The sequence below is a fragment of the Nilaparvata lugens genome, chromosome Y, assembly GCF_014356525.2.
Source record: "Nilaparvata lugens isolate BPH chromosome Y, ASM1435652v1, whole genome shotgun sequence".
Classification (NCBI taxonomy): domain Eukaryota; kingdom Metazoa; phylum Arthropoda; class Insecta; order Hemiptera; family Delphacidae; genus Nilaparvata; species Nilaparvata lugens.
In genome coordinates this window covers 7,787,735-7,859,823 of record NC_052519.1, presented here as the reverse complement: position 1 = coordinate 7,859,823, position 72,089 = coordinate 7,787,735, and the positions used below count along the sequence as shown (strand labels likewise).

Genomic DNA, 72,089 nt, shown 5'->3' with positions numbered 1-72,089 from the left:
ACTTTGACCTTGACCTATTGCCACATATCCTTGGCTCTGACCTTGGCCGACATATGCTTGACCTTGAGTCAACCTGCCGCTCTCGGCCAGCCTGATAGCTTGAGCTGCCAGCTCGGCAGCTGTTAGCTCGCGTTTGTCCTGAGCTGAAGTGGCTACCGATTCAATGATGATCGGAGTCAGCTGTTCGATTTCATGCAGCTCTTGCAGCTGTGTCTCAACAGCTGTTGCGTCTCCCGGGCTGCTGTTGAGAGGAAGCTCATCACCGCTGCAGCTTGACAGGAGGCTCATCGTTGTTGCTACACACCATAGCTGCAACAACAATATTAGACATCACTATCGAACCTCGTGAAAAAATTGCAGTAGCTACTTATTAAAACAATGCAAACTGAATTCGTCTGACGCACCATTCTCTGATGGTGAACCTACAAAAATAATGAAAGAGTACACAAATTTGATTCATACAACGTTTTATCAATCTACAGTGAATCTATTTCAATAATGGGAGAGTATATAATTTGATTGATTCACCATTATCACTCTCCATAAGTACAGTAGTAGACTCTGTTGTTATAACATAATCAATCTCTAGTTATCTTATCACAATAACGCAGAAAACTATTAATCAAACAATCAACAATTTTATTCAATTCAACACAATTTATACATAAAAGAAATCAAAATACAAAAAAATCACAATCAAAAATAAATTTGTAATAAAATACAAAAACAGGCTTCATGGTTGTAACTCCTTTATTTAGAGCTATATTTCTAGAAAACTTTATGAAATAATCAAGAAATGAATGAATATTGTGCCACTTGTATTAATCCCTAGTATGAATATATAAAAACAATGATCGACGAGTATGGTTGTTACATAATTAACTCTCGATCCCTAAAACTAAACGGGTATTAATTCCAGCATCCTACTTTTCAAGTTTCAAAGTCTGTATTCAATATTCATTTCATAAGAAATCAATTAGTTATTCAAGATAAACATGGACTGTAGAAGCAAAAAATACACATAAATAAGAAAGGAAATAGACAGAGATTTTAATGTGAACTGATAGGTATAATTGTTATTGGGAAGAAAAATTTTTTTCGCCCCACTTGGACGTAATGAGCTGGTTTACGTGCGTCATATGGAGGCCGAAAGTGATTGTTTTCCGACCAGGCCGGTAAAATTTTTACAGCCCTAGGGCTGTAAAATAACCTTGAAGTCAGCTGATTCTGATTTGATGTGAACGTGTTTACAAAATAGTTTATGACACGGAATCAGTTTATGCTACTAGAATTGAATAAAGTTTTTGCAATAAGATACTATCATTTTATTTGGATGTATGAAATACAAATGAGATATTATAAACTATTCAAATTCAATTTTCAAAGTATAATAGAATCTAACCTCAAACCTCCTAGTAGGCCTACAGCGTTTATCATGGAACATGGTGGATAAACGGAATCATTTTATGCTTCTAGAATTCAATAAATTATTCTGTAATAATATACTATCATTTTATTTGGATGAATGAAATACAGATAAGATATAATATATTATAAACTATTCAAATAATTCGATTTTCAGAGTAGGATAGAACTTCTAACCTAAACTTCCGTTGACATTCAGATTGGCTAAATTTCAAATGTGCTAAAACAGCTGATCAAAAACTTTTCATTATTTGTGTTTATCATTCAATAATTGAAACATTTATAATAATATCATCTTATTGTGATTTGGAAGAATAAAAAGTATAAACTCAACCTCTTACATAATTGAACATGATCTTTTAGGTTATTTAGACAAATCAGAATAAAAAATAAAAATACTTGGACAATTTCTTGATATTCAGATTACCTCAGATTTGCTAGAACTATGACCTCCACTTTTGCTTTCGAAAGTGCTTATAATAGACAATTATTATCATATATATATTGTTTATTTTTCTGTGTGGCGAAAAATAACGTTCTCACCATGGGCAAAAATGTTTTTCCGGCTCTCAATCTTTTCTAGTCCTCGGCCTACGGCCTCGGACTTGAAAACCGATTTCGAGCCAGAAAAGTCTCATTTTCGGCCCTAGGTGCGAAATATAATATTGATTGTGGAATTTTGATTTGGGTAGTAATTGCCAAAATAACTAAAAAGATGCATTCAATTTCACACAATAGTCAGCCAGCTAAGTCCTATTTGTTCTCCCAAGTTTTGAAATAAAAGTCAAATTATATCTTTCCTAAATTTCTCTTATACTTGTTTTTAAGAATTTGTAGGAAATGTACCGTATATAGTTACTGTATTATAATTATTTTCTTAATGTCATTTTAACCTTTATTTTATCTGTCCATGATTATAAATAATCCACATGTTCAAAAATACTAGAACTTCTTTCATTTACACATTCATCCGTTTATAGCAGAAAATACACAGCCTAGAACATCACCTAAAACTGTTCCTTTTCCTGAAACTGTATATTATTGTCATTTTGAATGATCATTTTAATTTGTCTAGCTACAATGTCACAAGACTTATCAGGAACCCTATAATTCCTTTTCGGATCTTAACCCATTTTCCAAGTACCAAAACTCAATTCAAGATGGCTGCAGTGTACATTTAAAATCTCCAAAATTTATAATTTTCATCAAGAATTTTATTTGCCATAAAACTTTACAAAAAAGCAATAAGCATCGTCAAACAATGAAACCATTTATAATACAATAATTATCATACAACCTGTGTTGTAAGTTACATAAATGAAACAGTTTACGTTTAAATATCATAAAATTTACAAGTTCATTATACTTATAGTCTAGTTGAAATATGTCGTTGTACCGAACCAAGATTGTAATGATTTCTCATCAACCCATATCAGATACATCTTTTAACATATTGATACATCTTTTATACATACACATACATTGCAAAAACTCTTTCGTTGAGTAGAACGTTTTTGCTTTCAGCCAGTTACCTAAGACTCTACTGAATTTTTTCGATGGTAATTTTTCACACTACTTGGTAATTTATTATAGAGAAGAATCTGCTGATACCTATAACTTTTAATGGATTTGTGCAGTCTAACCCTAGGTCTAACAATGTCTTTTGTCTAGTATTGTAATGTGAGTTTCAGAGATTTCCTGATATAAATTAATATTTTTCTCAACAAAACTAAATTATAAAAAATGTACAGATATGGCAAAGTCATTATTTTGTTTTCCGGGAAAATATTACTACAAGTTTCATTATTACTCAGATCAAATATTATTCTCATTGCCTTTTTCTGCCAAATGAAGGCATTTTTAGCTGAAGCTGAGTTTCATCGAAAAAGGTTACTAAATAAGGCTACTAAAATAATGAAAAAACCTACCTATATACTAAGAGATCTAATTTGAAGCTTAACTTCTATATCATTAATATTGTAGCTATAGAATACAACATCCATCTGGAACAAAAATATGTTTGTTAATAAATTCCTATAAATAGTAACATCACACACTATTCAAATTGGAACTTTTGATACTAGAGTGTCGTTTAGTATCGCATACTACCATAGTACGGTATGTATTATTCCCGGAGAATTTTGAATTTGAATTGGTTGAAATTTTTCATTAATTAATCTCCAGAAAAATCAAACAAAACAAAATTGAATATATGCACATAGTTTCCAAAATTCTAAAATCTTAGAATAAATTTTGAAAATTTGGTGAATTCAGTCAAGAGTTTAACCAGTACAGAATGAACACTGTTTCCAGAGTAATGGTAGTACCTGGTAGCCCCCTTAATGATAAAAATCTTGAATGTAGGCTTAGATCATCAACCTTTTTAATATTGTAATTCTCAAGAACACCCATCACTTATGCAACTTGTGTGTAGAGGGCGATTGGCACAAGAGTTCAAGACTCCACCTCTAATACTTACCTTTACCTTCACGTTATCACCATTAATTAATTCTATTCACTGTATCACTGTTTCTTCTCAAATTCTCTCTAAAAATATATTAAAATACATTTGACAGAAACTATATAAGATTCTTCTTGATTTGTGTGTATTATCTAACATACTAACAAATGGTGCTGGCAGTTTGACTAGAATTTCTTTTTCAGTTGTGGGGATGTGAAGATTTGGCGCCTTCCTCGCGGATCTTCGATAATGACCATGTCCACTGGAAGGGTCTTCGAACTCTCTGTCTAACCCAATTTCTTCAGCTATCTTTCTCAATCTACATGTTTCTACGACATTATTGTAGCAGTAATTAGTAGTATTGATGATTAGAAATTATACTTTAATAATACTATTGTTGAAATCAAAGTTTATTGTTTAATTAACAACTAAAAATGCTAAATCAAAATCACTAACTGTACATTTAAGAGTAAACTGTTCATCTGAAGGCTATGTTAAGAAATCGATTTGAAAAGAATTGAAAATAAGAAGATTAAAAAACTTCACTGAATAAATTCAATATGAGAAAAGCATGTTTGTGCTTTTGTTGTTAAAAAAGTAACTGCTCTAAATTGCATAATGGATCTGAAAATGATTGGAAATTCAATAGGACGTTGATAAAATAATTACAAAATCAGATCATATTATCTAAAGAGTAGTAATCTCAGAGAAAATTATGGCGGTACTTTTCAGATAATTTAAAGTTTAGTATTGTTACTACAAGTCAATTTGTGAATCAAAACTTGAACCATATCTAACACTGGGCAAGCTACAGTAATATACTTATATAGATACAGTATTAATAATTTATTAATCTGATTTCTAAGTTTGGAATGCTATTTTTCATAATAGGAGTTAATAATAATAATATTCGTGTGACTTTTATTGGTGGGGAGTTCCTGACGGAAGTTCCACCTCGCCTGAATATAAAATTTTCAAGCCGTCAATGGGCCTTAATACTGTTATACTACATACATACATGATAGGAGTTACATGACATTTACAGACTGTCTGTGAACCTGGGTATTGGTATGTTTATTGTATCAAGTTTATTAGTCATACCTCTTATATAAATGAAAAGAATATCAATGAAGTTATTTAATATCTTATTATTTGTTGATTCTAATGTGATTTTGATTATATCATAATTCAAATTCAATTTGTTACTATGAGAATAACACACCAATGTAATCAATTAAGCTACATTTTTTCATATTATTATTCAATTAGTGTGCATTCTGGGCTGTATTATTCCCATTTTATCATGACTAGCAAAAATATTACAGTTATTGATGCAATTTTATACATTTTCATTAAAAATGTGAATGTCACATTACTGTATTCAGTTTATTACATAGCAAAATCTTAGCTTTTATCATGTTTGCATCAGAACATTTCAATAGTGAATTGTATGTTGAACTTAACTATTAGTTCAATAAGATATCTAACTTTATAAAAATATTATTACTATTAAAATGTCTGTCTTCTTCAAATTAAATTCGTTAAAGTAAGATATTGAAAAAAATGATTTCAGTTAAATTTGCAATTCATGCTCTAAAATATTTTTTTAAAAAACCTTGTTGGCAATAAGACAGATTAGAGTGAAAAACTAAAATGCTTACTCTCATATATGCAGTATATATTGCTCAATTATGAAAAAGTATTCTTGTTACATACTAAAGTAAATTAATATGGTCAGTTTCTGAACTTTTACAATTTTTGCATGAAATAACCTTTTTTCCTGCCCACAGTGTATCTCATTCATTACCTGTTATGCTTCTAGCTTAATTTAAAGGTACAATCAGAGGCATGCGTAAGTGTTCATTTTATTGAATGTGATGCATCTTCATATGCAATTTACAGGAGATTCGCCAATATCAAATTTTCTTCATTAATTTCTTCTAAGCTTTTCCTCTTGTAGCAGGCCTACAACTGACTCATCTTTGTAGTATAGCAAATATTTTCCAAGTGATGTAATAATTGATTAACTAGGAAACCGATCTTAAGAGCATGCTTAGTTCCAATATGATGAATCCTTAATTTATTCATAAAGATTACTATAAACACGGTTTCTTGCTTGCATGATGTTCCAGTCATTCGATGCAAAAAACGCTTATCACAATAAATGTTTTCCGCAAAATCATTGTTGAATAACCTCCCTAAACCTCTATTGTCTGAAATCGTGTCTGTCCCCAGTTTTTCACTTGCAAACCATCAATTTGTCGTGAATGTTTATTGTATTTGTAAAAAGTTGATTTGCATTGATTAGTCTTGAATCCAACGAGACATTAATTTATATAATAATTGAAATGCCGACACATGATCCCCACTACATTAATTTGCATTTTGTTGTCCAACATTCTCTTTAAGTAGAATGCAAAGAAATGCATTTATTAAGGATTTCATTATAAATCAATGCAAATTTTAGTCCTCATTCCAACTCTGCTATGATGCATGACTGCTTTTAATTCTGTCATTCTTTCGTAAATTTGTATAGAAATCAACTGCAATCTATAGATTATTTGTCTTTCAAGCTCACTGTTGATAGTATTGATAGCCCTTGTATCATTTCATTGATTCCATTAGGTCTACTGTACTACACAACATTTATATCAACATTTCATCTCTGACATAATTTGCAAATTTTAATTCTCTGTTTATAAAGGTTATGCTAAATTTTATAGATTTATATGTTCTACTTGTGTAATAAGTACAGCATTGATACTTGTGATTAATAATACTGTATTGGAAAACATCTCATCATCTCAAACATCTTGGTTGTTGGCAGGACTGTACTGCCCGGTTTGTATTCTCTGTATTACTACTCCGTATTTATTTAGAATTTCAACTATTTAACCGAAAAATTAATAGAATTGGTAGTTTTAGACGTGAGTAATAGTTGTTAGAAGTGAGTTGAAGCAGTAAGTTACCTGGATTTCCAAGTGTTTTTATCACAGTGTGTTTCGGGAGATTTGCCTATTTCTGTACAGGTTAGTTTTGCGAGTTTCACTGTATTGAGAAACTGTTAAAAACTCTAAGCTGAGAAAATAGTGTGTACAAGCACAGTACTGTATTGAAGTTGTTATTGCCATCGTAAAGACTCAGTAAGCGACTTGAGTAGGATAAAAAGGGGAAGTTGCAACTCAAATCAGCTGTTTCCCCCCCTCCCCCTCCCCCCCCGCCCCCTCATCAGCTGACCAGTGACGTCACTTGACCTCGCAGCTGTTCAGTGACGTCATCTGACCTTTTCCCGCCTAAATTTCCCTCCATTTTTCCTAACCTCAAATAGACTTCCCTCCATTTTCTTCCCGCCATTTTTCCTAACCTCAAATATACTTCCCTCCATTTTTGTTCCGCCATAAGCTGCGCGTGCGCGCACGCGCTCCAAGTATTGATTTTCACAGACAGACATAATATGAAAATAGGCTATTGTAATTAAATATTTTAAAATTTCCCGCCTAAATTTCCCTCCATCTTTCCTAACCTCAAATAAGGAGTTCCCTCCATTTCTGTTGTTGTTCCCGCCATAAGCGCAGGGGTGTGCACGCACCCCGCCTCATTTTCCCTCAATTTTCTTCTCTATCCTCAAACTACTACTATAGAAGATTTTAGGCTAACCACCAAATCTTTTTTCCCACCCCCCCTGGCGCAGGGGAGCGTGTGTGTGCGCGCGCGTGCTCCAAGTATTGATTTCACAGACATAATATGAAAATAGGCTATTGAAATTAAATATTTAAGAAGTAGTAACAGTTGTCATCTATTACAGCGCGCGTGCGCGCACAGCGCTCAGTGAGCATGTATTTGATTTCACACACACACCAATATTTGTTGTACATCTAATAGGCTATTGAAATATAATAGCTATTGATTTCCACCTTACCCCTCCCAGTAAGGTTTTGTACGGGGGCATAGACCCAGAACACACACACTGAGAGTATTGATTTGCTGTACTGCAGGTTGCATACTTGACCCCGTGACCCACAGAAGTGAGAGTTTTGATGTACTGCGGGGTTGCATAACTTACCCCGCCGCTGCGTCTTCCCTTACCTGTTGCACTTACCTTTGTAGCTATTGATTGGCAAACAAGAAGCCCCGGCAGGAATGGAAGCTGTATAATTGATACCACCCTCCCCCCTTACCCATTGGGGTAAAGGGGGCATCTAAAAAAAACTGTCACAAGTAGCAAACTTGCTATATTGATTTTCCTCTACAACAGATTGTCTTTAGTTTAGTTTGAGTAAGGAAAGAGAAGTAAGAAAGAAAGAATGCCAGTGTGATTCAGTTATGTTTTTTTCTTTTATTAACACATTATGGTAATGACAAAAACTTTTTCGATTACTCTTTTGATAAACAAACATGATTGAGTGTATTGTAAGAGTTCTATTAACCTATATGTGAAACACTAGAGTGTGTTAGTGACATACAAGTCACAAATTTGATTTGCCAAAAACACTTACATTTTTGTATTTTCAAAACATTATGATTTTCTTCTTCATCTGAATGTAACAATCAAATATAGTGTCAGTGCTATATAGTAACATACAACAATAAGTGCAAAGATTCATATATATAAAACATGAATAAACACACACACACACTATAGAGTCTTTATAATGTTGAAGTTGATGAGTACTTTAAAATAATTATGTACCTTTCAAAAGAAATGATGAGAAGTAAAATGTAAGAGTTCTATTAACCTATATGTGAAACACTGGAGTGTGTTAGTGACATACAAGTCACAAATTTGATTTGACAAAAAACATATACATTTTGTTGTTTTCAAAACATTATGATTTTCTTCTTCATCTGAATGTAACAATCAAATATAGTGTCAGTGCTATATAGTAACATACAACAATAAGTGCAAAGATTTATATATATAAAACATGAATAAACATACACACACACACACACACACACACACACACACACACACACACACACACACACACACACACACACACACACACTATAGAGTCTTTATAATGTTGAAGTTGATGAGTACTTTCACTTTTTAAAATAATTATGTACCTTTCAAAAGAAATGATGAGAAGTAAAATGACGCACTGTTTGACTTTACAATTGTTTCAACACATGTAAAATCTGCTTTTCTCACTGTCAATTCAACCTCAAACCATAACCTATTCATATTCATTTTAAATATGAATCTAACACAATAAGTTCCACAATTTTCTTGTTGAACACAAGCTGTTACAATCGCGGAATCTGCGTGTCTTATTCTCATACACTGATGATCAATATTGTAACTTACTTCGACAGCATCAACATTTAATCTAATAATTTTTGATATCATCTGCAACACAACAAATACAAAAAATTATTCACTACTAGAAGACACAACAGACAAATCTTCTTCTTCTTCTTCTTCTTCTTCTGTTAATAGTGGAATTTTATAGTGACCTAAAGCTAATGTACTAATTTTATCACTACAGATATACCGTTTCTCATCCTGGCAACTAAGCGCTTCCCTATTTTGTGAAATTGTCATTACTTTATGTTTTTTTGATCTAATTAAATTCTGGCTTCTGTACATCTCTGTACCTTCGAATAGACAATTAAAATAGTCTTGAAATGAAATGTATTGATTAGACTTTGGATGTTGTGCTGTTAATTCGCGTGACAAAATACATCGTTTTACGCCTTTTGCTTTTTTAATAAGACCCACTTTACGTTCATTTTCTAATCTATCTTCTGTTTCGTTATCAAAATGTTGCTGCTGTTGCTGTTGACCATTAATTTCATTATACAATCTGCACGCCCATAGTTTTGACCGTAAACCCAGAAACTGATAAGGAGCTTTAGAAGCAAATTCATCTTTCATCTTTCCAACTACCATTCGGTTGTGTGTGGAATAAGCTGGGTGATCTAAGGATAATTTGACGTGTCTAGCCAATGTTTCAAATCTTCATTTGTCCTTATGTCCAAATAAAAGTCGGCGGTTTTAATCAGATACATCAGACTATCCGTGTCTTGATACAGGAGTTTGGCACTGGGACCATATATCTTTCTAATTACATCATAATGGAACAAATACATTACTGTTTTACTCAAATCTAAAATCGAAAAACCAATGTAAATAGGGTTGTTTAGCAAAATATTTTCCTTGTGTAGAGTAATACCACATATGTTCTTACCAAAAATCAAACGATCTTTGAACGAGGGACGAGCTATATATTTCAATAGTGATTTCTCGTTATTAACCAACTTTAAATCCATTTGTTTCCATAAATTCATACACGATTTACCGAAAATCACATTGTTGAGTAATTTGTGGAAATCTTTTTGAAATTTATTCTTAGACTGTTGTCTTAGCTGTGTGTTCAAACTTATGTATGGTTCTAGAAATTTGCTTTGTTCAAAAGAAATGCCTCTACGAATGTTTGTCAATTTCAATCCATGTTCCATAGCTTGTTTCAACAGTAAATAGTGGCATACATAATTTGTGTGATTTGTAAGTGAGGTTATGAGTCGAGTTTGATTGGATAGGAAAACTTTTTGATTTCTTGCCAGAAAAGGAAATTCGTTGTGTCCATCGTGCAGGTTATTTGGGTATTCTATGTCTGCCTCTAACACATAGCCTACTGTTTGGTCCTCGCTCCAATTTTTCATGTTGGCAACAGCATTGTCTATTTCATGACGACTCATCCAAGCAAAATTTGCTCTCGGAAGTGCCACACACATAGAATAACCATATAAATTGTTAATGTCAAGAAAAGCTAGAAAACTGTTGGGTTCTTGGGTATTGTAAGGTGCACCAGTATAGTGATTATTTGCAACTGCATGTCTGTGAACACACGTAACCATTCCGCCCCTAATAGAGGAATGGAAAAATGTGTACATCGAGTAATCTGTTAAAAGTTCCAACTTAATTTTAGTGTATTTAAGCATAGCATCAAAAGAAAAACCAGGAAGTGTAAAATAGTGAGCAGGGTCGAGTTTGAAAGTCTCGAGACTAATGTTGCGAAAAGATTCCATTATGTCAGCTGGGAGTAGTACGTCTGTTTTCAAATATAAGTCACTGTATTGTCCAAGTGTGCGACAATTGAAGTGTTTCCAAACCGTTTGTGCATGCCTATAATCGTCTGCACTTATTGTACTATCACAAAGAGAACTGTAAAATTCTTCTATAGGTGGTAAACTTTCCTCGTCCATTTTAGCCCAAGAATCACAGTATTCGTATGGAAAAACTCCTTTACGTGATACAAGAGGTAAACTTTGATGTTCGAAATGTTTCGATGTGTGTTTGAGAATAGCAGCTATTTGATCAATAGAAGGTTCAGGACCAGCCGGTTGTAAAAGGTTAGAGGTTAACAAATCCAAACTATCGGGTAGAAATTTGAACGAATCAAGAAATCTGAGATGGAGTTGATTGGACAATTGTATAGTAAATGATATGTACTTTTCACTTGACTGAGGAATTACGGTTAATTTATTACTACAAATAGAACCGAGTGCAGAGACAATTAGGTGGGTGTCATAAGATGCTGAATTGTGTAGAAATACTGTGATGTATGTTTGGCGTTGTCTTTGTAAGTTACATGCATTGCAAAGAGCAGTCCTGTAGTAACCAGTGAGATGGCAATGATCATAAACTTTGTCGTTTTCAAAAGGCTTTTCGCATGCGTCGCAAAATTCTGCATCAGAATGCATTTGCTCTTGTTCTCTTGTCAATGGGTACATGCCAATATGATGTTCATCTATCGACTGTATTACCTGGGAAGCATATTCAGTTAAAGTGGTTAGAAAATGAATGCCTGCATTATCACCTCTATACAGTATAGGACGTGATGGTATTTTCTGTGTTAGTGGCGAACTGTCCGGTATTTGTATTTGGTCCCTTACGAAATATAAACAGTACGACATGACGTCATGATTGTGCTTTATTTTTGTTGCTGATGTTCCCTTTGACCTTCTCTGTGCAGTGCTATAAACTTCTCCATCATCGCCATCACCATCCTCATTATCATCAGACTCGGAGTTTGCTGGTGATGATGATGTTGGTTTAACGAGAAGACATTCAAAATCAGCATAACAGGTTAGGGGTAGTTTATACTTTCTCAATGGGTTTTTAAATTCTAAAAATGGCGGCGAACCGTCCTCTTTAATTTTTGGCATAGAAACCCTTGTTACTTTCTGCTGTGAACAAAATTCTTCGTGTTCTTTCATTCGTCTCTCTCCATCTCGACTACAGGTATAATACGTGAAACACCGACGGCAGATTAATATTTTCTCATGATGTTTTGTTAATTGTTTCCTAACAAGTTTTTCAAAATCGGTAATTAAACAATAGTGTGATTTGGTTTCTACTTTACATGTAGCTACATCAGTTGTTCCCTCATCCCCCTCTTCAATCCCGCCCTCCTCCTCGTCATCATCATCATCGGTGTCCGCCTTTTCAACGAGTAGTAACAAATCAAAGTGGTCCTGTCTAATTGATTCGCTAATTCGTCGCGGATAAATTAGATTTTTATCGTCAATACCGTATACATTGACAGAAACTGTCGGGTTATTCTTTTCGAATCTATCCAGTTGACCTAATGGGGTTGGGGAATCAATGTTGTTGAAATTATATATTGGATTGCTGTTGTTTAATAAACGAAAATAACGATTATCAACGCGAAATTTACAACTACCTTTAATGTGTCGCGCTAGTAATGCGTACATAAAACACTTAGAATCTGTTTGATTCTGTGGGTTTATGATACAATTTCTTTTAGATATACTGTTGGGAAGCTTAATATATGAAGAACCATTTGGTTCTTTCAATGGTCTGTATCTATTTATTCTCAGCATTAACCCGTCAATATTTCTTAAGGACCAGCCACTGGATTTACCCTGGTAATTTGTCTCTTCTATAAGTAAATTAAAAAATGAATCGTGTATCTGTTTTTCTAAATTGTCTAATGATGTAACTATAAAATTAATTGTTTTAAAAGCAACATCGGCTATCTCATCAACAACTTGACTGTCTCTATTTAGTTTCTGGTATGTAGATTCTACCACAATATTAAACTTCAATGTGCCGCTTGTCTGAAACTCGTGTGCTAATAAATTGTAAATATAATTTTTTAAACCATTAAACATTGGATTGTAATCTATAAATGGTTCGTGACCGGATCTACTGTGTGCATAATTGTTATAATAATACGTTTTAATATTGCCTCTAAATTCATTCTCTAATAATCTAAATGGACTATATCTATGCGCTGTTTGGTCCTTTCCTGCTCCACTAACAACAACAACAGGTGTTGTCTGCTGCTGTTCTTCTTCTCCTCCTTCTTCTCTGTCTGCAGTTTGCGCCAATCTTCTCCGTTTAATTGGCGCCATATTTGTAGTTACTACTACTACAAATTACCTACAGGAGAAACAACATAATACAGCAACAATATTTTCATACAAAGTAACAAAAGATTTAAAAAGATTATTACCTGTTTAGTTTTTCAAATACTAGTAAAATAAAGCAACAATTTGACAAAAAATGTTAAAGGTTTCAAATAATCAATCAAGTAGTACAATTACTTCTATTTCAATACTAGTAAATGCAACGAGTCATACTTGGATGCAACACTTTTTTGCTCTACAGGAAAAGTGCTAAAATGGACTTCCATCTTATGTGCATCCAGCCACAGAACTAAATTACACAAAACACTTTCCGTATCTTTTTGTAATTCGACACAGGACCATAGTTCAGTTGGTGTCATTATTATTTTAATTTATTACACAAGAAAAATGCTATGATAATATTTACTCTAGTATTTTTTCACGTTAGTGTGTTTGTTATCATATAGGTAAAAAAATCACCTTACTTTACTTTCGGCAATGCAATTTCAGCGACCCCACTCCTTCGCAAACATAACTATTCTAGATTGTTGCATAATGTTGTGCAATGTGAGCAGAGAAGGTTGTAATTCAATGTGAAGTCATCCAGGCTGAGAGCAGTGATGGGTGGAGCCAAGGTCACGTGATAGGGGTCGCTGAAATTGCATCGCCAAAAGCTTGTTCTTTCTTTAAACAATAGATATTTTCCTATGTCTGCGAGTAAATTTGTTAGCAGTCACCTAAAAAAAATTTGTACATTTGTTGTGGGTGTGCTTCTTGTAAAAAAGACCAGACCACCAATTATAATTCACAAATGACGGTGAATTTAGTGTGTATTTATGAGTGATAGCACAAGTGGTTAATTCGTCAAGTTAATTTTATACAATTGTGATACCGGATTTACCATCCATGGCTAGAATATGTTCGAAAGAACATGAAGGTATTTGCAACAAAACTGAATTGGAGATACCAACCACTGTTAGCAAACCTTCTAGCATTATTCAATGCTAACTGTAAGATGAATAGGTTATTTTCATATTTCTAACTAAATTACACAAACACTTCCCTTATCTTTTCGTAATTCGACACAGGACCATAGTTCATTTGGTGTCATGTTTTTTTTTAATTTATTACACAAGAAAAAATGCTATGATAATATCTGTGGGTAGATGACACAAGCTGATAAGTCATGATTTGTAAACTTTTCAGGAGAGCAATTTGAAAGTTTGGCATAGCTGCAAACATTATAGATAATATCTTTTCATACCCATTTTACACTAATATAATCAGCTGATCCTCGACTATTTAAATAGAAAATATCAAGGGATAAAAAAATTTATTAAATTAACTATATTTATTGTAAATAACTATATTACTATATAAATTAACTATATTAACTATAGCTATATTACTATATTTATTAAATTAACTATATTTACTATAAAAAACAATTTATTTAAATTAACTATTGAGAATTTTGCAAGTGATGTCAGAGATATCATGTTTTGCCATCTGCCAAATGTTTCAAATCACAATGTAACAGTATAGGGAATATCTTTGAAATCGATTTTATAGAAATTTGAATATATTTTTTTAAAATTAATTGATATTATTTACAAGTATTGATCAAGTTAACCAAACTTGAACTGTTTGCAAAGTTGTATGGGTTATGTAGTTCTCAATATGGGTTATTGATTTTCAGATTTTATAATAGCCTACCAGTACATACACTTAACAAATTTTGTCATCTTTTGATAAATTGGATTATAATACAAACCGGTAGAAGAGTGTTGAGATATATGTACTTATCAATATTTGTCAACTTGGGGTTTGGAAGAAAATGCACTATCAGGCTTAAGCAAGGCCTATATCTCAGCTATTCAAAAAGGTACAACATATTTAGTTATACCATCTTATAGATCTAATTTTCTGAACACAACCATATGCATAACTCAATATGGTCAAAAATGTGACTTATCAACTTGTGTCATCTACCCACTCTAGTATTAAAATACTCTAGTATTTTTCACATTAGTGTGTTTGTTATCATTTTTTGTGTCCACTACCTATTGTAGTGAAAATACATTAGGTTTCTCATAATAAAATCAAAAGTATACTCTTTGGAGTTTCTGTCAAATGAACGATATCTCTCTGGGGTTAATTTCTCTCAAAATGAATGGGTCGATATATCAACTCTTATTTGAAATTTAAACATATGCGATGTAATGTCAAAGAAATCCTGACAACGACATTTGTATGTTACTAAGTATTTTTATGGGACATAGACACTGATGCTCCAAAGAGGTTGTTTTTTTAGATTTTTTACTTTGAAATAATTTGATGAGAAAAGAAGATGTTACAAATAGTTGTGAAACATACGTTTGAAGAAGAAGTTTTTTGTTAACAAAGACTCTCTCAATCAAATAATAGCCCAGGAGGCTGCTGGCTGGCTGGCTGGTAAGTCACAGAGAGAGAGAGACAAGTGTTCTGTCTAAGCTTTCAGGCGGCAATAAACCCTTCTGCTCATCTTGAAACTGTTTTATTTGATCATCAAAACAGGAGAAAGTGCGGGTGGGGTGGAGGCGGTAACTGTAGTGGGATGGCGAGGGTCGAAGGGGATTAATTGACCAGTCATCTCAAGGGTCAAAAGGGGGGAAGGGGGGGGCGGATAATGATTAGTAGACAATCTTGTAAGTCATCACAACTATGTGAATTGTGTGATGCATAATCTCTCTGCTGAGGCAAGAACTCAACCACCACCACCCCCCCCCTTGCACACACACACACACAGAGGAGGGGGGAAGGAGGTGTGATGTGTCACCACCACCCCCCTTGCCGCCACCACGCGCCCCTCAGCTAAGACTTGTGTGAATTGTAATCAGTAAACACTTGTCTCTCTCTCTCGACAAAGTCGTCTTATTGATTTTTTGTTTTGCTGGTGAATGACTCTTTGTCCTTCCAGTCACTCTCTCTCTCTCGTCAGAATAAAGAGACTTATTGATTTTGCCTACGTTATAAATGACAGTATTTTGAACAACTTTGGTTTTGCTACCCTTGTCTATTATTCAACATTGACGGTGATACTATCCTTTTCTAGGTTCACAATGATGCCAATTTTGTTTTTCACAGTGCAGAAAAATAATTAATACAGAGAGAATCATCATTACCATCACTATTCTTCTTCTTCTTCTTTATCTTTTATCTACTGTCATTAAAATGTGGACCACACACTATAGTAGCAGTGTATTATAATCTCACTTTATATAAAATACACAAAACACACACCTCAGCTTGGGCAATATTCTAACAAAAAATACTGTGTGTGTGTGGGCGCGTGTGTGTGTATACACATTGTTGCAGAATAGGAAGGGTGGTGGGAAAAATGGATACACAAGGAACAGCATCTTCTTCTTTCTGTTTAGAAGCTTTCAACATGAAAGCAAAACAAGAGATTTTTACACTTCCTCCAACACTAGTAGTAAATTGGTGGCCACAGGAGATATTTCGAATTTATAGAGCGAAAACCATTCTCAGTCAACACGGTTTAAAGATTGTGCTAAAATTAGTGGACCCTGACTCAGAAGGTGATATTGAGTTTGAACTTCTATTACCGGATACGTTTTTGTGTGTTTTACATGCAGACAACATTGCAGACTTCAACAAACACCGTTATTGGATTAAATTTGAAAAGAGAGAAGGTTTACAAACTCTGGTAGAAATCTATTAAAACAAAGTGCAACACACACAAAACTACTACTACTACTACTACTACTACTCACCAACAACATGGGATATATAATCAAAGTCGAATAAGATACAATAGTTTCTTTATTAATATTATAATGTTACATTTCCCACTATTTACAATACCTTCAAATTAAATACAAAATACAACTCTTTCCTTATGTCTACTGGGATTATGCTTTAGAACATCTAGCTTGATTCTAATTTTATAATTCAAATCAATGTTAGAGCTCTCAAATTCCTTCTCTAACCAATAGTTAGACACATACAATTCTTCTAGGCTCTCAAACTGTAAAATATACCGTGTCTTGTTTCTATTGTACACTTCTTTAATTGCAATAATGACTAACACTGTACCTTCTGATAAGTCTTCTAATCGTTTGCACTGCCCTATTTTTATTTTCCCTTTAATTTCCAGCATAGTAATTTTGTTGATTTGCTCCACATCTGTCTGTGGTGTGAATGGGGTGTCTTCAAAGTTTTTCCATACATCTGACAAAAATTTTAGATTTTGTATTTTTGGTAATGTGTGACCATTATAGCTGCTTGTCATGCCATTGGTGGTGGTGGTGGTGGTAATTTCACAAATAGTTTCTCCCCTTGGTAGACAAATAATTTCTTTTTGGTCATCATTGTATGGGATTACAAAATAACCCACTTTTTTAAGGTCTTCTATTGCTTTGTATGCATTTAGAAAAACATTTTTGTGATACCCTTTTACAATGTACACATGTTTCGTGCCTTCCTTTTCACCTAAAACACCTACATATGGAAATTTCACCCCCTTACTATTTACAGAAAATGCAGTCACATTATAAACCCCACTAGGCTCAAAATTCCACCAATGTGAATAGAAATATGGTTCAAGTTGCTCTCTTAAATTCTCAATCTCCTTCTCAAATTCTATAAGTTGTTTGTGCTGCTTCTTTATGCTCTCTGTAGCCTCTAAAAACTCTACCTTTCTACGTTTGAGATTAATCTCATCCAATTCTAGCATACGCTTTCTGGTAGATAGTATTTTTAATGGAGACAAAGCTTGTATCTCCTTAACAGGAAAAGGAGCAAGCTTAGAGTTGACATTTGTTCTTTTTCTCAAAACTTGTGGTGTTACATTACTCGTTTCGACAAGACCTAGCTCCTCTAGATTAAACTCTTTGGATATTGTAGAGAAAGCTGTGGTTGACTTGGAGAAATAAGTCTCACCACTCTTAATATAACACGTTTGTATAAAACTAATATTGTCCTTGTTGTCTGTATCCTTTTCGTAAATTTCCACATAATTAATGGGTAGTAGATTAAAGCTAAATGCAGAGATTACATAGGATATTATTTTATTTCATTGTTGTGGATTGGTAGGCAGATTTAATTGTACTCCAGTCAATTTCTTGGTATTGCTATTTCCCCAGTAAACATATTGTAGGAGATTGTTAAAAACCAAACAACAGCTATTCTTTAAATTGTTTGTCAGTTTAGTCCACATTTTAGCAAAGGATACAGAAAATATAGGAGCATTTTGGAAATAATTCTTACTGTCATTCAAGAGTGACAAGCAATCTTGAATAGGGTCAAATTGATTAGAGCTGCTATAGTTATTGCTAATGCTGTAGTTATAAATTGTTGCTTCCAAACGAGTAATACCATGCATTTTAGCCAAGTCAGAGGTAAAGGTTTCCCGTAATCTTGTATCTGGACAGGCAATGAAGTCTACAATATGGTTACCTAGATGTTTATTTACACCAGGACTTGTCATTTGACAAATAAACTTATTAAAAATTTTTACTCTCACATTATTATTAACCCAAGTCAAGCAATCAATTCCAACAGTTCCATCATTATTCTCAATTACATTATAGTCTTCTTTATATTCTCCTTGGAAACAAAAACAATGATTTGTAGTTAGAAAATCACACATTCCACCCTTGTTAAATATTCCAGCAAAGTCCTGTGTTATGTCCAAGTCCAGAAGATAGAAATGTTCCTTCCTGAGCTGATCCAATATTGTTGGTAACTCATCCATTAATGTAGCAATAGGGACATCGGCAAGCTCTACTTTGTATGGAATCCCCACTGGATTGTAGTACTTCTGCTGCACTTCTCTATAGTTGTCCTCCCCAAGCAGTTGTAGAATCTTCTTTGACATATCGCTTCCACTGTCCAATAAGTATGGCAACTTTGCTTTAACTTTATGCTTAGCTGACACCATTTTGGAGAATTTTCCTCTCAAGTACAAATTGAATGATTCACACATCTCCTTCTCTAGAATAAAACGTCTTTCATCCAGTAGTTCTTGGCAGTCGTCCTCCTCCTCCTCCAAACCACAAACCTTTACCAGCATAATGTTGTTACAAAAGGGTTCTGTAATAGGCACAAGGTTTGAACCATCCTGCACCAACAGTTTTTCTCCAGCAGTGTAGTCAATTTTCCCAATGTCTGTAATAAGGTTATCATTGCACAGATTTTCTGTCAACAGCCACAAACCAAACCGCTTTATGGTAGGCTTCTTTATTTTATTACCACAGAGCTGAGAAACACTAAACACTTTGGAAGAAGCCATGTTCACTGCTTCTACTATTAAACTGAGCGAAAGACAATTATTCTGGAGTATTTATAGGGATACAGCACATGTGCAAAGATAACTAGAAAATTCAAGTTCAATTATAAATGTCAGACAGCCTACATTTGGCATTTTGAGAAGTTTTGTGTGACTCTCACTCACTCTCTCTCACTCACTGTCTCACTCCCTCACCCACTGTTCACTCACTGATCACTCACTATCTCACTACCAGCCCTACAGTGGAAACATTATTGTTAGGTGGACTCCAAGCCACCATGTAAGACACTAGTGCAGTTGTATCTAACTATATGTGTAATAAATTTTTTTCTCTCTCTCTTATATAAATGTGTAATTCTTGTATCTATGTGAGTTCTCAGAGTATAAAAGATGATGCTGACAACAAAAATGCACTCGGTCTTACAATGTTGTCTGACAGTGAACGTGAACGTTATCTGCTTAATGCAGTGAGTGAGCTAGAAGCTGAACTGAATTATCATGGTATAATGACATTGAGTGACTTTTTCAAGGAGAGTGGTCATTTAGAGTTTTGTGCAGATCGTGAATCTCGTAGTTGTGCATGCATACGACTCAGGCAGAAGCAACAGGCTGTTGTTGATGCAGTCAAGGATAGCAACGTTTTCTATGTATGCGATGATCTTTACAACCCATTGAGAAATACTCATGTAACCTTCACCGATGTGAAATGTTTATTGCTGAAAGTTTTCACGCAAACTATGAAGAGTATCAAGGATAATATCAACAAGAGGGCAATGCGTCATTGCCCACCAGGACTTGCAATGAAGTTCACTGTCATGTTTGATGACACTTGCATACTGCTAAAATCTTTCTTTAAGTTGGAAAAGGGTAGAATGGCTGCTATTGTTAATCTTGAGAAGGTACCCAACTGGAGAAATAAGGATGTGACGATTGTGTTAAGTGTTCTCAATCAAGACCAATACTACAAGTGTGATTTTATATGTGGACAACAATCTAAATGTCTACTGGGACTTGGTCAAAAGGAGATTAAATTTGCAGGATTTACAAACATTGAGAGTACAGGACATGTGAAACGAATCAGGCTGGAGGATGGAACATCTGGTGTTTCAGCTTTTGAGATTAGCGTCTACAAGGCTATATGCAGACCTATGCCACTGCCATCTACTGAGGGGGGATATGATGAAATTGATGGACCATGCATTGTTCGTGAAAGGAATAAGCCATCAGTTGAGCGTTATGTCACCAACAATGATTATAGCTGAGGAGAAAGACTTCTTCAGCTGTATATTCTGTTCAATACTGAAGATTAATTATATGTTTGACAATAAATACTATGTACTTTAAAAAAAGGATGTGTATGTGTTTTTGTCAAATCAAATTTGAGACTTGTATGTCACTATCACACTCTAGTGTTTCACATGTTTTAGAATTCTTTCACATATAAATATTGAAATTATTAATATAGGTTACTAACACTCTTGTTTTGTTATTCAAAAGAGAATCGAAAAAGTTTTTGTCATTACCATAATGTGTTAATAAAAAAACATAACACTGAATCACACTGTGTCTCTTTCTTTCTTCTCTTTCCTTACTCAAACTACACTAAAGACACAACTGAAAACTGTGTCAGTTGTAGAGGAAAATCAATATAGCAAGCTTGTCTTGTGTCAGTTTACAAGGCCTACCCCAATGGGGAGCCACCAGAGCAATTTAATCCATAGTGGCAATGTGATAGTTTTTTTTTTTTACATGCCCTACCCCAATGGAAGGGGGGAAGGGGTAGAAAAGCAAAGTAGTTGTGTAGGCCACCAGCAAAGTAACAAACTATTCATTCCCAACAACAATTATTAAGCCTTTATTCCTGCCAGCTTGTTTTGCCCATAAGGAGAAAATTAATACCTCTTCTTCTTCTTCACCTTCTACATAGCTTCATGGCAATTACAATTGATTGAACAGAGCTAAGCTTCCAATTATTATTGTTGATTGTATTGCATTAAGAAGTGGAATTCGATAATAAAAAAGAAACAATTATTACTCTACCTCACTTTTAAATATTGATACAATTATTGTACTTTGATTTCAAATTCGATTCTTCACTTAAAAAGACTTGCGATACTTACCTTTCTGACAATGGTCAATGCAGCCAACATTATATTGTTGAGGCTATGGAGATATCATCGTATTCTATTGTTTGATAACAAAAAAACAATAATAAATATTAAATTATGAAACAGTAATTCATAAAATATATTATAGACATGATACCGCGATTCACGATACATAATTATATAGATTATTACAGTCGTTATGAGATTATCTCTCTATGATTTTGTGAGATCGGACACGATCAGCTGTTATTCAAGGACTCTTTACAGCCCTAGGGACGTAAAGTTTTACCGGCCTGGTCGGAAAACAATCACTTTCGGCCTCCATATGACGCACGTAAACCAGCTCATTACATCCAAGTGTGGCGAAAAGAATATTTCCATTTCATTCCCTTCATATTCTTATTGAAAAATTATGAACGATGTATAAGGAGATCTTGAATCTAAATTAAGATTTGAAATGCCATGATAATAATCGAATTGTGAAATATCACTGTTTAATATGTGGGAGGTGAATGTTTCACTATCTTAGGCCCGGTTGCACAACAGCCGGTTAAATTTTAACCGTGATTAATTTCACGAGAACCAATCAGAAAAGCCGTTTTTCGTCCTGACAGGTCTGCGAAAGAGTCTGGCCGCTCTCTCTACGGAACCAACGTCATAGTATTCACAATTCCACACCGCTACGATTTACCGGACTGATTGTGTGTTATTGAACTGGTTAGAAAAACTAATATAGCCATGGAAAAAATTTGTAATTTATTCTCTAATTGTAAATTTATTGATATGAGTCATCTGGGTAGGAGATTCCACACACATCTCATAATCTGCAACTCAATAAATTAGGCAAGAAAATGATCTGTGATAGTATAATTGGTTGCATGCGTAGTAACTTCCTGTATAGAAAATCGACTCCAGCTATTCCTCTCTATAGTTCTTTTTAGTGTAATTGACATAAGTGAAACCGAGGTAACTGAAATTTACAATACTTCTCGCTCAAATCTAGTTTTGACAGTGACTCTCCTCTTGACAATCTACATCCAGATATTAGTATTCACAATTCCACACCGCTACGATTTACCGGACTGATCGTGTGTTATTGAACTGGTTAGAAAAACTAATATAGCCATGGAAAAAATTTGTAATTTATTCTCTAATTGTAAATTTATTGATATGAGTCATCTGGGTAGGAGATTCCACACACATCTCATAATCTGCAACTCAATAAATTAGGCAAGAAAATGATCTGTGATAGTATAATTGGTTGCATGCGTAGTAACTTCCTGTATAGAAAATCGACTCCAGCTATTCCTCTCTATAGTTCTTTTTAGTGTAATTGACATAAGTGAAACTGAGGTAACTGAAATTTACAATACTTCTCGCTCAAATCTAGTTTTGACAGTGACTCTCCTCTTGACAATCTACATCCAGATATTAACCCAATCATTCCCACATATGAAACCAAAGATATTTGTTATGGTAAGATATCTACTTTCCTCGTCAAATTCCAATGAATAAAAAAATAGAACAAATGTTGATAAGGTCTCCATATTACATCAAAATGTACAACACCTACCATCACGCTTGGAAATGTTAAATATCAATTTAGATGAGTTAGAGCCTGACATAGTAGCGATTTCAGAACACAAAATGTCAAATTCTAAAATAGAAATACTCAATGTTCCAAAATATCAGATAAGCTCAAGCTTTTCTAGACTAGAAAGTACTGGAGGCGGGTCATGAACCTAGTACATAATAAAATATTTTCCAAGTGTAAATATGTAAGTTACCAGCTATTTTGACAATAACAACAGAAAAAGAGTTTGAATGCTGTGTTACTGAATTCACTCTTGTTGGTTTAAATTTGTAATGGCTTGCTTATACAGAACTCCTCAGCATTGTTTTTGGTTCCATTCTTAGAGAAGTTAGAAATTCTACTTGAAATTTTATGTAAAAAATATAAGAAAGTTATTTTAGCAGGAGAAATAAATATCAATGTTTTAGAGAAAAATAATACTTATAATAATTTAAGTTAATCGAGATCCGGTGAAATGCAAACATCTAAACATCTAAACTGAAGTTGCTCGTTTAATAAAATAGGATTTATTCTACAGTTGGAAATAGTTGCATTCGTTCAAATGCTGATTAATGAATAATTATTATTAAACGAAAATCCTAATTAACTGCTGTAAATTTATTCTATTTTAATTCTGTTTGAAGAGAATCTCACATTAGATTATTTCTGGTTTTTATTTCAAAACAACCCACATATTTATTGCAATTTATAATTATTATCTACTTTTAAATCCACTTTTCACGAATTCCCACTTCTTTTATGAAATTTATGTCTTCAATTTAGATTTCTTGTTGGATACGACTACTGTAATATTTCATATTACAAACGCACAATTATATCATCGTAAAGCTGCGTTCACACCAAAGTTATTAAGAAAATCTTAATCCTTAAGGTGCGTACAGATTTACGCACCGCGAACATGAGCGATTCACTTTTAATGAGCTGATGCCAAGCTTTTTATATCTGTATCTTACCGTTTCTGTAAAAATACAGATATAGTCAGCTGATTGAAAGTGAATCGCTCATGTTCGCGGCGCGTATATCTGTCGCTGCCCCCAGTTCAACAGTGCTACAACTCAAAAATTATCAATTTTGAGATTTCTACATCATTCTACTCAGTTTTCCTTCCTCTTTCCAGAGCTACACTCAACTAAGTCTAAGAATACTGTATTATACTTCTACATGGGGGAAATCAACATTATGCACAATTCATAGTAATAATTTGAAACATTAAATTGCCAATTTCTCAAAACTTGGGTTTATGAGAAGTAGGGTTCAACAAGGCCAGCGATGTACGCGCCTTTATAGATTCTATTAGATTGAATATAACTTATCATACACATGATGAACATATGTATTTGTCAAGCTCCGTTCAATTAAATAGAATCTATAAGGATCAAGTTATTAACATTTTGTTAATAACTTTGATGTAAACCAAGCCTTATAATACACTTTTTCAAGTTTTTAACATAAAATAATAGATTAAAAACACAAATTAGTACAGTTTGCAAGTCTTTTTTTATAGTGTTGAATGTTGAACCTTGGTATAATATAAAAATGTTTGTCTCGCGGCTACATAGGCCAAAAAGTCATTGACTCTTTGTATGTTTCTAATTTTTTTGTTGGCCTGTGGTTGCATAATATGCATATGTATAATATAAATAATAATATACCTAGAATACAAAACAAACCAGTTTATCTAGTTGTGTAATCTTAATAAATTCAAAATATAACTGAATATTTTCCAAAATTGAATATTTATATTTTAGAAAGAGTTTTAGCAAAATATGTTCAAATGTTCAGTATTTTTTACACAGATCATAGGGTATTCTCTCCACTGCCAATTAGAGATCTTCCAAAGCTTTAAAAGTTTAGATAAAAGACCCCCAATAACTGAAATCCAAATATATTTTGTCCACTAGCAAAGCAATAATATAAATTAGACTCTAAGTGCCGGTTGCACAAAAGCCAGTTAAATTTTAATCCACGTGATTCATTCCCAGAGAAGCCTTCTGTGATTTATTTATTTAAATTCCGTTTATTCACAACCAGAACTTGATAGTGAGATGTAGGCTAGTAGATAAACAATGCATTAAATGTGAAAATAGTTGAGAAAGTAGTGATAGTAAATTAATGGGAAAGATCCAATAGAAACAAGCTTAGATCTCGATCCAATAGTACAGTTGATAACAGATACGCATAGCCTAGATTATAGGCTAAGTGTTATAGGCTGAATAATTATGACAAATATTTGCCTGTAAATTAAAGTAGGCTAATAAATTTTACAAAGTTATTACCTGTATTTCAACATTATCCATGATTTTGTATCTTTCTCCATCAAGCAGGAATACTTCCTCATTCGAAACTTCCAATTGTCAATCAACCATGATAGGCCTATCAATAATGTCTGTTACTGTTAAAACCTGGAATAAGAATAATTTATTAAACTTAAATGGTATTATCACAATGTCAGATTTTCTACAATCACAACTAGCTAAAGAAATATTAATTGATTAAAGGTATACCATTAGTATTAAAATTGAGTTTTGTGTATGTAGTAGGCCTACACACATAACAACAATAATTACCGTAGTTTGTAAATTCATAATTTCACAGCCTAGTGATAATTAGGTCTTATTATTGTAAATCCTTAATACATTCACATTCAAAATTAACAGCATTCAATGTATATAATTGAATGAAAACATACAGTAATTGCATTTGAACATTGATGAGAAACTATTTCTGCCAGACTCATGGCAATTTCAAGATTTGAATAAGAATTGGTGTTCACAATTCATGCATTTCTTATAGTTTGATACAATAAAACTATTGTTTCTTATTTATCATCAGAAGTTATAATGATATTTACATCTAAGATTAAAAATAATATTAAGATAGAAGATGCTTGAATGAAATTGGCTTACCCCTCTGTTTGTGTTTTGATGTACCAAATTTCTTATTAAATCCGCTCTTGACAGAAATATGGTTGATTCTCCTTCTTCCTCCGACACTACAAAACTTGTTAAAGATATTATAAATAGAAAGAAAGTATTTTTATATTATTTTCTACAACAACAACTCTCAACAACCTCGGAATCAAATTTACTTCAGAATCTTGCTTAGGATTACGAGAATGCCACAAATCACAAACTACCAATGCCTTCCTTCTAGTGTCTCTCTTGCTCACCAACTGAAAGCACTACAGTAATTGTATGTCAAGGAAAAATGACAGAGCTATGCTATTACCCCTTTCTCTTCCTCTCTTTTCTCTTGCTTATGCACTTCACAAAACCAAGGTGAAAATCAATAGCTATTATATTTCAATAGCCTATTAGATGTAGTGTGTCTGTGAGTGTAATCAAATACTTGCTCACTGAGCGCCGGGGACAGACGCGCATCCTTTTTACGGCTTCTTATTGTTAGCCAATCAATAGCTACAAAGGAAAGTGCAAGGTAACAGAGGCGGGGTAAAGTATACAAACCTTACTGGGGGGTAAGGTGGAAATCAATAGCTATTGGTGGTTATGTCGACTAAATCTTCTAGTAGTTTGAGGATAGAAAAAAGAAATGGGGGGAAATTGTGGCGGGAGTGCGCGCGCACGCGCAGCTTATGGCGGGAACAAAAATGGAGGGAAGTATATTTGAGGTTAGGAAAAATGGCGGGAAGAAAATGGAGGGAAGTCTATTTGAGGTTAGGAAAAATGGAGGGAAATTTAGGCGGGAAAAGGTCAGATGACGTCACTGAACAGCTGCGAGGTCAAGTGACGTCACTGGTCAGCTGATGAGGTGGCGGGGGGGGAGGGTCAGGGGGGGAAAACAGCTGATTTGAGTTGCAACTTCCCCTTTTTATCCTACTGACTTGTTGATTAGATAACATTGTGTTTCGGACTTTGTATTTTGCGACTCAGCGATCAGCTGCTTTTGGAACACCGGTAACTTTTGTTTACTTGCGTAACCTAGCAACGCTCTGCTTGCAGACCAATCAACGATCGAGACGGTAGGGTCTGCTGGCGGTTTTGTTTTGAATTGCTGTACTCTCCACTTGACGCTGTTTTTACGAAGGTTTCTGATAGTTTTTATTCTGCTTGTCTCACCAAATGTAATAATATGAACTCGGCAATAAAGCAATGCAAAACGGCAAAAGGTATTCCGGCTATATTATACAAAGGTATTAAATTTGGAAAGGACTCACACACTGTAAAAGGTGATATTACGTGGAAATGCTTGAAAAAGAACTGTACTTTTACGATAAAAACTAGTTCGGATACTTCTGTGATTCATAGTTTAACGGGTCAACATTCGCATGAAACAGTGTCATATACCGAAAATGATGCTGCTCCCAGCTTGGAACAGGAGAATGAACATTTAAAGGCGCGAATCAAAGTTTTGGAAGAACAATGGAATGCCGCAATTAATCGGTCTATGGATCTTGATATTCGCCTCATGGAATTATCATCTTGTGAGTCGCGAATGAATGATAAAACTGAAAATGTGGATAATTTCACACACGTAAATCCACTTATAGATCGATTGAGCCAGTTTCTTAGAACGGAACTCCTTTCTGATGCGGACATTGACTGTTTTTGTAGTTATTTAATTGATTCGTTTCCAGGAAATTATGTGGTCCTACCAGCAGTAACAGCAATGATTATCAATGACGCGGAAGCTGATTTATCATTCTTAAGAAATAATGTAAAAGAAAATAATTTCACTGCTTTCGTGATAAATGACGGTCGGCAGGAAGAAGCAAATGACGGCTGGTGTGGTTCTCATTGGAGTGCTGTTGTTTATGATTCTTTACACTGTAAATTTTATATTCTGGACTCAATGAACAAATGTAATGAGAGATTTTCCATGTCTCTGATAAGAAGAGTTAGCTCAATCCTAACCTACAAGAAGATAATTACCCTTCCATGTCCTCAACAGACTAATAACTACGATTGCGGTGTTTTTGCAATGAATTTTTTGGAAGAAGTATTTAAATATAGGAAAATGTGTAGTTCAACCTGTCTCGAGGATGGTCTCTCTCTTAATACAAACTTTGATGCTACGGTATATAGGTGGAAGATTCTGTGTAAAGTTTGTAATTTTCTAAAACCCAAGTCTTGTGATTTGTTAGTCTCTAATGATTCTCCATGCAGTAAGAACATATCATATCCTAGCTCTAAACCGATAACGATTTCCAAGACTAGTGATATTTCTCTGGGAACTAAACTTAAAAAGTCAGCTAGCATGAAACCATTAAAAAACGTAGTCAGAATCTTTGGCGACAGTCATGGTCGTGATTTAGTAGATAATTTGAATAGATCTGAACTTGAAAAGACAACTAGTGGTTTTATCATGCCAAGTGCCAAATTCAACCCCATAGTAAATAATATTAAGAGTGGTACTAGAGATCTATCCAATAATGATCATGTGGTCATTGTTGGAGGAGCGAATGATGTATACTGTAATCAAGCTGGTAGTTTTCTAAAAAGCATGCTTTCTCTACTTCAGGTGCTAAATTTTACAAATGTATTAATTTCTACAATACCAATAAGATATGATTTACCGGAGTGGTCATGTGTTAACGAAGAGATTAGAAAAACCAACAGTAGAATAAAACAGTATTGTGGAAGGATGCAAAATGTTAAGGTAATAGATCTTGCTGATCTTAAAAGAGAGCATTTTACTAGGCTTGGGCTACACCTGAACTGGAGAGGCAAGAAGAGGATGACTGATAAAATCAAAACAATATTAGATGAAAAGGGTAATAATACAGTTATCGAGCTTCAATATGACCTGAGTCATCGGGGAAACTAATTAGTGGTCCTGTTCATATAGGTAGAAACACAATGATCCTAGAATATACTAGAAAACAGGACCGTAGCTCTGATTTGAAGGTTTGCGCTCTAAATATTCAATCTCTGAGAAATAAGTTACTTGAACTTGAGACTATTTTGAGTCGTAAAGAGTTTGATGTCATTTGCTTGAGTGAGCACTGGTTACGTGAGGAAGAGATTAATTTTTATGTCCCTCAAAACTTCAAACTAGCTGGTTTTTACTGTCGACCGACTCCATATGGTGGTTCTTTAATATTTGTGAGAGAAGGAATTGATTTTAATATTATTGACATTACCTCTTACTGTTATGAGGGTTCTTGTGAGGCAACAGCTGTTAGGATTGGTAGATTAAATACTCTAGTAATTAGTATTTACCGCACTCCTGGCTCCCGTTTCAGAGATTTTATGGTTGATTTGGAACAATTACTGGAATATGTAACAAGTAAGGTAAATGGCTTTAAATTCTTGATACTAGCAGGTGATCTAAACGTAGACATTCTTAAAAATTTTGAGCCAGACACACAAGAATTTTTGAATTTATTGAGATCTTTCAACCTTTACTGTACGAATTACTCTCCAACTAGGTATGAGTCATGTCTTAATAATGTAATTACAAATATATCTGCGGATTATTTTAGAGTAACGCTTTTAGAACAAGGTTTAATATCTGACCATTCTGGTGTTTGTGTTTCGTTTGATCTAGAAAGAAAGTCATCTTCAAAAATCTCTAATCAATGTAATAAATTAAATAGAGAGATGACTATAAGACTTCTTACCAAGAAAAGATTGCTACATTTGAGAAAGTCTCTTATGAATATTTGTTGGGAGAAAATTTATAAAACTGACAATAATGTTGATATGGCAGTTGATAGTTTCTTAAATATCATAGTTGAATCCTCAAATCGCTCCTGCCCTAGAGTTTTGGTGAAAAATAAAAGTAAAAAACAATCCTCTTCAAAATGGCTCTCACCTGAACTGGAAAAATTACACATTCTATTATTGATTTCTTACAGTAGATTCAAGAATACACTTAGTGAATATGATAAAGAAGTCTAAAAAAATATAAGAAAGCACTACCGATTCAAGTTGAAACAAGCGAAAATAAAGGTAAATAGTGAATTTATTGCAAATGCTAATAATAGGTGTAAGGCTGCTTGGTCAATAATCAAGAGAGAATCTAATCTCATGCCTGCTTGTAAAAAACCAATACCAATCTCTCCAAATGTATTGAATGAGCTCTTTGTTAATGTACCAACCAGAAGGTTGGATGATAGACAGGACCAAATTGATACGTCATTTCAAAATTTTCTGATCAATGCTCCAAAGCCTTCACACAATTTTAAACTTAAGACAATTGATAAGTTAACCGTTAAATCCATTGTTAATAGAATGAGTAATTCTCGTAGTGAGGATGTGTTTGGAATGTCTAATTACTTGATCAAAGAAATAATTGACTCAACCTTGCTTCCTCTAACATATATTATAAATTTTATTATTGTCATGGGCTACTTTCCGGATTGTTTGAAAGTGTCCAGTGTTACACCTGTTTTGAAAAAAGGAGATCCAAAAAATCCTGAAAATTACAGACCAATTGCTCTTGTCCCTATCATCAGTCAAATAACAGAATTTTGTCTGCTAATGCAACTCTATGAATATTTCATTTTCAATGGCTTATTATATCCCCATCAATATGGCTTTAGACCAGGTCACTCTACAATAGACGCTGTTGAGAAAATTGTAGACTTTGTACATCAATGTTTTGAAAATAAATGTGCAGTAGGGGCAACCCTATTAGACCTTAGCAGAGCATTTGAGAGAGTTTCACATGTGATTCTCTTCAAAAAACTGGAACATTATGGTATAGTAGATAGAGAGTTGAAGCTATTGAAAGGTTATTTGGTTGGCAGAAAACAAATGGTAAAGTGTGCAGGTAAATGCTCTGATGTATTGAACATAAATACAGGTGTACCTCAAGGATCGGTCCTTGGGCCTTTCCTTTTTCTGGTTTTCGTAAATGATTCCAGTTTCAATATACCAGGTCTTTCTGTATTGTATGCTGATGACACCTCAATAATCCAATCAGATGCTGAAATCGAAAAACTTCAGGATAAACTTGACATTTCCTTGAATCAGGCAAAATCATGGTATTTATCTAATGACCTAGAATTAAATGTGCAGAAAACAGAGAAAATAACATTTATATTAGGGCATACTCTGAACCACAATAATCTTAAGCCTGTCAAATTACTAGGTGTAATATTGGATGGTAAACTCTGTTGGGAGGAACATGTGAATAGTCTCTGTAAAAAACTTTCAAGGGTAACATACCTCCTCAAGAGATTAAATAGTTCTGTTAATCTGCAAGTATTGTTGATGACCTATCACGGACTTTTCCATTCTCATCTTAGTTATGGGATAAGAATGTGGGGCAATTGCCCAACACATAAAAAAGTTTTCATATGGCAGAAAAGGGCAGTTAGAGCTATTTTGAACCTTTCCCCAAGAGAAACTTGCAAGCCTCACTTCATCAAACTGGGTATACTGACTCTGCCATCTCTATATATATATTCCAATTTGATAAGTGTGAAGAAGAATTCTAACAACTTTCACAAACATAATGAATATCATGCTTACAATACTAGGAATAGGGAAAAAATTATGAAATCAAATTTCAGATTGAGTAAGAGCATGAAAAGCTACCCCTATTTACAGTTGTTATTTTACAATAAACTACCAATTGAAGTTAAGAACCTGCCTCAAGAAAAATTTAAAGTTGCCATTTCACAAATGCTAAAAGAAAAGGCTTACTACTCTACTGAAGAGTTTTTAATTGATAGCATATAACGTTTTCTACTTAGAATAAAAATGTAACTTACATTGTAAGAATAGTATTGTGATTACTATGTTATGACTTTATATAGAAGTACTAGTTGTAGTGTTAGTCTTTGTGTTTCTCTTTTAATATATTACGAATTGCTATTTATCTATATGCTGTGTAAATGTAATGTTTCGAAATATTTTGCTATACCTACTGATGTTATTGAAAATGTTCATTCAAGTTTTATTAAGAATAAGATGTTGACGAAAAATGTATTTATGCTAGTGACTTACATCATGTAATCTTGAACTTTTGACGAGGCCTGAAATGTACTGTACAAATGTATTCATTGATCAATAAAACAAATTATTAATTATTATTAATTAATTATTATTAATTAATTAATTAATTAATTATTAATCTCTCCGTCTCAATGTTTCAATGCGTTGTACATGTTTGAAAATCTATGTTTCCACTATACAAAGAATTTAACGTTTACTGAACACATAATTTACTAAACTGATGATTAAATAATATGATTGTAAGGAAGATATACTTTTTTTAATAAAAGAACCTCTATTAATAATTCTCATCATCTTTTATTGAAAAATAATTTTGTACAGTTCGAATACTTGTTTAGTATAAAATAAGTTATCAATTATTGTTATCAATTGGATTGATTTCAATGTTTATAAAGTAATGTTTTATGATAAAATTTTATTTTTGTTGATTATTAATGTTTCTATAATTATCATGGATTTATAACAATAAATTAATATTTCAAACTAATTTTGAAATTTGTTTTTTCTGTTGCAGCGATAATACAGTGCGATTATGGCGTTTAAACAGTCGAATAGATCTAATGATCTAACAGGATGACCTTAGGCCTAGTGTGTTCCGAATGGGGTTATGACTAGGTCTAAGGTGGTTCGTTACTATTGTCGGTTTCATTCTCACATTCCTTACGCATTTCTTTCAAAGACTGTTTTATTTATTTTTTTATTTATTTATTGTATAAAATACTATAATCATAATACAATTATGACATTGGAGGAAAAACTAGGCTATGCCTGTACTATATTTTTCTCCAAAAATTTTGATAAATGTTAATGTTGTCCAAAAGATAAGGTTATATAGTCACACACTGCTTCGTCACTTGATTTTCGGTCCAGAAATGATTATTTAAGATTATTTAGATTTGTGTGAACATTTTGTATTGTTTTTATTTATTTTAGATAATGATCGAGCTAATTTATTATCAGATTTTTGTGAATTTGTAATTTTGTTGCGGTTATAAAGTACAGCGCTACGCATGCATAGGCCTAACATGTTTATATCACATTTTGCAGTTTGATTCTCACGACTTGTCATTAAGTTTATTTGAAAAAAGACTAAATAGTTTCAATCTTGTGACTAAAATCATAATATCAGCGTTATGTAATTTTTAATATTGTTATAATCTGTATGAATGTCAAATAATATCTAGCATACCGCTGTTTTACAACCGATGACTTGAAGAATTTTTTTTTTTTAATTTTCTAATGAATGAGCAGTATTCTTTCAATTATTTTAGTAATTCTTTAGAATCTTCTGTACTTTTTTATTGGAAAAGACCTTTATGTTGAATAAAAATGTTATTTTTATAGAAAGAATAATTTCATTTTTTTTCTATTTTCAAAGCGAACATTTTTTTCTATTTCGGACGACTGTTTCTTATTTATTAAGATAAATTATTTGTTTCTAACTCAATCAAAAGCAATGACTCGCATAGATCAACCTAATCATAATAATAGTCAATAAATAATATTATGTGATGTAACTCATGTAAATTTAATAGATGCTCATGAGTCCTTCAATTAGATTATAACTGCAATGTAGTCTATTTTCCGAATTTAGAAATATAAAGAATATTGAAAACATTTGTTGTTCAACTCATTCATTTTTACAATCTCATTCAACTGAACAAATTCTATCGGTTACTTGATGAACATGTAATAACACTCATTCTATAATCTGTAAATTCAAGGTGAATGTCCCCAGTTAATGACACAGTAAGGGCCATACCTCATTAAACGGTTTTTCAGGAATTTTTCACCCAATTAGCCAATCGTCAGAAGAGCTCCTGCACTGCCGACTCTAAAACCGCTGTCTGAAAACGCATAATATGGCTTGCCCTTGGTGGCTCAACTTTATACAGAGATTAAAATGATTTTTAATATTGTATTGAATAGATAAATACTTTTCAAGCATTGATTTAGAAACGTTCACTATCCTTTTCTATCGAGAAATGAGAGATACAAGGATTACTATCTTATAAATGCTTGAAAATATTTATTTATTCAAATACAAAGAACAAATTATTAAAATGATTGAAGAAGGACCAACAGGCACAGCCCAAAACTGTTCTTTCCCCAAATTTTGATTAATACACTAGTCCGAAAAGTGGGTTATGATTCATTCACTTGTGATTTTGAGTCCAATTTTCAGTGCAAACATTTGACAACAAGAAGTTTTGAATCTATATTGCGGATAAAAATGGCGGATAATGACCAAAAACCAGGTTTTTCAAGGTTTTCTCGAAAACGGCTCTAACGATTTTCTCCAAATTCAAGCCATGGGTAGCTATTCATAAGTCCTATCAAATGACATGAGTTTTTTCCTTGGAAAATTGCAGGAGCTCCGTAATTTTCTTGAGAAAAATGGCGGATAATTACTAAAAAACCATGTTTTTCACGATTTTTTCAAAATAACTTGACCGATTTTTTTCAAATTCATACTCTGTATAGTTATTTATCAGCTCTATTAACTGGCATGAGTCTCCTTTCTGGGAAACTAATGGGGGGTCCACCCCATCCTTGAGAAATGGACTTTGTAACCTCCTTCTCGTGCATGAGGTAGGTAGGTAGAGCAGTTCATAAAAAGAACACATAGTCGAGATATTTCATCTGTAGAACAGCTGTTTTGACGACTTTAAAAAAATGACGACTAAAAAAATCATTGAATTTCACAATTTACACAAAGGAAAAAGTACTCTGAAAACAATTATATATACACATATACAAAAGTCTGATCGTAGTTTCGAATATGAGCAAGGAAAGTTGTGTGAGTGTACCACACCTTTTACAATTTCGAGCGTAATCCCAGAAAAGATTTTAAAGGAAATGAAGCTGCCTCATCCTTAAATTTCCCTACAACTTTATTCCTCTCATTGGAGAAGCATTCGTGCTCAGCTGGGTAATTTGAAGTATCAAACAATTCTAGATTTTCTCTTATCAGTTGGTAGACGTCGGGTGTCTCCAACGATAAGAGGAAGCTATCTGTATCAGTCATACAAAGCTGGATGCGTTGCCATGGTATGATTTTTTGCAATTTACAATAGAAAAAATCATACATGTGTAGTTTACTCAAATCCAGGATGCAGAAACCTGGAAAGATTGGCTTATTCATTTTTAGTTCCAACTTTCGCGAGAAAACCGCAATCACATCCGAACTTATTATCTGCCAGCGTTTACATAGGGGATTTGAAATGTACTTATCTAGACGCTTGGTGTCTGTGATAATTTGAACATTACAATGATGACGAGTATTCTGTAGTGTCTTCCCATAAATTAAATTGCTCATCTGTTTAAAAAAAGAGACTTCAAATTTATTTTTCGCGGCTTGCCTATTACAGGTATTGAACTCAATGTAGTTCTTCAACCAAGGCGATTGGGAAAAGCTAATGACGCGATGTACTTTTGTTAATTTCAATCCGAGTTGAAGGTACAGTTTCAAATTCATGTAATGAACAATGTACCTCTCTCGATCAAAAAGTGTGTTCATGAGTTTTTTAGTCAGAGTTTGACCGTTCTCATTGGTTTGGTACTCGGAGAACAATTCGCTAGGAGGAATTTGATGAAGTGGAGCAAGAGGGAAATTGGAATGCATATCATGTAACTCCTGTGGGTACTTGAGATCACATTCAATTACATAACCAGTTTCTGATTCACTCTCCAAATTTGTAAAGTCAAGAGCATGGATTTCTTCCTCTGAGAGGAACTTGAAATTTCCATAAGGTAAGAATTGATTCATAGTGTGCGCATACAAAGAATTACAATCTATATAAAGCAGATAGCTACTTGGTTTTGTGGGATCGTATATGTCAGGGATGTGTTTGTTATTGGCTTCGCAATAACGCTTGCCAATAAACAAAACACAACCGCGCATTCCTGATTCAAACAATAGATGTATATCGGGATCGCTAATCAATTGAAGTTCAACCCGGGTGAACTTTAACATACAATTCCAAGTGTAATGAGCAAGCAAAAGAAAATGAGTCACATCGAGGCCATATGACCTAAAAAGCGTTGACCTCATTTCTTCAAAAACCTCAACTAATAGCATGACGTCTAGGCACAGATAGAAATCATGATACTCCCCGAGAGATTTCAACTTGAATGTTGAGAACACTCTTTGTGCATGCTCATATTCTTTGGGGGAGAGGGGTGTATTGTTAAGATTATTATAAAAACATTCTATCAGAGGGAGAGAAGTCTCAGCGAATTTTTCAGGGCAAGATATGTACGAATAGGGATATACTCCTTTTTTTAACAAGAGTTGCCTATGTTCGAGATCGGGGTCATTAAATACTGAAAACAGACGTTTGAACTTTGTTTCCATATCTGTACTATCTACCAAGTTGCGCACTAATACTTCTAAAGATTCATTCATAAATTTATATGAATCTAAAAACTTGATTTTTCCCACTGTCAAAGTCAAAAATCTTTCTGATGTATTGGCGATACAGGAAATTTCTTTTTTACATTTTCCGAGAGCTTTTAGAATAAAATGACTGTCAAATCCGCTAAAATTATGGAAGTAACAGCTAATCGTATCGTCAGTTCAAGTATTTAAATTACACGACACATGAGCAGCACACAAAAACTTTCCATTTTCATGTGCATGATGGCGTACCTTTGTGTCTGTTTCGGTAAAAACTTCATCGCAAAGCCCACACTTATCAGCGTTTTGAAATTCGCGTTGCTGACGATCACTTAAATGCTCCATCGGAATTTCACATTTTATATCTGCACTCAATAAATCGCCCAGTTCGATTATTTCCTTGAGAAATTTCTCCATGATCTTTTCATTGATATTACTTGATCTATAGAGTACTGGGCCGTACACAATATCTCCATTCACATCAATTACAACGAAACAATACCCGCACGGAATATGACACGCCATTTTCTTGGTGTAACTTCTGATGATAGGTACATCCTCAGATTCATTACCATCCATATTCACAACAAATGTTTCCAAATCCGCGTAGATTGTATACTTTTTCTTCAAAGTTGAACTGAGTTTTTTAAATTTGATTGTCTCACCTCGTTCTGGGTATGAAGTTCTCTGAGACTGGAACTTTGAACAAAGCTCTAGATGTCTCATCAAATTTGCTTTCCCATCACAATTTTTAGATTTGTTTGTTGTAAATCTGTGAAAACAGAAATTACAAACAGCTACTTGACGATTATTTCTCAAAAGGTGAGAAAGAAGATGCGACAATCCGTTTTTCCCATTCGCAGTGTTAATTAAACAAAAAAGTGTTTTTCCTGCATTGCCTTTGAACATTAAAAGATTGATTTGGTATTTATGCGTACGGAATATGCTTGTTTGATAGGGGAAAAACTTTTTGTTGTCATACGCGATAACATGAATTGCGATGTCTGTATTGAGAATTTCAAATTTCTTTATGTCACGATCGGTGGTTGGGAAATTAACTCCGCGAGTGTTCAGCCTGTGAGCAAATTTGCTCAAATATTTTACTGTTAAGTGTCTGTTATTCAGTTTCTGGTGAAAATAGGCTAGAACACTCCACAGAAAACACTTTTTATCAGAAAGATTTTTGACATCGATAACACATTTCCTATTGTTGATGAACTGGGGTGTTTGAATATAACTGCTTGTGTATATTGGATTATATCTAATCACATTTACATCAAGCGAGTCAATCTTCTTCAACACCCAACTACTCCCAAATCGAACAAAGTTATCGAATGAACTTAAAATTTTCCTAACTGCTAACATAAATTGTTCATTCAATTCGTCATAACTCTCTATGACATTCATGCCTATGGCCGAGTAGCTATGAAGATTCACAATGGATGAAACAGCTTCGGATTCCTCTGATTCTAAAACTACCATCTTATACAATAATACATTCAATACTAAAAACCATTTCACATTTCCTTCAAAACGTGCAGCGTGTTCTCTTATTATCTCGAAAACACGAGCTTTCAAGTTTTGAAGCACATTTTCAATGTCAGGTGCTACGTTTTCGAAGGAAATGCGATGGCGAATAGCTCGCGAACTCACACCTTCAACCCTGTGTTCTCTGCTATGCTCCATCTCTGCTACTAGCGGGTTACTGAAAACAAACAAAGAATATATCACTATGGCACAGAATTAGATATAAGAACAAGTAAACATTAATCTAAAAATCAGTAGTGATTTAACAAGCTGCAAGTACAGTGCAAAAAATGCTATCTCAGGATCAGATTTTCATGCACAAACGATTGAGGTTATTAACATTTGATAATCGTTGGGAATTAGAATCGAGTCTGTTGTCACCTCAAAATATGGCTAAACAGGGTTTTAAATTTGTGCAAGCACCTGACGTTGTTCAATGTGTGTTTTGTTCAGTATATTTAGAAAATTGGTTGGCAACAGACGATCCTAGTAAGGAACATGAGTGATGCAGTCCAAATTGTGGATGGCGCAAAGAAGATAATATTTCATGTGAAGAGGAGAATTTCGATAATAATATTCTACGACAATATGAAGAACGAGTTTCAACTTTCCATCGTCCAGAACCATTCAAGCTCTCGGTATTTATTAATAGAGCAGACTATTTTGCAATAAATGGATACTTTTTACATGAGAAATCATATCTGCAATGTGTATATTGCAAATATATTATTGAAAATCCTTATGAAAAAGTGATACATGTTCCGTTTTGTATATATAAAAAGATGAGCTATAATGGAAAAGAAACGACGAATGATGAAAAAGAAGATGCTGTGGGAAAACAAGCTGGATATTGTACAATATGCACTCTGTTGTAGAAGTAATTCCCAATCAGAATCAAGATATTAGTGATTCCTAAGCGCATTGTAGTAGTAGTATCAGGAAAGAAGTAAGTTCTGAAAAATCATGATTAGAAAAATAAAGAATTGTATCATACTTACATGCAATGAATGATGTGCTGTACTGTCTCTCTCTCTGCTTACACTCCAACTCTCAGACTAGTTCTTCATATGTCTTTCCTCCTCAAAGACTGGAGTGATTATGCAGTAGTGCACTCTCGAACTCTGTGAAATCAACGAACATAATGAAAATCACAATAATATTGAGAAGAAATTTAGCAAGTCAACATGTGATGTTAATTATGAAAATTAATGAGGAGATTACATTGCTCTCACATTCGAAATATTGTTATTCGAGATATTATATCTGGAAGTGAGAAATTTTATATTAGTGCATTGTGAGAATTTGATATTTTTTCTCTGAATGCACCTTGCTGTACGTGTAAGAATGAGTTTGTATGTCAAGGATGTGACAAGCGGGAAAATGCACTATCTCTCACTCATCCTAAAACAGAGAGAGAGAAACGAATGAGTATATAAGCAGCGGTTATTGGATTTGCCAGCTTCATTCGAGCACTAGTCACGTTCATTCAACAGAAACGTATGTGTGAGAACACCTCCATGACTCCGCTACTAGAGGAGGCAGCGGCACTGGATGATGATGATGACTTTATCGCACTCATCAATAAGCCATCACCAAAACCATGGATGCCTGGAGCTGGCGGAGGATGTTCCACATACTATCATCTCCGTGCGAGAAGAAACAAACCATCATGGCAGACGAATTATATTAAAAATAAAAATCGCTTCCACAAAGAAAATCTCTGAGGTATACCTGCCTCAGAGATTTTCTTCCATAATTTCGCCATGTAAAGTTATTAAATTTAATTCTAAGTGTAAAAATTTAGGAATAGTAGTGAAGCATATAACCGCTACATGGAGTGACATTAAGATTGTTAAAATGTAACAATCTTATTCTCATAGCATGTTGTGGTGATATGCTTCACAAGTAGTATATAATGTAAATATTGTAGTGTTTGATAATAAATTGTAATATTGTTTTTATAAAAAAATTGTTTTTAATTCTCACCTGTTTGTTGTGTCAAAGAAGAAGAAGATGTAGAATAGTACACTGTTCACGCAAGAATAGATCCTCTTGTAACTGAACACTCAATGAATGTAGAATAGTTCACACAAAGAATAGTAATGCTCTTGTACAGTCAATGAGTGTTTGGTCACAAGAGAAGCTATTTTATAGTTGCTGCTGCATGCGCACACGCATGCACCACATGTCAGTCTTGACCTTGTTGCGAGATTCTCTTCCATCTGTTTGCGCTATACACTCACTATAGATATTGCAATCTATTTTTATCAGTATGCTTACAACACTTGAATGGAGAAGTTGTGCAATGAAGATAATCGTATGGAGAGTTTTATTTGTTCTTCTCTTTATAATATGTTGTGTGAATATGCTATTACTTCTCCATATTGCTTTGAAAAAATATGATTCAATGCAAAATGATAGTAAGAGAATATTGGAATCTATACATAATGTACGAAATAAGATTAGGGATTTGGAAACACCTCAATTGATGCAGGAATCACTGCTGGTAAGAAATCATACATTATCTTATATCAAATCATGTGTCAATTCATCAGATGCTTCTCTTGATGTTAGTCTAAGACATTGGTATAGATTTATGATTGATGAACATTCAATTCTTCGCAATTTCTACAAAACTTACAACATACTTAACAAGTGTGTTAATAAGACACATCATGATGATAGAAAATTGTATTCCCTATTGATTAAAACATACCAACTTTGTAGTAATATATAAAGCACATAGTGAGACAATTTCTTTGTCTCTCGATTGAGGTTAAGTGTTTGATTAATTAACCTCAGTCGATGTTCAACTATTGAGTTGAAAGGTAATGAAAAATGGTATGTAGAAGAAAGTTATCTTCTAGAAAACGAGGGAGAGGAATCTTGAGTTCGGCTAGCAAAATTGTCAAACGTATAGCGGGTACTGCGGGGGACATTACATCAACTATTATAGATAAATTAATAAACACATCACCGGAAACCCATTTCCCCGGATATCAGTGGTGTGGCCTTGGCATGAAGGTTAATGAAAGGTTAAAGAGAGGGGATCAAGGTATAAATTCATTAGATAGAGCCTGTAAGGTACATGATATAGCATACACTCAAAATAGTGATAATAAGTCGCGAGCGATTGCAGACAGAGCTCTTGCAAACACAGCATGGGAAATATTCAAGAATCCAGAATCATCTCTAAGTGAAAGAGCACTTAGTTATCTTGTAACAAACGTGATGAAAGCTAAAGCTGTGTTTGGCAGTGGTTTGAGAAAGAAGAAGAAGAAGAGCACAAGTGTTGGGAAAACTCATAGCAGCTCGATAAGGAAAAAAGCTATTGCTCAGTTGAAACAACATATTGCAGGTAGAGGTTACTATTTGAACCCGTACTCTCCAATCTCGAGTGGTGGTCGTATTTTGATTGGGCCCAACCCCACATCCTGCTCCTCACCATATGGTGTAAGTTTCTCCCCAAAGAAAAAAGGTGTTAAAAAACGTAGAAAGACAAAGAAGGTGAAAAAATGAATATCGATGGTGAATTGTCCAATCACGATCTAATAAAATGGTGTAAATTATTACAAATTCCCCTACGAGGTGTATACATGATAGATACATCACCTAACAAAATTCTAAAAAATGAGAATTGTATTGTTAATTTAGACACTCAATCTGGACATGGTACACACTGGGTTGGCTATAAGAAACGAGGATCAAATGTTTACTATTTTGATCCAATTGGTAATTTACAACCACCTTATGAATTGAATAAATATTGGAAAAAAGAAACAGGTGAAAATATCTTTTATAATGTTGAGCACATGCAACCATTACATACAAATATATGTGGACACCTTATGCTCTTGTTTTTTGCAAACCAGTTGTAATCCAGTATTTGTACCAAAAACATATAAGACGGTTGTTATTACATTACGATCTAGATCAAGTGATCTCTATGAACATTTGCAATAAATTCTCGATATGAATAAAAATAAAGAATGGGAAATTGGATTGATTAATTTCTGTACTTACAATAGCATTGCAAATGTTATAAAAGGTAAAAATTCTACCTTCAAATATGGTGATAAATTAATTGATCTTGATACGGGTGCATATGAAGTTGATGACATTATATTAGCTTTAAAGAGTAAATTGGATAGTGACGAAAAGAAACTTAATATAAGAGCTAACACGAATACTATGAAGCTCGAAATTCGTTCTGATAAGCCTATTGACTTTACAACATCTACTTCAATAGGAAAAATGCTTGGTTTTGATAACGTTATATTACAACCGAATAAATGGTATTATTCTCAGCATTTAGTTAGCATAACAAATATTGACTCTATTGTAGTTGAGTGCAATATAGCCTGTGGGAGCTACTCCGATGGCAAACAGAAACATATTATATACGAGTTCTCACCTAGAGTACCTAGCGGGTATTTGATAAATGAAACGCCTAATCCGATAATCTATATGCCTTTAAACACACATAGAATTCAAAGCATTAATGTAAAGGTAACCAATCAAGAAGGATCGTTTATTGATTTCTGAGGAGATATAATCACAATTAGACTTCACATTCGTGAAAAACAAAGAACTTGAAATGGGATTCCTCGTTTTCAAACCACACACTAGCATTTGCTCACAGAAGCTCATTAGAGACTCGAACTTGATAGAGTCAACACCTAAAAAGCTACGTGCTATATTAGCAAAAAGCGCGAGAATATTGGAAAAGTTGGGATTTATAGTAGATTGGCGTCATGTACGGCGCAGCAATTAGTGAAATTCTCGATGTTGAATCTCAACTCGAGTTCTATAATGATATTACTAAATTTCAGTTCCATACTCATACAGTATATTTGGGTCAAGAAATTAAACCCTCAGATGAAGCTTGCATCCATGTGGCTTCTATGGATCAGTACTGCCTTCCATGCAAATAATTTATATTTATTGAGGGGGAGGTGAAGTGTACAAAACCAGCTGCAAAGGCTGGGGATGCTCCGATAGCTAAGTATATATTATCCAGTAACCTCATTGGAAATCTCTTTGATGAAATTCGATATGAATTGGCTGGGCAACAAATTTCTAAATCAAGACTAATTGGATTAACATCAACAATTAAAGCTATACTAGTGAAAAATATGTTTGATAAGAACACATATCACTTGGCCGGGTTTGACAGAGCAGGATATACACTGAAAGATAATAAGTTTACATTCTGTGTACCTCTTAAATTAGTTTTACCATTTTTTGAAGACTTTCAAAGAATAATTTTAAACTTGAAACAAGAACTTGTATTATTAAGATCACCAACAGATCTCAATTGCATCGAGTCTACAGAAGCAACAAATGTTAATATAAAAATAACGAAGCTTCAATGGAGAATTCCCTATATTACTTTAGAAGATCATGTGAGGTTGAAATTTTTGTGATTGCTCGATGCTGATACACTGCTGAAGCTGAGCTTTCGTCATTGGGAGATTTCAGAATTACCAAATTTACAAAAAAGCACTGATCATTCTTGGGCAGTAAAAACCACATCCCATCTCGACACACCAAAGTATGTTGTTTTAGCGTTTCAAACAGATCGTAAGAATAAAATTAATAAATCAATCTCGGAATTTGATAGTTGTAATCTTCAAAATGCAAAGGTCTACTTGAACTCTGACTATTTTCCTTATGAAAACCTCCTTGGTAAACTAGAATTGATGTACCGTATGTTTTTGGATTTTCCCTCGGCGTACTATAACCATAGTATCAATACTGAGCTTGGAACAGAGATTGATTTTGACACATTTTGTACTAAAACACCCCTGATTGTAATTGACTGTTCACATCAATCTTCTCATTGGAAATCCTCCACAGATATTAGAATAGATATGGAATTTAAGGAAGCTGTACCTCCAAATACTTCCGCTTATTGCATTTTAATCAGTGATTGTATCATGGAGTACATTCCTCTTACTTCCATGGTGAAGGAAGTTCAGTAATTTCTCGATAGAGCACAAGCTATATAAGTATTGCATTTTTCAAATTTTACTCATTTGAGGTTTTAGCTTTGATCGGTTAACATCTAGAATAATGTCTTCTAATTCTGAGAAGAAAACATGCTCTATTGGGATACAGTGTGATCTTGATAAGGAGGAGGAGGAGGAGGAAGACAGCATCTACTATGACTCAAGATGTAGTACACCTATAATGTCTTCTAATTCTGAGAAGAAAAGACATTTTCTTAAACACAGTGAATTTGAATGATATAAATGATTATCTATGCTATCACAGACCCCATAAACTGTCTGTTAGTAAACTAATAAAAATTGAAGAGGAAGTGATGAACAATTGTAGTGAATTATGTAAATAAATTTCTAGTGTATACTCGATTGTTTTCATTTTCCATTGTACCTGCAATGTCTAGGTTTAATCGTTCAGTATTGCTTTGTTAGTTGAGCTGTAAAGATCTCACATGCATTGAAGCTGAATGCTATTTATAGAAGTGTGTAGTATAGTGTGCAGATACAAGTAGTTTCTTATCACGTTTTACCTGTACATACACTCAACTGGAAAATATGGTTGATTGTTATAGCTTTTCAAAGTTCAAGAGACTATCTCGTCTCTTGATGACAATTTCATTCAATGAATTTGATCTAATTGCAAAGAATATTAAATTTTCAACGGGTGATGAAGTGAGTGATCTTGCATTAACAAAAACAGAAAATCTTCACTTTCCAATTCTATCTGAAATTTTTGAATTACTTGATATATTAGAAACCAGACATTTACATTATGGTTGTTCAAATAATAATGGATCATTAGCTATTGTTAATAATTCTAATGATCTCTGGAAATGCTTATATGACATTGCCGATGAAAAATGTAAAATATCATAGATCACACTCTAGAGAGTTTAAAGATCCATGTGTATTTGGATATACAAGTTCATTCTATGCATTAGTTATGATTGAGGAAACATTAAAAATATAACGTTCGTTGTGTGTACAACTCACTGCTTCACATCGTTGTCAAGAACATGTTTCAGTTAAATCTGAGAGTAAGATATTAATTTCACTTAAATCTGGCAGAAGTTCGTTTCACTTGAATCTGTCAGTAGATTGCCTCTTTCTCTCTCTCACATATCTCTCTCTCTACCATTAATCATCAAATAGACCATGACTAAATGTAATTGAGCATGACTGAATGTAATTAGGCATGACTATATTAACTAGAGCATGACAAGAGAGAGAGAGAGAGAGAGTATCATCGTTATCATCTTCTCCTTCTTCTTCTCCTTCTCCTTCCTCTTCTTCTTCTTCTTCTCCTTCTTCTTCCTCTTCTTCTTCTACTTCTCCTTCTTCTAGAGAGAGGGAGAGAGAGAATCTTCTCCTTCCAAGGGGGCAGGAGAGGGGCGGCAGGAGCGGGGGTGGTGGGGGGTAGGTAGGATGGGTGCGTGAGGAGGGGGAAGGGGGGGAAAAGTCATAAAAAAACGTCCCAGTATGTACAAACTGACACTACTTAGAAGGATGCTTCCTATTGTATTTACTATACCTTAAATGTCTAAGAGTGCTTACTCTAGAAGTTGAAGGGTGTATGGAATAAGATGTACAACATATTTCTTTTGAAATAATACACTCTCTCTTTTATTGATACATAACATAATATATATAAACTGAGCATTCATATGAATAATAAGATTATTTACATTACAATTCAATAGATTCAGTCCAATATATTGAGAACTATCCAGTGATATAATTCACCCAATCTATCACTTATTTCGCAGAATCCTCTGCTGAATGAGAATTTCAAGATGGCTGCTCCCTCGCATAGGTTGGTATAGCTTGACACTTGGGCATCATGAAAGATGGATGTTAGTGTCTCTAGAAAGTTTTGAGCTGTTCCAAACGCTTCTGGTAGGTCCTTATCTCCAAACTTCAGAAATGGTCGTAGAATCCATTGGTTGCTGGTTACTAGTAGACAGTCTCCACACTCACACATATCTGCTTGCTCCACTACAGGCTGATGTTGGCAGTGGTAGTGGTAACAGCAGGAGTACTAGCTGGAGTAGTAGCTGGAGTTCTAGTTGTAGCTGATGCTAGTTCTTTACAGCACGGTGCACAGACCTCAACTGATGATGACTGCTTCCAAAAAAGTCTTGCGATGTGAATGTAGGGCGAAAACATGCGCACAGTGGATTTGTTGACACTTCCTGGCATGAGGTATGACGTCACTTTTCAAGCAATTTTCTCAGAATGCTGTACTGGGATGCATCACCATCTATTTTATAGTCATCATTTGATAAGGGACGTGACCGTTTAGCAGGGATAGTACTGCTTCCTGACTCATTGACTTTATCAAAGAGCTCATCATGTGATGAGGAATGTAACCGTTTAGCTGTTGTAGTACTGCTAGCTGCCTGAACCTTGGGAATTTCTTGAGAGTCAATCATCTCTTCCTCCTCATCCACCTCCTCCTCCTCCTCCTCCTCATCAATGTGTGCTAGTGTGGGGATCTTGTAATGACCATGTGCAAGAGTTGTAATTCCATCATCTAGAATATACCTCTTCTCATCAGCTTTGCTCAGTGCCTTCTTTCTCATGACTTGGGTCATGATCTGATGTTTCCTAGTGCCAAACATCACTTGTTCTCTATAGATATCCTCATCACCATATAGACAATCTAGATAGTCTTGGAAGCCTATGTAACGTTCAGCATCTGGATGCATTTTTGAGAGTTCTCGCCCAAGTATTGGTCTCCTCACTCCTTTAGCTTTCTTTATCAATCCACTTGTCAGCTGATTTGGATCACTATTGTAACACCTACAGGCATATAGCTTTGATCGCAGGCCTACATACTCAAGTGGCGCTCGGCCAGCATATTCATCTTTAAACTTTCCAAGCACCATTTTGTTTGCATCTGAGTAGCATGGGTGGTCTGCAGGGTACTCTGAAGTGTCAAAGGTATCTTTCAGTTGTTGGTTGTTGATGATGTCGTTGTATAGGTTCTCAGTTTTCACGATGTAGAATAAGCTGTCAGTATCCTGATAAAGCAGTTGTAGGTTCTCTTTGTAAATAGGTTTCATCACATCGTAGTGGAACTGGTACATAAGGGTCTTGCTTATGTTCAACACTGTAAAACCAATGTAGATAGGTTTGTTCAGCTTTACTTTTTCCTTATGCATCGTAACAGCGCAAATATTCTCACCAAATATGATGCAGTCCTTGTAAACTGGTCGAGCAATCAGTTTCTTCAATCGATTCTCATCATTCACTAGCTCCATACTCATCCTTTTTTGCACATTCTCCACCGTCTTACCAAACACAGCGTTGTTCATGAGTTTGAAGAAATTTTTCTCAAACTTATTCTTTGACTGCTGTCGAAGTCTGGTGTTTAGCATGATGTAGGGTGCTAGGAAGTCCTCCTGCATCAAACCTTACACCTCGATGAACTTTAGTGATTTTCATTCCATGCTGTACTGCTTGCTTGAGGATGTGGTAGTGACATACATATCGTTCACGGTTGCTTAGAGCTGTCATGAGTCATACATGATTATATTTGAGAGTTTTTTTGTTCTCTGCCAGGAATGGGAAGTCATTGTGCTCATCATGCAATTCAGAAGGGTACTCAATGTCCACCTCCAAGATTTAGCCAATCTTTTGAACATTTCCAACACCCTCAATACCTCTGCTCACCCCCTCCAACTCATCTTTCTCCATCCACTGGAATTTCCGACATGGAAGTGGTTGGCACATTGCCCAGCCGTACAGGTTGTTCGCATCTGTGTAAAGGAGATATGATGTAGGCTTCTCGGGGTCAATAGGCGCTCCTGTGTAGGCATTGTTGGCTACAGCATGACGGTGTATACAATTTGTTATTCCTCCTCTGATACCTCGCTTGATAAACATGTACATGTCATAGTCAGTAAGGAGCTCAAGCTCGACTTTAGTATATTTCAGCATGACATCAAAGGAAAAGCCTGGAGATGTAAAGTAGTGAGCACAATCCAAATCATAAGTCTTTATGCATACATCGTGGAAGCTCTCAAAGACATCAGCCAACAGGAGAACATCTGTTTTCAAGTATAGGTCACTGTATTCTCCCAGAGTTCTACAACTGAATTGGTTCCACACAGTTTGAGCATGTTCATAATCATCACTGCTAACACTCCTATCAACCAGCTTGCTGAAAAATGCCTCTTTGGGTGGTAGCAATGTTTCTTTGAGTCTCTGCCATGAATCGCAGTAGTCGTATGGAAACACTCCTTTCCTTGAGACAAGGCTCAATTTGTTTCCAAACACCTTGGCAGTATGTGGCAACACTTTGGACAAGTCTTCTGGATTCGATGCTGATTTGACTAGGTTGGTGACCAGATTGTCTAAACTATCAGGCGTAAACCAGAATGTATCGATGAATCGAAGGTGCATTTTTGGAGATATTCGTTTGGTGAATGATATATACTTTTCCGATGAGTTTGGGATGACAAACAGCTGATCCTCATCTCTACCCAGCTCTGGAATAATGAGGTGTGTATTGTAGTTTGAAGAGTTGTGGAGAAACACTGGTATGAATGATTGTCGCTCTCGCTGCAGGTTGCATTTACGGCATAATGCATTCCGGTAGATACCAGTTATATGACAATGGTCATCTTTATTGAACCGTTCATTGCAGGCCTCACAGAAATCAGCTGCATTATGTCGTTCTTTCTCTCTTTTGGTTAGTGGGAGCAACTTGATATTCCTGCAGTCAATTGCCTCATCTAAATCTTTTGCATACATGGTGAGAGTCTTCATGAAATGTTTGGCGGCATCAGGACCCCTGTAGACAATTGGCTCATGAGGGATTAGGTTAGTGATTGTCAGCCAGGAATCTTCCAAATATGGGTCCCGCACAAAGTATAAGCAGTAACTCATTGCCCGATGATACTGGATAACTTTGGTAGCTTCACCAATCCATTGTTCATTGTCTTCATCAGGTTTCTCCAGGATGCACTCGAAATTGGCGTATGCTACAACAGGTACTCTATACCTTTGCACATGTTTCTCAAACTTCAAGGTTGGAGGTTTACCATCTTTTCCAACCTGTGGCATGATGATTCTTGCTGTATTATTGCTAGCACAATACTCCTCATGCTCAGCCATCCTGCGTTCTCCATCTCTGTTCTGGGTGTAATGGGTAAAACATTGTCTGCAGATGATAATTTTATGCTGATGTTTTATGAGTTGGGATCCCACAAGTTTTTCAAAATTTTCAATGTAGCAGTAGTGGCTATTTGATTTATGTTCATTGTCATCCTCAAGGGTGCTGTTTTCATCATCATCCTTACTCTCACAGAGAAGGAGAAGATCAAAGTGATCTGCCTTCATTGCATTTCCAACTCTTCTTGGAAATATAACGTTCTTCTCATCCACACCATAAATATTAACTGATACCTCCGGATTATCTTTCTCAAATATATCGATTTGACTGATGGTAGTGGGAAATCCAATGCCTGAAAACTTGTATCTCTCCTCCAATTGATAATATCGGTCGTTGACTTGTTCAGGATGGCTGCCTTGTACATGTTTGGCGAGGATGGCCCATTTGAAACATTGCTGGTACTTGTTTATATGATTAACGATTGCCTTTCGTGCTGATAGAAGAGGTGGAAGACTGATGTAGGATGATCCACGCAGAGGAATATGTTTGCTAATCCTGATAAGCAATCCATCGGTGATAAGCAATCTCCATCCACTGGAATTTCCTTCGAATTTCGACTCCTCATCCAGTAGGGTCATGCACGCTTGGTTGATGATGTCTGGAAGATTTATGATACTGAAGATGGTGTAGTTTGGAGTTTTGAAGGCGACATTCTGAAACTCTTCTTGATCGAAGAAGGTGGATGCCTTCTCACACACACACACATCATGATGATGATTCAGTTTGAGAATTTTAAAAGACCCATTTTGATGAATACTTTGTGTGGGGACTTTAAGATGTCTCCTCACACACATCATGATGATCATTCAGTTTATTCATCTTTTCTTAAAACTATTCTTGTTGAATGGGCATTGTAAAATCCAATCCTAGATAGATAACCACCCATACAATATTAGAGAACCACCCATACTAACGGCATGTATGTCGTTTTCAGCCATGATCCGATCCAATGGTATTGACATGAACAGCAGGCTTGAAGCAGCCTACCTTGCTGACCAGATATCTAGAGGACGTCTAGTGATAATGTGGGTACCTCATGATGAGGGAGACCAAAGGGCTTACAATGAACTGATGTCAAGGGGTAGAATGGAAGTACAATTCATTCCAAACAATCCTCATTTACCACCAATTACATTTGGACCCAACCCTAGACAAGCTCCCCACAACAATAACCTCCATTCCTACAGGTCTGCTCCTTACAACCTACAAAATCGAAGCCTTACTTCTACCCAAACTCGTAATCCAACATTCTGCGTCAATGGCTCACAATCTATCAATCCTCCACCCTGTGAACCTATCAATCACCCACAACAACCATTCAATCCTACTATTAGCCGCCCAACTCTGAATCCTACTATGAACAATGGCAACATTCCCCAACCAAACAACCGTCAAACAAATAGCATTCCCCTACCAAACAACCGTCAAACAAATAGCATTCCTCTACCAAACAGGTCCAACAATTCTACCCAGCAGCCTAACCGTTCTACATCAAATCCTCCTCATTCTCTTCTTACTCCTCCTCCTCATCCTCCATCTCCCTCTCCTCCTCCATGCTTCCAAACCAGTGCTAATTCAAGAAACCCAAGTACCCAGCCACGTCCTCAACCACATCAATTCCAACCCTGGAACAATGGAGACTTTCGATTAATGTGGGTGCCAAATGACCCAACCTTCCCACCCCAAACCTTCCTTTAAGCATACCCTTCAGTAAAGCTACACCCATCACGTGAGAATAAATAAGGTTAGACATTGAAAAATGAAGTTTTAATGCTTCGTCAAATAACGCTGCATGAACAATGCTTCCAACCCTCTTTCTATGCATGACAGTTATGATGGATATAATAATACTGCTTATTATATATATTGCAAACATGTACTCCTACAACTATGGATGTCTCTAATATAGGTCAAACTATAACCAGTAGAAATGTAATGAGCAACTATTAACATATATATGGAAATTACAGATGCCGAATTCCTCCGCTACCGCTGATGCCTCTGCTGCCGCAGCCTCTGATGTTACTACAGCCCCATGCAATGCCCCATCTACCACCCCATGCAATGACTCTGCAAATGATACCGCTACCATTGATGCCTCCGCTACAACTGACACCTCTGCCACAGCCTCTGATGCCACTGCCACCCCAACCGCTGATGGTGCTGCCAACAATGCTGCCAACAATGCAGAGATAGCCGGAGCAATCTTCAGAGAGGGTAGAGTATTCAAACCTGTCACCCTAGAGAATCTTGCCAAAATGCCCAGAGGAGTACAGATCAATTTACGCTATGTGAAACGTGTAACCAGTATAAATGGTGAGGGAATAACTGCTGAATTAGAAAGAGAGTATGACTATGCACGTTGTTTCATGCCCAAAATGTATATCAACACAGTGTTCAAAAGAGTGGGGGAAGATCCAGTTTATATGACTGGGTATAGTGTTATTATACGCAAAGTTTTACCTTTGAAAAATCGTAATCGTACACATACGTTGGAATTTTTCAAAAATGGAATTCCATGTTCCGAAGCCTAAATGCATAAGCTGATTGGATTGTATTATCAATAGGTATTGTAAAGATGTTGTATACTTTGGAAAATTTGCTTAAAATTTGTTTAAAATTCTAAAAATGTATTGCTGTATACTACTTGTAGCATTATGCTTAAGAATACAGAAATGTATTGTTTTATAAGAGTTATCTTGATGTAACAATTTGATGCTTGAAATTCTAAAAATTGTATTGCTGTATACTTGTAACATTATGCTTAAGTATTCAGAAATGTATTGTCTTATAAGATTTATCTCGATGTAACAAATTCCAAAAAAAAAAAAAAATGTATTGTTTACTTGTAATAAATTTTGAAAATAAAAGTAATTTCATCAAAATGTGTCTTTTAAAATAATAATAATAAACAATATGGATTGTACTTACTTTAACTGCACTGTAGCACATACACGTACATATAAAAAAGAATTGAACAATTTCCTATTGAGTTTTCATTATCCTTTACCATGTCATACAGAGTAAGCTGCTTAACAAGGATTCAAAAAACATCAAATAAACAGATATCCATTGTGGTGTAGTGGTTAGCGGTGTTGCTTTCCATGCTGTAGGTCCCAGGTTCGAACCTTCAGGGGGGTATAGATTGATGTAGGGTCCCAATTGTTGAGGTAAGTATACAGGGTTGTATACCATTACACCTCAATGGATATCATTTGATATTTTGCATCTTGGTCAACATGCCAATAGATATTAGGCAGTAGACAAAAAACTGTAAACATATCATGACAGGGGAGGAGTGGGGTCGTTGAAACTGTCTTCATTGAAAGCATAGCAACCTAATTTCTTACCTATATGAGGAAGTAGGATAATCAATAATAACAAATGGTTCAATACACACAGTATTTATTGACAAACATTTATAATCAATCTTCAGTATTGAACAGAATATACAGCTGAAGAAGTCTTTCTCCTCGGCTATAATCATTGTTGGTGACATAACGCTCAACTGATGGCTTATTCCTTTCACGAACAATGCATGGTCCATCAACTTCGTCATATCCCCCAGTAGATGGCAGTGGCATAGGTATGCGTACAGCCTTGTAGATGCTAATCTCAAAAGCTGAATCACCAGATGTTACATCCTCCAGCCTGAATCGTTTCACATGTCCTGTACTCTCAATTTTTGTAAATCCTGCAAATTTGATCTCCTTTTGACCCAGTCCCAGTAGACATTTAGATTGCTGTCCACATATAAAATCACACTTGTAGTATTGGTCCTGATTGAGAACACTCAACACAATCTTCACATCCTTTTCCCTCCAGTTGGCTACCTTCTCAAGATTAACAATAGCAGCCATTCTACCATTATCCAACTTGAAGAAAGATTTTAGCAGTATGCAAGTGTCATCAAACATGACAGTGAATTCCATTGCAAGTCCTGGTGGGCAATGACGCATTGCCCTCTTGTTGATATTATCCTTGATACTCTTCATAGTTTGCGTGAAAACTTTCAGCAGGAAACATTTCACATCGGTGGAGGTCACATGAGTATTTCTCAATGGGTTGTGAAGATCATCGCATACAAAGAAAACGTTTCTATCCTTGACTGCATCAACAACAGCCTGATGCTTCTGCCTGAGTCGTATGCATGCACAACTATGAGATTCACGATCTGCACAAAACTCTAAATGACCACTCTCCTTGAAAAAGTCACTCAATGTCATTATACCATGATAATTCAGTTCAGCTTCAAGCTCACTCACTGCATTAAGCAGATAACGTTCACGTTCACTGTCTGACAACATTGCAAGACTGAGTGCATTTTGTTGTCAGCATCATCTTTTATACTATGCTTGCTGAGTGGTGGGGGTTGCCCATTTCCTGTTTCATCAGGTCTGCATGACGTCATATGATTGTACAATATTGTACAAGTAAACAGTCAACTAACAATTGACAGTTGACAGTTGTTAGTTGACGACTGTTGACAATTGACAGTTGATTGACAGTTGACAATTGACAGTTGACAGTTGATTGACAGTTGACTGTTATATACCAATGGATACTATGAAAACTGTTCATCAGGTCTGCATGACGTCATATGATTGCACAATATTGTACAAGTATCAAAGAGGAGTGAGGAAGATAAATGATAGAGCATAGAGTTGATTACAATATTTCTTTTTATTGATAATGCAAATGAGTATTAACAGCATTGAAAAAATTGCGACAAAAGGCTCTATCTTCTAACAAAGTTTTGTTAATCCAACCATGTAGAGCAATAACAATTTTCAATGAGCAAAATAGTTGTGTATTTGACAATCCATCAGCGTTGTTGACGTTGTTGGCTGACTGATCTCCAAACGTTAAAGATGATAGCTTGTTCCGCACCATGTTGATAAAGTTGAGTAGATGATGTTCTGGGCAGTATATGCCATCAATCTTCTTGATCAGCAACTCCAAATCAGGCATAGCAGGAAAGAAATATGCTGATGATAGGTCCAGGTACTCCACATTGTTCAGTTGTAGAATTGTATCCAGTAGAGTAATCTGCTTATATCCATGGACAAAGATTTTAATTGGACGCTGCTGGTTCTGATCCAACCACCTTCCAACTGTTCCACGCACAATTTCCATCAAATCCGAATAGGGAAGATGTTCTCTCCCACAGTCTGACCACCTGAGTCCATGTTTAGCTTGATGTATACAGTTGTTGGCGATGATTTGCCTGCTAGTCTTGAGCATAGACTCAGAGTAGGGAGGCTTGAAAAAGTAGTGATGAGTAGTCACATGATTCTCATCATCTTGCTCCAGGATAGCCATCTCCTTCACAATAAACTTGTTGTCCAAACCTTCAAAACCTTGAAAGTTCATCAGGTACAGTGGTAGTGGTCCAAAAATGTTTTCCGCTCTACTCGATGGCCAGTCATCTGCATCACTTTCTGCTGTAATGTAGGAGTCGTCATCATTGAGTCCAGTTGTACTCGTAGAGGCATCTTTCATCAGCGGTCGCTCACCAATAACACAGCCCACCACGTCCTCCCCTTCATGTGAAGACAGCTCCCCCTCCACAATAAAAAGTCCTCTGTATCCTGTCATGACTGGCTCATTCATTGTCTCGAGCTCAACTGAGCAATTTATCACTGTGCACTGACTATATATCTTTTTATGCCGACAGTACAAGGCCTGACATTGGTCGATACTCTTTAGTCATCTCATGAATCATCATACAGTAGGCAGTTGTATTACCTGGAATGTTTTCAGATGCTTCAAACTCAATCCTCACATCGATACTTCCAGTTTTGAGTGACTCATTTTGGCGGGAGCAATCAAAAGCAAACAGCATTATTTTTCCATCACCAATGGCATTCTTTTCAAACAGAGGGTTGCTTGCACGAGCATTACCATGGTTGTAGACTCCATTGAAAGCTGCATACATGTTGTAGATGCGATTATCATCACCATCAATGCTCTCATATGGGTAGTATCTGCTGTTTAAAAACACTCGAACATCCTTCATATTATACTAATCAAAGCGAGAACTGTTGGCTGCTGCCACACCTCGTCTTGCAGTCTGTAGCCCAACCACAATGTATCGTGGCTTTTCATGCTGTGATGTTGACTTGACAGTCCATGTATGCTTTCTTGTCTGTGGTAACATTGGATAGGTATACAACTCCCAATGTCGAAATTATATACTGATGGGTGTGTCATTCTGTACAATCTGTAGCAGACGCAGTTTCACATCATCTGCCACTTCCACATACGGCATTCTCCATAAAAGCTTTGTGATTGCTACATTAGCAGCAGCAACATTCACACAGTCGTGAAAGTTGGGGCTGACCCTCAACACCAGCTCTTGTTTCACATTGAGCAAAATCTGTCTATAGTCTTCGGCAAAGCCTAGCAGGTATCTCAAAGGCACATCCATGATTGTAGTGTCGGCTCCATTGGCAGCAAAATCGGTGAATCCATGAGTTGGGCTAAACTTGTAGCCAGTCCTTCCATCTTGGTCCACTCATCACGTTCAAATGTAACAGCATTCTTCATTAGGCTGGTAACTTCAGGATTGCGTATACCATCCACCTCCACACCATTGATTTCATAGCGTATCTCTGAAAACACATTGCCAAAGAATCCAGAGACACATGGAGTTCCGGCCACAGCAGCATTGGCAGCTCAAGTCACAGTATACTCCAAATGTAGATAGCTCTCCGATGGCAGTGTGTAAACATCTTGCTGTTGAATTGGAATCCGTATCTCATCGTTGGCATTATAGCTTACAGTATAGGGTGCATGAGAATGGTACTCAAACCCAATGATACTGTTGTCCGATGACGGTCCATTCTGTGTCACATCCAAAACTCCCATTTTCCTATTCTACTCGTATCTGACAGCCTCGTTCTTGCAAATACTCAATGCTCCTAGATGATAACCTTGTCAAGGTTGAATGCTGAATGACATCCTTCACTCTATTATCTACTTTTATAGGCTTAGAATGTATCTCTGTAGGAGAAGGAGGAGGAGGAGGAGGATGAGGGTGTACTGCAGCAGCCTTATCCAGCCCTTGATTCAGCTTTCCAAATAACAGCACCATCTCACTTGCGTTGTCTCAAATGTAAAGCAATATTTATTTCCTCGCCTCTATTATTTATAAGACGACCGTACTCATCGACTACTTGCAGTGTAATGCTACCAATCTGCTTGATGTCTACAGGTAAATAGATTACATTCTGCACAGTCACCACCATTTTATACCCTGGATCAACATTTGGGTAAAACTCATAGATCACGTGATCTGTAATTCCATTAGAGTAAGATCCAGTCACAATGTTACAGGTGATGCGTATCACATTAGGCCGACTGATTTGTACAGTATTATCACTTCTAGTAGATGTGTTGGGCTCTATGAACTGGGTATTGGTAAAACCCAACAGTTTCCCTATTGAATCTTGTGGTCGTAAATCCAACTTGGCACTGCTGAAAACTATACACTTTAAGGTTGATGGATCTACAGTCACCTGGAAATCAACATCATTTTCCAACAGCCTTTGTGCAAGCAAGTCAGTAATTGTAGAAAATTCAAAGCTACCTGTTGGTAATGATACCTGATGCAGAGCCAAATCCTCCTTGTCAGCAGTAGTAGTAGCTGGCATTCTCCTTTTAGTCCTTTTAGGCAATACTTTACCATCATCATCATCATCATCATCAGACTCACTAGGTTTATGCTTCCGATGTTTAAGCACCTCGCTCCAATACTCTTCAAATCTTGCTTTAGCCATACTCCGAAGCTCATCATGTGTTATCTCTGCACTAGTATCACCCTTCTTATGTATTCTATTACTTGTATAAAAATGTAGTACATTATTGAAACCTTCCTCAATATTAGGTATTGAGTTGCAACTTGTAAAGCTAATCAGACCAATTTCCCATTCACCGCTGCTCACATCAAGTGGTGGATAAAAGTCGCTCTTTAGTATTGATGTCCTACCTCCAAAACATAGCATCATGTTGTTGCCTGCTCAACATACAGTTGCACAATGAGTAGCAATCAGCTTACACTGGACATTTATAGTAAGTACAGGGATGAAAATAATGTACAAGAGAGATAGTGAATCATTTATTTATTTTCATCAATCAAAAATTGTAAACACAAATGTCCACAGATGTGCGAGTAAAGATCTTCCTGCTTCTGATCATAGTTGTACTCAATCCTCGATGCTGGCTCCAGTCCTTTGTGCATATAGTCAATAAACTCCTGTGGTGGTCTCAGGTTGCCAAATCCGTCAAAGTAGTGAGACACATCATCCTTCTTCACATAGCACACCCAATGTGTGCCAGCTCCAGTGCTGGTGTCCAGGTTGATAATGCCGCATTCTCTCCTCCAGGGCCCATTCAATGGTAGAGCATCCCGCATAAACACTCCTCGAAAATGCTTTAGCTTCAGTCGACATGCATACTTGTAGAGATCAGCATCGGTGAGGGCTCGATCAGGTAGGGCAACTACAGTCTTCTCTTGCTGCCACATTGACGGCGACGTGCTCCATTTCCCTGTGTCCTGCGCTGTTGTCTCAGGTAGAGTCCTCTACCCTTTTTACCAGAACATCTCTTTACTTGTTTTCGACCACGAGTCTTTGTTGTCTTACGTCTGCGGTATACTCCTCCACCAAACTTTGCTTTAGCCTTCATGATGTTGGTCACTGCTAGTGCTGCAGCCTTCTCAAGTGCTCCTGCGTCTGCAGATTTTACCACACTCAAAGCTCGATCTGCCAAAATGTTGTCTGCTACTGCTCTGCTTGATGTATCACTGCTCCTCGAGTAAGCAATGTTGTGCTCCTTACAGGCTCGATCAAGACTATTTATACCAGGATCGCCTCGTGCCAACCGCTTCTCTAGCTTTGTACCTGGTCCACAGTACTGGTAACCGGGGATGTGTAGTTCAATAGGCAGAATGTCAATTGCCTTGTTCACCAATTTTCCAGCACTCTTTTTAACTATTGAACCTGCAACTTTTGCAATTGATGACAGTACCCCTCTTCCCTGGTACCTCCTCTCTCTCCTACATCCAGTCATCTAATGTTTCTTAACGGTTTTAGCAGCTGGTTTTATACTTTTTTTGCTGTGGACGATGTTTGTGCTGGTGGCAATGATGTTCCAGGTGGTGTTGTAGGAGGGGGTTCCAGTAATCCCATAAGATCTATGAAACGTTTCTTCATTTCATCAGGTGGCAATCCCTTCATAGATTTAGCATTTTCCGGATCTAACACAATGTCTAAATACATTGTAAGCATTTTACCAGCAAACTCAATCAGCCTCTTCTCAAGATATTGATTGTTCACTCCATCAGTAGGCTTAATTAGATCCATCATATCAGTAAGTATTGAATTGTTGAGACTTGTGAATACCTGTGATGTGGTATTGTCCCATGTCTTTGGCAGCCACATTGAAATCAGTTCTCTGCATGTTGAAAAGTTGACAGCATCCCTGTCAGCACGTGGATTTCCCAAATTGATCAAACGCTTGTAGCGAGCATTAATGTTTCCTATGGAATCCATGACTTGACTGCTATACACAAGCAAAGCAATGTCTCTTATATAGTGAAACTAGTATGCAGGATTAGCAACTATGTAGCCACCTTCTACCAACTCTTCTAAAATTGAATTGATTTCATTCTCATGTCCAGTGTTGCCAACTGCCTTAGACTGATCCAATAGTTTCAGCCTGTCCACAAGTTCGTTGGGATCATTGTAGTAGACGTACTCAATCTTGGTACGGCTGTTTGCCACCATATTGAATGGCGCCACGAGTCCTCTGCCACTGACCTTGCTATACTTGGGTTTAGCATTATTGAGCAGTTTATGGATCACGTTTTTATACTTTGTATCATTCGAGTTTTTACTCTTACCATCTGGAACATGATTTTCCTTATACAAGTTTGTAATGTGTAATATCCGAGTGTATGCCACCTCATCACTAGCCAATGGAATAATGGGTTTCTTTTTGAAAATGAGTTCACAAAGTCCACACGTTGATTCAAATCTAGTCACGTTTGAAGGATTGTTAGGGTCAGTCAGAACAATCTTTCTTCCATCACTTCCAAAGGTTAAAAGTTTGTTACCCAAATAGTAGTCATTACCAACAACTTCTGGTCCATATGTTTTGTCAGAGCTGCTATCACCACTCATAGCTCTATGAAGATAACGTCCCACCGGTGTCTCAGTCAATCCAACCTCGATCATTGCTTGTCGAATCCTCTTTTGACTGCTGGTTAGTAATGCTTCCTGAGCAGTAGCACCCTCCTCCTCCTCCTCCTCATCCACATCCATCACATCACTTTCATCAACATCATTGGCACTTGCAGATGGCCACAATTTGCGTGCAGTACTCGAGGTACTTGGAACTGGGCTCAACTGCGAAGCTTCTCCAATTCCTTCAAAGGTCAAAGGAGACTCCTCACCAATTTTGGGCAGACGTCTTACTGCTTGTTTCAGGGGTCGGGACAGCAATGGTGTAGGTGGCGGTGTATGTGGTGCATGATGACCTACAGGAACTGCCAAACGTCTGCGATGTGGGCGTGGCTCTGGAAATTGCCCATGTAGTGGTTGTGCTGCTGCTGGCTGTGGTGGTGGTGGTGGTGGTGGTGGTGGTGCTGCCAAATGCTGATTGAGAACTTCAACTATATTGTCAAGTGGTTCAGTTAGTGGTTTAAAGTGTTTTGCATGCTGCTCCTCTGCCACTTGCCTTCCAAGAGTCAGTTCCTTGTGTTTCCTTTTGATGTTACATCGCAACTTTGCAATTGCCTTGATGGTTGGTGCAATCTCTTCTACAGTCTTTTGACGGTGTCTATTGCTGGAGACGTCCATCTTGCTCAGTGTACTAACATATACTGAAGCTCAACTAACACTATGCATCAACTAAATACGTATCAAGTCCATTCCTGTAGCGCCCTCCATTTCTGTCCAATGTCCGATCAATCACTAGGAATGAGTGTGCACCCCCCACTGACCAAACCTTGTTACACATATCCTTGAACTGATCAAAGGTCATGTCAGCGCCAACATGATCTCGGTACAAGTGTTTCATGTTTAGCTCATCCTGCTGAAACATGACTAGAAAGTTTGCATTGTCACGAATCAGCTGTTTTGGAATGCGGCTATAGGTCTGCGCTAGATAAAACACATCAACGTCACTGTGTCGGCCTGCACTAAAGTACTTCCTGATGGCATCTGCTGCTCACAAATCACATCGTCAAAAATAATTATTGAGTTTGCCATCATCATCATCATCATGTACGGTACTTTGGCTTAAATAAAATCATTGAATCATGTTGCCTTTTATTGTTGACCGAGCAAAGTGAGGTCTAAGATTCAAGTCGACAGTTTGGCATTTCTCTCAATGTTTAAATGTTTGAATGTTTAAATGTTTATATGATGCGCATTTACGGCGAAACGCGGTAATAGATTTGACAGTTATGTTCCTTTTTAAATTGCGCGTCGACATATATATAAGGTTTTTGGAAATTTTGCATTTCAAGGATAATATAAAAGGAAAAAGAAGCCTCCTTCATACGCCAATATTACAGTAAAAATCTGGTGTGGTGCACTCACACAACTTTCCTTGCCGTTATGAAGATTTATCACCTGACGCTAGTGTACACGCGCATCTCAAGTCTAGTATTCGAAGATCTGCCAGCTGGTGACAGGACAATAACGCTGGAGACACACAAAGTCTTCTATCTCTTCATAGTGAATGATTTAATAGAATCAACAGTTGCCAACCGTTTACATTATTGAATAAACACATTTTATCAAATTTCGAGCTTATTTTAAATTTTAGGTGAAAATGTAACTGAACATTGATTGTAGAGATTTTATGCTCAATCTTTCCCACTTGGAATTTTTTGTTTAAATTGTATCTGAAGCCAGATAACTGGGAATCTAAAATCACACTTTGCATTGATGGGGCGGAGCTCCTGAAATTTTTACAGATATGGGACTTGTGGCAGTTGATAGAGCTTATCAATGACTTAGGTATAAATTTGATCAAAATCATTGGAGCCGTTTTTGAGAAAATCGCGAAAAACCCTGTTTTTGACAACATTTTCGCCATTTTAGCCGCCATCTTTAATTGGATTTGTTCGAAAATGTTCATGTCGGATCCTTATAGGGGAAGGACTTCAAGTTCCAAATTTCAAGTCATTTCGTTAATTGTGAGATGAGATATAGTGTACAAAGCCGCACATACACTCATATACACACACACACACACACACACACACACACACACACACACACACACACACACACACACACACACACACACACACACACACACACACACACACATACAGACCAATACCCAAAAAACACTTCTTTGGACTCAGGGGACCTTGAAACGTATAGAAATTTAGAAACTGGGGTACCTTAATTTTTTTCGGAAAGCAATACTTTCCTTACCTATGGTAATAGGGCAAGGAAAGTGAAATAGGGAGTGACTTATCAGACACTCTGTATTATCATTTAATGGGAAGTGTGAAGTGGGTGGAATTTATGTTGTTTGTAAGGAGTCCTGACAGTTTGAAGTGAATGACGTATACCGGATTCCATCTCTCTCTATCTCTAATTGGACTCGATTTTCCACCACTGGATTTCATCTCTCTCTGTCTCCACTTGGACTTGATCTTCCCACTACTGGATTCCTACTCGCACAATCTTCACTTTGACTCGATCTTCCACTATTGCATACCTTCTCGCTCTACCTCCACTCGGACTCGATTTTTCCACTACTGGATACCTACTCGCTCTATCTCAACTTGGACTAGTTCTCCCACTACCAGTTCTTCCTCAATCTTCATCTTATTCACCATTAGGATTATTCATCATCGTAACTCCACAGATCACAACATCTACATCTTATTGATGTGTTCAGTGAATTTTTTGAACTAGTGATTTTAAAATAGTGAAGGGAGCCGAACTGTCAAGGCATACAGGATGCACTCGAATCAAGAGACTTTTTCATTTAGGTTAAGTTTTATCAGTTTCATCCCCATTTTCCCCGTCATGTGTCTTTCTGAGGTCGGTTCACGATTGGTCTGCTGCGTCCATGATGCCTCTCACTGACACGTCAGCTCGCTCGCCCTCAAGTAGGTATGATTATTCCAATAATAGTAATAATGACGCAGGTATGTTTCTAGCAAATGAGCTCCACTCTTCCAAAAAACTTTTCAAGGCTGCTCACCTTAACGTTCAATTCCTCAGCTGCCACATTGATGAACTCAGAGCAATCTTCCGTTTTCAGGACTTTAATATAATTGGAATTTCCGAATCATTTTTGAAGCCTAGTATTTCATCAAATTTTGTTGCATTACCGGGATATAATCTTTTCCGGAATGATAGATTAAATAAAGCTTGTGGGGGCGTAGCAATTTATGTGAAAGATGGTATCAAAACAAAAATTTTAATCACATCTAAACAAGAGTATTGTTCCAGACCAGTGTTTATGCTACTCGAATTATCCTTATCTAGTACTGATAAATTACTCGTTGGTATCTGTTATCGCCCACCAAAAATAGGTCATTTTACTGATTTCGAAAATGCCTTGCTTTCTCTTATTCCTTGTTATAGCCGTATACTAGTTATGTGGGATATGAACACCGACTTGAACATGACAAATCATAACTTTGACTACTTTCAACTGACTACTATTTTCCAATGCCTAAACATGACTATTTTACCTCTCGATCCAACTCATCATACTAATGAATCTGACACACTCATTGACCTTCTCATTGTTAGTGATCCTAACGAGGTTGTTCAAGCAGGCCAAATCCCAGTCCCAGCTATTCCTGGACATGATTTAAACTACTGTGTTCTTTCCCATAAGATACCTAAGACAGAACAGAAAATTATCACTTATAGAGACTTCAAAAACTTTGATGAAGCCGCCTTCCTGACTGATGTGGCTCAGACTCCATGGCATCAAATTGAAGCGTTACCCTCAGTTGATGACATGGTCAAGACTTTTGAGAATTGGACTTTGACTCTGTATGACAAACATGCACCTTATGTGACAAGGAGGATTGATAGAAAACGACGAGTACCGTGGATGACTGAAGACATACTTAAGATGATGGGACGTAGAGACAAAGCACATAGAAAATTTAAAAAGACATTTGACTTGGACAGTTTGATAGAGTATAGGAGCCTTAGAAATAGAGTTAAACAGGAATTACGGAACTCAAAGATTAGGTACTTGAATTCGTTTATGACAAACAATAGACAAGACTCTAAATCACTTTGGCAGGGAATAAAAGAATTCGGGCTTGGCAAACAGAAATCAAATCCACAAATTGACTTACCATTGAACAATATAAATGACCATTTCGTTTCAAACTCTAACCAACGCGACGAAGTTGTCATTGCTAATCATATCGATGATCTTGAAGAGCAGGTTACAAACTTAGATTTACCAATTACTGATCAATTTCATTTCCATCCAATCTCAGAAGAAGACACTTTCAGAGCAATTCAATGTATTCATAGTAATGCTACGGGTGTAGACAAAATTCCTATTAAATTTATCAAGAAGATGTTATTTGCTGTTTTACCAACCATTACATATATTCTCAACAAGTCACTTGTAGAAGGCATTTTCCCTGAAAACTGGAAGTTTGCTCTGGTTCTCCCACTAAATAAAGTTCCATCACCCAAAAAAGTTGAGGATTTTAGACCAATCAGTATTTTACCTGCATTGTCCAAAGTGCTAGAAAGACTCATTCATGCTCAAGTTGTGAAATTTCTAGACAACAATAGTAAGCTTCATAACTTTCAATCAGGCTTTAGAAAATTCCATTCAACTGAGACAGCTCTGCTTCTTGTCACTGATGATATAAGGTTAGCTATGGACCAAAGAAAATGCACCATCCTCACCCTATTTGATTTATCTAAAGCATTCGATACTGTTGATCATACAGTCCTTCTGAATAAGTTGGCTATTCTTGGTTTCAGTCACAACTCGTTAGTTTGGTTTAAATCCTATCTATTAGGTAGGAAACAATGGTGTATCTGTCGGTGACAATAAGTCTACTTGGAAAAACGTTATGCATGGAGTACCACAAGGTTCAATTTTAGGCCCTCTCCTCTTCACTTTGTATGCTAATGACCTATCTTCCATTATCAAATGCTCCAGTTTCCATACTTATGCAGATGACCTTCAAATGACACTCCGTATGTTTTGATGTTTACATGAGTTTGTGAATTTAAGTGAAAATTTCAATATCTTTTGCAATTGTGAAGGAAGAGTTTTGTTTAGATTTGTATTTGGGAATTGATCAATCTGATAAATTCAAAATTGTAGTAGATAAATTTTTTGGACTCAAAATTGTGTATGAATAATATTATCATTTAAGTTACGTAAGTAGCATAACCTTTAGACTGTGTATTCTAAATTAAGGTTTGAAACAGTTTTGGGCAAATGCCTGTTGTTTTTACCTGAATTGTATTTGCATAGGAATAAATAAATAAATAAATATAAGTAGTATCCATTTACAGTAACTGCGAGACTTTTTTACGACTTTTCCCCACCTTCCCCCTCCCCCCGCACCCATCCTACCTTCCCCCCACCACCCTGCTCATGCCGCCCCAATCCTGACCCCTCCACCGACCCCTTAGAAGGAGAAGAGGCTCTCTATCTCTAGAAGAAGGAGAAGAAGAAGAAGAAGAGGAAGAAGAAGGAGAAGAGGAAGAAGAAGGAGAAGAAGAAGAAGAAGAAGAGGAAGAAGAAGGAGAAGAAGAAGAAGAGAAGAAGAAGGAGAAGAGGAAGAAGAAGGAGAAGAAGAAGAAGAAGAAGAGGAAGAAGAAGGAGAAGAAGAAGGAGAAGATGATAACGATGATTCTCTCTCTCTCTCTCTCTCTTGTCATGCTCTAGTTAATATAGTCATGCCTAATTACATTCAGTCATGCTCATTTACATTTAGTCATGGTCTATTTGATGATTAATAGTAGAGAGAGAGATATGTGAGAGAGAGAGAGAGAGAGGCAATCTACTGACAGATTTAAGTGAAACGAACTTCTGCCAGATTTAAGTGAAATGAATATCTTACTCTCAGATTTAACTGAAACATGTTCTTGACAACGATGTGAAGCAGTGGGTTGTACACACAACGAACACAGCCAGATTTAAGTGAAACGAACTTCTTACTGTCATAAATTCTAGATGTACTTGACAACTAGGATGAGATTTTACCATTCTTTCAAGAATACATGTCCAGCAGTAACATTCAAATCCCATCTTTTCAGAACTCTTTATGTGTGTGTATTCAGCACAGTTGAATATTCTTTTTTGCCACACTTGGATGTAATGAGCTGGTTTACGTGCGTCATATGGAGGCCGAAAATGATTGTTTTCTGACCAGGCCGGTAAAAGTTTTACGGCCCTAGGGCTGTAAAATAACCTTGAAGTCAGCTGATTCTGATTAAATTTGATGTGAACGTGTTTACAAAATGGTTTATGAAACGGAATGAGTTTATGCTTCTAGAATTGAATAAGTATTCTGGAATAAGATACTATCATTTTATTTGGATGAATAAAATACAGATAAGATATATATTATAAACTATTCAAATTCGATTCTCAGAGTAGGATAGAACTACTAACCTAAACTTCCGAAGTCAACGACAACAAGCATTGTTGACGTTGACATTCAGATTACCCAAATTTCAAGTGTGCTGAAACAGCTGATCAAAAAACTTTTCATTATTTGTGTTCATTATTCAAGAATCAGAACATTTATAATAATATCATCTTATTGTCATTTGGAAGAATAAAAAGTATAAACTCAACCTCTTACATAATTGAACATAATCTTTTAGGTTATTTAGACAAATCAAAATAGAAATAAAAAAAATTGGACAATTTCCTGATATTCAGATTACCTCAGATTTGCTAGAGCTATGACCTTCCTGTTTTGCTTTCGGAAGAGCCTAATAAACAATTATTCTCATAATTATTTATATTGTTTATTTTTCTGTGTGGCGAAAAATAACGTTCTCACCATGGGCAAAAATGTTTTTCCGGCTCTCAATCTTTTCTAGTCCTCATCCTACGGCCTCGGACTTGAAAACCGATTTCGAGCCAGAAAAGTCTCATTTTCGGCCCTAGGTGCGAAATATACTATTGGAAGAATAATAGTGAATTCGTAGTTCTTTTCTGAATCTATATTGATATAAATTAAATTATTCTCACCAAGTCTTAAATTCTTAACATAGAACCAATCAAACTGAAAAACATTGGCATATCAAAGTTTGTCATCTCTTGTTGTAGTTTTCACTCATCTCACAGCACTATGTAGCAATGTTTATAGATAAGCTTACTGTGAGACAACCTTGGACGTTATCATTACGCACCAATTCTGCTCTTGGCTGATGATTAACATGTTTCAAAATTTTACTTCAGAGACCTTACAAGGACAAATGCTGTTCCGGTCTAATTCAATACTCGAGCATTGTCACGTTTTTGCAATTTTACTTCACATAGCTTACAAGGACGAATGCGGTTCCGGTCTAATTCAATACTTGATCATTGGCACGTTTTTGCAATTTTACTTCACAGAGTTCACAAGGACGAATGCATCTCTGTTCTAATTCATCTCAAATTCGAGCATTAACACGTTCCGTGCATAATCTTGTTTCACCTTGGAAAAAATGCATGTGAACACTCTCTCACGTTGAAATAGAATGTAGCTAGCTATTTCTCATGCAATTTCTCCCAAGCAATTTGCATAGTGAAAATCGGTTAAAGATTGATATGATTCTAACTTTAGGGTTTTAGAACATCGCCGTAGATTGACTGACCCATTTTATCAGTAATTGAATCACCTACTTGATCTTCTGTCAAATTATGTTGTTCTGCCTCAATCCAATTCATATGAAAGCTAACTTTAGCATAATTCTGTACTATTTGGTAGGCTATTCGATGTATAAATAAAGTGAGATAATCGGTGAATACAGCTGAACATTGTAATCTCGTCACTTCATCATTCTCTGTATTTTTAATTGAAGTTGCTATTTCCTCACGAATTGATTTGACTGTAGCTTGTAATTCATCTTTCTCAATAAATGCTTGCATTCCACTACTCAGATCATTTTCCAATACATAATTTTTGCTAAACGTAGTTAGCAATGTATTCAAATCGTTTTTTGAAACAAATTGTTCAATACCCTCCATAAGATTTGTCTTTATCGTATTAGTCATTGCGGATAATCGATCTTCAAACTCTTGTTTTGTTATAACAATGTTATTCAATGCATGCACAGTTTTATCCAAATATTCCTTATCAACCGATAATGAATGAGTTTCATTTACTCTAGTAAAACGTTCTGTGCTAAGCTGTTTCAATCTGGTATTTAGATAATTCTTATCTAATACTTGCAAATCTTTAATCTTGTCTGAGATAACTTTCAATTTCTCATCCAAATAATCCTTGTCAACTTTATTATCGTTGATTGTATTCAAGTGTGATCTGAATATCTCTGTTGTTGATTTGAGATCATGAAGAGAATTCTCCAAATTGATAGATTTCTCTTTAAGTCCCCTATCGATATTGTCAGATAACTGTTGTAATGTACTGAAAATGTGTTCCTTTTCGATCTTGTTCAATCCAATATTCTTAACTATATTGGATAATTGTGAATCTAAATACGAATGCAGAGATTCACTAACACCCTGTTGATTAATTGCCTGTATTATTCTCTCACTAAAACTGGTAAGATCTGGTTCATTCCATACAATGTCTTTCTTCGCAGCGACTCTCTCGCTTTTACCTCCGAATCTGTGCATGCTCATTCTGCAACTAAACTTCACGCAATCCCTCTATAATTGATGCAATCTCAACATCATGACCCGAGTGTCCAGCAAGTTTTGATGATTTTAATAAATGAAGTCTCTGAACCGATTCATCATAGTTGTCATAATATTGGTAAATTCTATTGCTAGAAGTATTTTTTGCAAATTTCAATAACCCTGAACCTCTCTTACTTGTTTTTTTAACAGGAAACAGCATTTGAATTAAGCGAGATTTTACACCACTGTTACGTTTCACATAATTATCCTCATCTATCCAAATGAACTTTTGTTATTGATAAAATCTTCTTGTATTCATTTAGATCTTTTTCATCAAAGAGATATGAATTTGGTCTTTGGGCAAATAAGAGTTCTAATAGACCATGTGTAATTTGGAATTTCTCGTTATCAATATAAAAGAAGTAGTTATCAAAGCTAACAACCATCTCACCCATAAAATATAATTTTCGGTCAGAATCATAGGAAATTCCATAAGGAATCGAGTTATCCAATTTTTCACTATGAAATGTATACAAATATTGTGCAAGCACTTGATTCTTTATATTCTTTATTTTGCTGGTTGTATCACTCTCAAGCCTAGTTGAATTAAATATACTTGATTCGTTCATGCTTAGATCTTTTTCAGCTGCTGATGGTGATGTAACTTCTATTGTTTCACTAATATCATAATCATGTTTTTCTCCTAGTTCCATACTTTCTTCGTCTTCTTCTTCTTGTTCCTCCTTTTTTGGTATAAAACTCTGATCAGATTGGTGAGAAGATTTAGTTTTCCCCATTTCAACTAGAGGTGTGATAATCGGTTTAAAAAGTTTTTCTCTGTAATCGTCAGATTGCTTTTCAAAATGTACAATGCTTCTATGTTTATCTCTAATAACTTTCCTCAATTTCTTGATCTTATCGATTAGAGCAACACTAGCGTTTTGTCTTCTACGAGACATCCTCATTCTTTCACTGCTACTCACTCTCTACTGAATGTCAATAAAGTTATCCAGACCCTGCCTATATTTTCCACTATTGGCTACACATTCAGTCATAATAGTAAGAAAACTATGCTTCTTAGAATTTTACACATTTGAACACAATTTACTGAAATCTCTGAAGCAAATATCTTCACCCACATAGTCTCTATATATTAATTTGAGTGATAATTGATCAATTTTGAATATAACAATCATATTTGCATTATCTCTGGTGAAATGTTTTTGTGTTGCACCATAACTTTGAATTAAATATGCTGTATCAATATTACAATGTCTACCCATAGTAAAATAATCTCTTTTTTGAGGTGTGTGACTAAGTTGTGAATCATCAAATATAACTAGAGAAAATTGTGGTATTTTATTTGGGTGGGGAATTCTCTCGGGAATATCATTGACATGAAATTCAATACCTTTCATTTTTGAAAAGACTTTTCTTAAAAACAAGTACTTATCTTGATATTGACTTTCAGTATTTAAATAAATATGTTTAAATCTCAATCCATTTTCGGAAAAAATCAAGTTGAACAATAAATTCGTTTTACCGCATGCAGAGGGGCCTACGATGAGAATTCTAGCGTTATGTGGTATCAATGTACCATTCTTACACCATACAGGCTTTTCCTCTTGTGCAATTCACTTATCGAAATTTACAATGACGAGTTTGTTCATGTTGAGAAAGTGAGATATACAAACAGAACGAACTGTTTCATGTGTCTGGTTCACTCGCTAATGAAGCGTTTCTAGGTGACACACATACATGTACTCTCCCATTCAACATCTAGTCACCTTGTGCCACATGCTACTAGCACTTCTCTATGACAAAAATGAGAAATGAAAGAGCGAACATTCAATTCAAGTTGTTTTTATTTGAAAAACACACACAATGTAAAGAATATTACAATGATTATCCACAACAGATGTGGATAGATAATTATATAATGTACATTATTTACATCATATGATCTTACTCCAATTATTTACAACAAATGTGGATAGATAATTATAATATACATTATTTACATCATATATGATCTTACTCTGATTATTCACAACAAATGTGATTCGATAAAATTATACCATGTGATCTTACTCTAATTATTATTTACAATCTTACTCTAATAAGTTTTCTCGATTTATGAATGATGGTTGCAGAAATCCAATCCATTTCACAAGCAACTTATCCTTATCTCGTCTCAATATTTTTTCTATCAAATAAACATTTCTTTCAGATTCATTCAAAAGTGTTTTTTTAATTTCTTCTTGATAAAACCTACCCTGTATTATCTCACCACTAAGATCTTCTAATGAGTAAGTGATAGGTCTTGTGGGATGTATGCTCACAATTCAGAAATATTCGGGTGACCAATTCATTAGATATTTTTTATCAAATATCTGTTTCTTTTTAGAAATTTCACAATATCACCTAGCTTATATTTTGGTTTTAACACTTTTAATTTGAATCGTCTATTAAATGCAGAGTTTAGTGATTCTAAAACACGTTTAGGATGTTTTTTAGTTACATCTTTAGGTCGCATTCCAATGCTACTGTGTACTGTATTGTTATAATCATCTACAATATTTTGTAAGTTATCAACCCAGTTTTTACTCTCATGTTCAGTTAAGTTAAAGATCGATATATTTTTGATTTTATTGTACGATTAAATCTCTCAGCGATACTAGCTTTCTTATCAGTAAAAACAGAATTATGCTTGATATTATACTTATCTAACAAATCTTTCACATGCTTATTAAAATACTCCTTCCCTCCATCTGTCTGGAAAAAACACATATGTTTATTCTTACAAATAATGGGTTCAAGTGCATTATAAACACTTTGTGCAGTCTTATTCTTTGAAGGTATACAATAAGCGTACTTAGTAAAACAATTATTAACAACTAAAATATAACGATATCCTTTATTGAATTTAGATAAGCTACCCATCTCAATCAGATCTGATTGATATAAATCGTTCTCATTCTTCAACTCATATCTATGTATGGGGTAATTTACACGTGCAGCAGAGTGGAGCTCTGCTCCTAATTTTGCTCTAATATTACTCATTCTTCTTCTTTGTGTGAAGACAGACTTGAAACAGAATTCGATGTGTTGGTCACTACCTCGTTACACACACACTGATCTGTGCCATCAGTTTGCTATTTTGTAGTGACCAAATGGTAATGTATCGATTCCGTTCTCTGCAATAAAGCGCTTGTCATCGAACGGGCTTAAACAAACCCTTGCGCATTCAATTTGATGCATGTTATGATTGAAGGATCTCAACATATTACATTTTTCTATATGTTGGCATCATTCAATCAAACATTTCTTATACAAGTCAAAACAAAGTTTTCTATTTTTCACATGTGTCTTCACACCTTTTGCTACACACTTATTTACAGTTTCCTCCTTCTCATTATTTACAAGATATGAATATAATTTCGCCCGTAATCCCAGAAAAGATTTTAAAGGAAATGAAGCTGCCTCATCCTTAAATTTCCCTACAACTCTATTCCTCTCATTGGAGAAGCATTCATGCTCAGCTGGGTAATTTGAAGTGTCAAACAATTCTAGATTTTCTCTTATCAGTTGGTAGACGTCGGGTGTCTCCAACGATAAGAGGAAGCTATCTGTATCAGTCATACAAAGCTGGATGCGTTGAAAAAATCATACATGTGTAGTTTACTCAAATCCAGGATGCAGAAACCTGAATAGATTGGCTTATTCATTTTTAGTTCCAACTTTCGCGAGAAAACCGCAATCACATCCGAACTTATTATCTGCCAGCGTTTACATAGGGGATTTGAAATGTACTTATCTAGACGCTTGGTGTCTGTGATAATTTGAACATTACATTGATGCCGATTTCCCTGTATCGATTTTCCGAAGCATAAGTTACTCATTTGTTTAAAAAAAGAGACTTCAAATTTATTTTTCGCGGCTTGCCTATTACAGGTA

The 72,089-nt window shown here is 35.5% G+C and overlaps 1 protein-coding gene across 1 annotated transcript; it reads right to left on the bottom strand.

Annotated features, from left to right (window-relative positions):
- Nucleotides 1-37,638: 37,638 nt before the first annotated feature.
- LOC120355132 lies at nucleotides 37,639-47,526 on the bottom strand. Its single transcript, XM_039443453.1, has 3 exons — nucleotides 46,661-47,526; nucleotides 38,238-38,289; nucleotides 37,639-37,659 (listed from the first exon to the last, which is right to left on the bottom strand). The coding sequence occupies exons 1-3, from the start codon at nucleotides 47,524-47,526 to the stop codon at nucleotides 37,639-37,641; spliced, it is 939 nt and encodes a 312-aa protein (XP_039299387.1).
- Between the last annotated feature and the right edge of the window lie 24,563 nt (nucleotides 47,527-72,089).

Coding starts and splice junctions, on each gene's coding strand:
- LOC120355132 (XM_039443453.1), bottom strand. CDS start 47,526: ATGCAGGAGGACTTCCTAGCACCCTACATCATGCTAAACACCAGACTT. Junction 38,290..46,660: donor AGCAAAGCTGATGAGAAGAG/GTATATTCTAGA, acceptor GTTTGTTTTCAG/TAACCCGCTAGTAGCAGAGA. Junction 37,660..38,237: donor GAGAACACAGGGTTGAAGGT/GTGAGTTCGCGA, acceptor ATTTGCTCACAG/GCTGAACACTCGCGGAGTTA.